The 72,089-nt window shown below is 42.0% G+C and overlaps 3 protein-coding genes across 4 annotated transcripts; 1 reads left to right on the top strand and 2 right to left on the bottom strand.

Annotated features, from left to right (window-relative positions):
• The first annotated feature begins 13,090 nt into the window (after positions 1-13,090).
• On the top strand, positions 13,091-15,532 carry LOC106568800 (transmembrane protein 125). Its single transcript, XM_014139464.2, has 2 exons — positions 13,091-13,446; positions 13,767-15,532. The coding sequence occupies exon 2, from the start codon at positions 13,820-13,822 to the stop codon at positions 14,510-14,512; it is 693 nt and encodes a 230-aa protein (XP_013994939.1). The 5' UTR covers positions 13,091-13,446; positions 13,767-13,819; the 3' UTR covers positions 14,513-15,532.
• Positions 15,533-23,198: 7,666 nt separating this feature from the next.
• Positions 23,199-34,556, bottom strand: LOC106568714 (type III endosome membrane protein TEMP). 2 transcript variants are annotated; one of them, XM_014139289.2, is made up of 3 exons: positions 34,317-34,556; positions 31,910-32,061; positions 23,199-25,828 (listed from the first exon to the last, which is right to left on the bottom strand). In XM_014139289.2, exons 2-3 carry the CDS (start codon positions 32,052-32,054, stop codon positions 25,410-25,412), a joined length of 564 nt encoding a protein of 187 aa, XP_013994764.1. In that variant the 5' UTR covers positions 32,055-32,061; positions 34,317-34,556; the 3' UTR covers positions 23,199-25,409. The 2 variants fall into 2 exon arrangements, with proteins under 2 accessions (XP_013994764.1, XP_013994765.1); XM_014139290.2 differs by having other exon boundaries at positions 31,937-32,061.
• Positions 34,557-44,175: 9,619 nt separating this feature from the next.
• LOC106568713 (translocation protein SEC62) lies at positions 44,176-69,243 on the bottom strand. Its single transcript, XM_014139288.2, has 8 exons — positions 69,171-69,243; positions 64,789-64,897; positions 57,687-57,792; positions 57,252-57,441; positions 57,023-57,118; positions 54,795-54,855; positions 54,499-54,618; positions 44,176-47,649 (listed from the first exon to the last, which is right to left on the bottom strand). The coding sequence occupies exons 1-8, from the start codon at positions 69,204-69,206 to the stop codon at positions 47,120-47,122; spliced, it is 1,248 nt and encodes a 415-aa protein (XP_013994763.2). The 5' UTR covers positions 69,207-69,243; the 3' UTR covers positions 44,176-47,119.
• Between the last annotated feature and the right edge of the window lie 2,846 nt (positions 69,244-72,089).

The raw sequence follows: 72,089 nt of genomic DNA, 5'->3' as shown, positions 1-72,089 counted from the left end.
ATTGAAGCAACATCTCAAGACATCAGTCAGGAAGTTAAAGCTTGGTCGCAAATGGGTCTTCCAAATGGACAATGACCCTAAGCATACTTCCAAAGTTGTGGCAAAATGGCTTAAGGACAACAAAGTCAAGGTATTGGAGTGGCCATCACAAAGCCCTGACCTCAATCCTATAGAACATTTGTGGGCAGTACTGAAAAAGCGTGTGCGAGTAAGGAGGCCTACAAACCTGACACAGTTACACCAGCTCTGTCAGGAGGAATGGGCCAAAATTCACCCAACTTATTGTGGGAAGCTTGTGGAAGTCTACCTGAAACATTTGACACAAGTTAAACAATTTAAAGGCAATGCTACCAAATAGTAATTGAGTGTATGTAAACTTCTGATCCACTGGGAATGTGATGAAAGAAACAAAAGCTGAAAGAAATTATTCTCTCCACTATTATTCTGACATTTCACATTCTTAAAATAAAGTGGTGATCCTAACTGACCTAAGACAGGGAATATTTACTAGGATTAAATGTCAGCAATTGTGAAAAACTGAGTTTAAATGTGTTTGGCTAAGGTGTATGTATACTTCCGACTTCAACTGTATGTACAGTTACTGTGAGGACGACGTCAATGAAGCACTCAATGATGAAGCCACTGACTGATGTGGTGTACTCCTCAATGCCATCGGAGGAATCCCGGAACATATTCCAGTCTGTACTAGCAAAACAGTCTTGTAGCTTAGCATCTGCTTCATCTGACCACTTTTTTAATGATCTAGTCACTGGTGCTTCCTGCTTACATTTTTTATTGTAAGCAGAAATCAGGAGGATATAATTCTGGTAAGATTTGCCAAATGGAGGGCGAGGGAGAGCTTTGTATGCGTCTCTGTGTGTGGAGTATTGGTGGTCGAGAGTTTTTTCCCTCTGGTTGCACATTTAACATGCTGATAGAAATTTGGTGAAACAGATTTAAGTTTCTCTGCATTAAGTCCCCGGCTACTAGGAGTGCCACCTCTGGGTGAGCGTTTTTTTGTTTGCTTATGGCGGAATACAGCTCATTCAATGCTGTCTTAGTGCCAGCCTCATGAAACTCTTTAGGTAGATAGTGTGGTCTACAGCTTATCAAGAGATACTCTACCTCAGGCGAGCAATAGCTCGAGACTTCCTTAGATATTGTGCACCAGCTGTTATTTACAAAAATACATAGTCCGCCGCCCCTTGTCTTACCAGACGCCGCTGTTCTATCCTGCCAGTACAGCGTTTAACCAGCCAGCTGTATTTTGATAGTGTCGTTGTTCAGCAAACTCCATGAAGCATAAGATATTTCCTTTTTGAATGTTCTGTTGGTAGTTTAATCTTCCGCGTAGGTCATCTATTTCATGGTCCAAAGATTGCACGTTTGCTTGCAGAATGGAAGGAAGTGGGGGTTTATTCGATCACCTACGAATTCTCAGAAGGCAGCCCGCCCTTTGGCCCCTTTTTCTCTGCCTCCTCTTCATGCAAATCACAGGGATCTGGGCCTGTTCCCGAGAAAGCAGTATATAATTTGCGTCGGGCTCATCAGATTTGTTAAAGAAAAAAATGATTCTGCCAGTCCGTGGTGAGTAATTGCAGTCCTGATGTCCAGAAGGTATTTTTGGTAGTGGCAACATTATGTACAAAAGAAGTTAAAAAAGAAGTTACAAACAACGCAAATAAACGAACAAAAACACAATCGGTTGGGGACACGTAAAATGTCAGCCTTCTTCTCTGGCACCACTTTGGGAATCAAGGGCAATGGTGACATCATTGAAGACTTTATAAAGTTGCAGTGACACATCCATGACCTGAGCGGAAACCAGATTGCATACTATAGACATCAAGTTGTTCAGCACTTTTGATAAACAGGGCAAAATAGAAATAGGCCTATAACAGTTAGGATCAGCTTGATCACCCCCTTTAAATAAAGGACATACCGTGGCTGCCTTCCAAGCAATGGGAACCTCCCCAGATAGGAGAGACAGTTTAAAAAGGTCAGAGATAGGATTGGCGATGATAGGGGCAGCAACCTTAAAGAAGAAAGGGTCTAAACCATCTGACCCAGAGTTATTTCGAGGGTCAAATTTAAGGAGCTCCTTTAGCATCTCAGACTCAGTGACCGCCTGCAGGGAGAAACTTTGTAGCTGGGCAGGGAAAAAAGAGGGAGGAGCATCGGGGCTAGTCGCATTAGAAGGGGTGGGAAATGAGGAAATGTTGGACGGGCAAGGAGGCATGGCTGAGTCAAATAGGAATCCTGACTTAATTAAAGAGCTCAACCATGTGTTTCTTGTCAGTAACAACTACATCATCAACATTAAGGAACATGGGCAGCTGTGACGAGGAGGGTTTATTCTCCAGGTCTTTAACCGTTTTCCAGAACTTCTTGGGGTTATACCCACAGAGAGAGAACTGCTCCTTAAAGTAACTCAATTTGGCCTTCCGGATAGCCTGAGTGCACTTATTTCTCATTTGCCTGAACGAGAGCCAGTCAGCCTGAGTATGCGTGTGTCGAGCCTTTCGCCAAATGTAATTCTTGAGGTGGAGTAACTGCAAGATCACAGTCGAACCAGGGGCTGAACCTGTTTTTAATTCTCATTTTCTTTATGGGGACGTGTTTGTTAACAGTACCACTGAAAATATCAAAAAAGAAAGTCCAAGCGTATTCAACAGAGGGGATCAAGCTGATTCTATACCATTTTACAGAGGCCAGTTCATGAAGGAAGCCTCGCTCATTAAAGTTTTTTTAGCAAGCGTCTATGACAAATCAGAACAGGTCGTTTCACTGAGCAGCCATTACGAACACAGGCTGTAAAACAGTGATCACTAAGGTCATTACAGAAAACACCAGACTGATACCTATCAGGATTATTTGTGAGGATAACATGAAGGAGAGTAGCCTTTTCTGGGTGTTAGGAGTCATACCTTGTGGGATTGGTAATAATCTCAGAAAGATTTAGGGAGTCCCATTGCTTTAGGACCTGTTCAGGTAGTTTAAGCATGTCCCAGTTTAGGTCAGCTAGCATGACAAATTCAGATTTAGTGTAAGAGAGCTTAGGGCAGGTAGGGTGCAGGCCGATGCTGATGGCGGATGATAGCATCTAGCAACAGTCAACAAAGAGCTATTTGAAAGTTTAATGCTTAAAACCAGCATATCAAATTGTTTTGGGGACAGACTTGGTGGAGACAACCGAGCACTGAAGTTGATCCTTGGTAAAGATTGCCACCTTTGGAAGATCTGTCTTGCCAAAAAAAGTTATAACCAGAAAGGTTAACATAAGTATTCAAAACACTCTTCCTTAACCACGTCTCAGTAATGACCAACACATCTGGATTGGAGCTGTGAACCCACACTTTCAATTGATCCATTTTAGGTAATAACATTCTAATGTTAACATGCAGAAAACCAAGGCTTTTACGAGAGCAGAAATCAGTGAAGCAGATATCAGAGCACAAGTCAGAATTGGGCCTAGCAACAGTAGATGGGCCAGGGTGTACATGCACATTTCCAGATATCATCAGCAGTAATATGATCAAGGCACGGCAGAGGACAGGGAGAGCTCTGCAGTGTTGATTTATGACATTTGAATGTGCATTAGATGGCAACAAGATCATATTGCACAACAGTTTCATCAGGTAACATGAATACAAAGCCGGCAAGAGGTGGTTAGAATAGGATGGGAGGCCAAAAGTCTGTGTAACCAAGTTAGAGTCCCCAGTGTGGGAACAAACATAGTCTGTCCCACGGTTGGGTAAACGAGAAAGTTCATAGTCAACAAAGCAGGCAGTAGTCATGAGGCAAATAGCAAAATGCACAAGAAAAAAAATTAAGTATATAACGACTTAGGGCTAGCCATTGTAAGTTCAGAGTCACTTGCCCCAACAGTGCTTGTGTGCTGGAGGCGAGTGAAAGCTCGGGAGAGAGGAGGGAGTGTGGTGAGGGTACCTGTACCAGACAGGTGGAGACAAGCCAGGGCCGACGGTTAACAGATCACCAGGTGGAATCCAAGCAACAGTGCAGCAGGCAACGGGAGTAGGTGTCACACTCACTTGGGAGAAGCTTTTATTTCTGGAGGCAGATTTATTGTCGAAAAGGCCAGTGGAAGGTCTCTGAACAGCGGGAGGGGGCTTCAAAGGCCTCTGGATTTGGGTGGGGCAGGCTGCCAGAGACTCCTGCCACTTGTTGGGCCCAAAGGCCTTGACACCTCTCACGTCACACCTCAGTGCTAATTGAAGTTGTATCTGGACTGTCCTAGCAAGCCTGGCAGCCTTAATTTAGCATTCAGTCAACATAAAGTAAAATATATCATTGTAATGTACTTTTTAATTTTTTTTATTCTTCTTCTTTGCTTTCAAAATTGCATCAGACCAAACACTACTCACTCAGTTCCAGGTTGGACGGTGTCCTCAGGTCTCTGCTGTTTGTTTGCCAGAGCACCCTCCACATATAGCTTGGAGAAAGAAATCCTTGGTACCAGTAATCCCTCCAGGTAATTTTGTCCAAAATGAGGTTGTAGGTTTGGAGTTTTGATCTGGAGCGAAGGGCATGCTGCTGAGGGTAGCATCCTGAATATGTCCCTGCCGAAAAGTTTTGTAAAAACATGTTGAAAAATGTGAGAGCTCACATGCAGCTGTCTCTCACTCTCTCACTCTCTCCCTTCTCTCTCTCTCTCTCTCTCTCTCTCTCTCTCTCAAACCCTCAAAAAGTGACACAGCTGCAATATTGAGAGCATCTTGTCTGTCTGCTTCATTGTTTGGAACGGCAACAGCACCACCCTCGATTGCATGGCGATACAGAGGGTGGTGTGGACAGCCCAGTACATCACTGGGGCCGAGCTCCCTGCCATCCAGGTCCTCTATATCAGACGGTGTGAAAGGAAGGCCCGGAAAGTCATTAAAGACTCCAACCACTGAAGCATAGACTGTTCTCACTGCTTCCACATGGCAAGTGGTCCCGGAACATCAATTCTGACACCAACAGGCTCCATAACAGCTTCTATCCCCAAGCTATAAGACTGCTAAATAGCTAACAAAATGGATACACGGATTATCTGAGTTGACCCTTGTATTTATTTCTCTCTGTACACTCACAGGACTCACTCACGCACACTGACACTCCAACACACATAACATGCACACGTGTATATTCACTACGCACACGCACACACACTCACATACAATCATAATTTACACTGCTGCTACTCTGTTTATCATATATCCTGAATACTAGTCACCCTTTACATGTCTACCTCTATCACTTTAGTATCTCTGCACATTGTATGGTATTGGAACTGATTCTGTATATAGCTTCTTACCTTTTCTTATGTTATTTTTTTGTGCCACATTGATATTGATGACTGCATTGTTGGGTTTAGAGCTGGCAATAATGGCATTTCACTGTACCTGTGCATATGATTTAAAAACTTGAAACTTGGATGTTTCATCCACAGAGTTCCAATTGTATTGTTTCATCTATGAGAAAATGTGCTGAATGTCAGCCCAGTTTCATCTGGCCTCGTCTTCTCCCTGCGCCTTACCACTGTAAGGAGGGGAAGCCCCTAGCATGAGTGACATGGTGCTTTGTGACATAGTGCTTTATACTAGCCTGATCCCAGATATTGCCATCTATGGTCATGGGAGTTAGCGAGAGAGCACTGATCTGGGACCAGGCTAGTACTTTGTACCAAGAGGGCAAACCGTTCTCAGATTGTTAGGGAGGTGGCAGAGGATGACGTGACCTACACCACTATTGCTACAGTGTATTCGGAAAGTGTTCTGACCCCTTGACTTTTTCCACAATTTGGAACGTTACAGCCTTATTCTAAAAATATATATATATACTGTATGTTTATACACATAATATGTTGCAGACCTGGCTTCAAATACTATTTGAAAGCATGTCAAATATTATATTGGGCTTGACTGAGCTTCCCTGTGTTTCAATGGAACCAATAGAAAAGTACCAAATTACAAATCCCGTCCACCTGGCAGCAAATGCTCAAAGTATTTGAAAAATGTCAAATAGTATTTGAACCCAGGTCTGATCTGTTGTGTTGTAGGTCCTGAAAACCAAGAAGGAGAAGCAGGAGTTGGCTCATCAGGAAGCTATTGTGGAGGTTGTGGAGAAACACTCCAAAGAACAGCAGGATTTTGGTAAGAGAAAGAAAAAAATCTAAGTAACCACACTTGAGTGCCATTTCCTAAGAGAAACTTGAGTCTAAAAAATACTCTCAAAGAACTTAAGGATTTAGCTAGGTGAAATAAATATATATTTTTAAAGCAACTTTCAGAAACGCCGTATGAGTCTTAAGATTGGGCTGTTAGTAATGTTGTATAATCACCTTAAGTGCGAACAAAGAATCCCTTAGGAATATAGTCCATGATTGTTATTATGAGTGCTCTTAGAAACACTAAAGAACAGCAGGATTTAGGTAAGAGAAAAAAACGCCTCATTAGTGCCCACTCCCTTAGAAATGGTTTGACCTTAACTGAATGTAAACTCATAATACTTTACAACAGAACTCATCCAACAGATTTCAAGTCAACTTTTGTATGCAATAACCCTACATCTATTTGGGACACAATACTGTAATGGTTTCATACTGTGCCCCATTTTTTTTTTTACTGCAACATTTGCACACATACAGGGACACCCTCCACGCACTGAGGGGTTGAGGTGGTTGGAGGAGATCAGAGTTGTGGGTTTGATTTCTGTGTGGGCCTCATCAGTATATGTGTACTCTGTACTTGGTTTAAGGTAAAAGTTAGATTAACATATATATATTATATATATATATGTTTCAGCTTGTTCATTCCCCAGAGTCGACCAGTAACCAGAAGCTGATGCTAGAGTACGAGAACTGCCAGGAGCTGCAGCTCAATTGCAGGCCATGGAGGAGAGCAAGGGCCGCACCCTGGAGGAGCTCAACCTCTTCTACAAGGCCAAGCTCCAGGAGAAGATGCTCATGCTGGGACAGGTGAGGGGGGAGGGTAGAGACTTGATCTTTTACCATATAAGGCTATCTTCTGTATACCAACCCACCTTGTCACAACCCAACTGGTTGGCTCAAATGCATTAAGAAGAAAATACATTTCACAAATTAACTTTTAAGTCATTTTGGCAAAACTGTCTTTTCCGCATTCATGTAATGATGGCACCGAAGCAGACACATTGAGCACACATTTGGAAAGTCAAAGCTTGTTGTACTAATTACATATGCCACCAACAAAGGTGACGGATACAATTTGGGATTTTAACTTTCCTGACTGGGACACTCATGCAAACCAGAAACCCTGAACATGTGAGTATATATATTATTAATGAGCTAGCAATGCTGTGTGTGTGCTCATCTGGAAAACGAGTGTGCGTGACTTTTGACAATTCAGTATGGGGTGCACGTCCAACTGACCACCAGCTGGCTAGAGATCGTGTGTGTGGTGTAACATTACTGATTCAAATAACCCATGGAATGTCAGAATACAACTATAGGGATTATATTAATTCTAGGTATAATAGATTTAAGCTAGTATAAACTGCTGATCGCTTCTTATGGGAGCATGTAGCCCAAATCTATTGCTTCATGCTAATGCTAGCTAGGTAGGTTTTGACGTTTTGGTAGGGGCGTGTCAGTTTTAGCTAGGTGGTTGTCTCTGGCTAGAAATTGTGTGTATGGTGTACTGATTCAAAGAAATCATCAGATGAAATTTCAGAGTATATTACTGTCATGACTTCCGCCGAAGTCGGTCCATCTCTTTGTTCGGGCGGCGAAGCTGGGTCCACGATTTGTGGGGCCATTTAAAGTCCTGAGGAGACTGAACGAGGTATGCAACAGTTTACAGCTTCCCCCAGATTATCGTATTAATCCCTCATTCCATGTGTCTCTCCTCAGGCCGGTGGTGGCTGGTCCACTCCAGGAAGCTGAGGTGCGGGAGGTTCCTCCGCCCCCTCTGGACATCGAGTGGGCCCCGGCGTATGCTGTTTGAGCCATCCTGGACTCAAAGCGTCGTGCGAGGGGCCTTCAGTACCTCGTGGAGTAGGAGGGGTACGGTCCGGAGGAGAGATACTCGGTGCCGGTGGAGGACGTCCTGGACCCTTCGTTGCTGCAGGATTTCCACCGTCTCCATCCGGATTGCCCTGCGCCTCGTCCTCCGGGTCGTCCCCTAGGCCGGTGTCGGCAAGGGGGGGATACTGTCACGACTTCCGCCGAAGTCGGTCCCTCTCCTTGTTCGGGCGGCGTTCGACGGGCGGCGTTCGACGGTCGACGTCACCGGCTTTCTAGCCATCGCCGATCCATTTTTCATTTTCCATTTGTTCTGTCTTTGTCTTACACACCTGGCTTCACTCAACTAATTACTTGTTTATTATTTGACCCTCTGTTCCCCATGTTGTGTTTGTGAGTGATTGTTTGTTGTAATTCGGTCCGTCTTTGTGGGCTCGTGATTTACTTTGAATATTTGTCTTTTTGAGTAAAGACTTTGATTACGCATATCTGCTGTCCTGCGCCTGACTCTCTACACCAGCTACACATAGGGCCGTTACAGATTCATTATATGGCTAATCGATTAAAGTTAGTATCAATTGCAGATCTCCTCTTATGAGAGCAGGTAGCATTGTTAGTCTATGCTCGCTAGCTAGTTAACTAGCTTGCTTGCTAGCTAGCTAATTAATTTTAATCTCAGATCTACTTAGCTAGCTAGTTCTTACCAGTGTCTGGATGTCGGTGTTTCAGAGCAAGTTCAACCATCATTTTCTCCTGGGAATGCTGTACCATGGTGTTGTATCCCTAGATTAGCAATGTATGTGTGTGTAGCTGTCAGTCAGTGTCATGCAGGTTCGATTGCATCACTTTCAGAATAAATTGATATGATACCAAGGTAAAACACAGTAACTGCAGCCAAGGGCAGGTTGAAACCAAGCTAAAAGGCAGTAAGTTACTGCCATTTACCTTGGTTTCACAGTAACTTTTTGCAGTTACTGCTAATATGACCCCCATTTTCTCCAAAACACAATACAATAGAGGCAGGATACTTGTCCACATGATTAAGCATGTATTTAATGTAGAAAAAACTCATTTTCGACAATGTGCAGTTACTGCTTTTTCGCTTGGGAGGGCAGTGCAGAAGGATATACACATATATGTTTTACAATGCATTATAGATACTGTAGTTCATGTCTTGTCTCATCGCTGCAACTCCCGTACGGATAGAGTAAGAATTAGTAGAATGGACACTGCCATTCAAGTCAACAACTACCACAGTAGCTATTAGTACAACATCATGTTTTTTATATAAAAGGGTTATAAGAAGAAGATAATCTATGACCTGAAGAAGCAACCAGGAGCTAGAGAAGTTCAAGTTTGTCCTGGAATACAAGATCAAAGAACTGAATAAACAGATTGAGCCCTGGGAGAACATCAAGGAGATAAAGAAGCAGATGAAGGAGGACCGGGATAGGGAGATCCAAATCAAATTTTATTGGTCACATACACATATTTAGCAGATGTTATTGCGGGTGTATCGAAATGCTTGTGTTCCTAGCTCTAGCAGTGCAGTAGTATCTAACAATTGAAAACAATACACAAAAATCTCAAAGTAAAAGAATGGAATAAAGAAATATATAAATATTAGGACAAGCAATGTCGAAGTGGCATTGACTAGAATACAGTATGTAAACATTACTAAAGTGACCAGTGTTCCATTATAAAGTGACCAGTGTTTCCAAATAAAGCCCCCCCCCCGGCCAAACCCTCATTTTAACCCGGACGACACTGGGCCAATTGTGCGCCACCCTATGGAACTCCATGTCATTTTTACATTTTACATTTTAGTAATTTAGCAGATGCTCTTATCCAGAGCGACTTACAGTAGTGAATGCATACATTTCATAAATTATTTTATTATTTTAATTTATTTATTTTTTATTTTAACCCAGGCGTTGCAAACACCATGCTCTACCAGCTGAGCCACAGGGAAGGACATGACCGGTTGTAACATAGCCTGGTATTGAACCCGGGTCTGAAGTGACGCTCAAGCACTCTGTTTATGCTCCCACCGCTATATTGACACATTTTCTGAAAAAATCTGTTTTGGATTGAAACGTTGTCAGTAAAGCGGTTAATTGGGAGCATAAACAGAGTGTGTGGGCCTTCCTGTTCTTTACTAGATCTCACCTGACCTCAGAGATATCGATGACACAGTCTTTCGGACCTACCAGGTCATTGCTGATAAGAAAGTCTTTGCCAACGTCAACAGTTTCATGGGTGTAGTGTTCCCCATCCTCCCTTCGAGGAAGCCTCACCTGCCTGTTATTTTTTTACTCCTTTTTCTCCCCAATTCCGTGGTATCCAATTGGTAGTTACAGTCTTGTCTCATCGCTGCAACTCCCGTACGGACTCGGGAGAGGCAAAGGTCGAGAGCCGTGTGGCCTTCGAAACACAACCCAACCAAGCTGCACTGCTTCTTGACACAAGCTTAACCCGGAAGCCAGCCACACCAATGTGTCGGAGGAAACACTGTATACCTGGCGACTATGTCAGCATGCACTGCACCCGGCCCGCCACAGGAGTCGCTAGTGCTCAATGGGACAAGGACATCCCTGCCGGGCAAACCCTCCCATAAACCAGACGACGCTGGGCCAATTGTGTGCCGCCCCATGGGTTTCCCGGTCGTGGCCATCTGCGATAGAGCCTGGACTCCAGAATCTCAAGTGGCACAGCTAGCACCGCGATGCAGTGCCTGAGACAACTGCGCCACTCGGGAGGCCCTCACCTGCCTTACCTACTTCAGAGGGGTTGGGTTAAATGCAGAAGACACATTTCGGTTGAATGGATTCAGTTGTGCAACTGACTAGGTATCGCCCTTCCTCGTACTACCTCAACAGTTTTGTTTTTCAATGAAACCAAGTACTGTCTAATAATAGTAAACTCGCTTTCAAACTTACAAGTACAATAGAAAGGCAGGTTTTAAATTAAGATGATGCATTGTTCTTAGGCCCAAATTGAACTTAAAAGATGTACAATGTTATCATACCATCCATGGTAAATACTACACATTATACAAAATAATCTGAATAAAGAAATACCTTACAAACACATTCTTGAATATCGTCAATAGGATACCTTCCCTGAAACCTGAATGCCTAGGCTACTTTACATATTCACAGATAGACAAGGCTTACCTTGCTTCAAAGTAGCCTAGCCAACATTTTACTGAGGGGATTGTTTTATATGAACATTGGTATGCAGGGTTCAGTAGGTCTGAAGGGTATACTACAAAGCAGGGTCAATGAGTTAGCCAGTTAACTTTGATAAACAACCTAAAATATCTACAGATTTTCAGGTTCATTAATAAAGCTACATTTCAATATGTTTTTGGGGTTCTTGAGTCAATTAGACCATTCCCATTTCAATATTTAGGCAAGTTAACTGGCTAATTAATTGATTCTGCTTTGTAATATAGCCCTCTGGTGTGGGACATGGAGAAAGCAACAACTGTCTTTCCCTGGGAGATTCTCAACTGGGAAAAAGTACGTCCTCTCCTCGACTCCTCCATAAACCAAAAAGCAGTTGCCATATGTAGGAGTGTCAATTTATTAATATGCGAACGAAAGAGTGTCCTCTCCTTGCTTGCCTCCTCCTGCTGAGGAAGTACAAGTGTATCCTTCCGACGGCTAGCGCGGAAGTATTTTAAAAGCCGCCACACACCCTTTGAGTCAACAGTTGTTTTCTCGAAAGAGAAAAGCATGCATACATTTAAAAACAATACGCTACTTATCTATTAAATGTCTCGCACAAAAATATATTTATTTTTACTACTTTACACATGTATTTTAGGATTCCACCCCTGTGACATGCTAGCAGAGAAGGTGAGTCTCGTTTCATACAACTACATTTGTTTCCAGGTTTCCTCCCCTGTCTTCGATTACCTTTTAACTTTTTCAAAAGGAGTTGAGGACGGAGGAGTGGGCGCGAGTTGGAGATCATAGACTTAGTTACACTTCTCATCTTTGTGTCTGTGACAGCATGGTCAGCACCATTGAGACTATCTCCATTTTAAAGTAGTCAATTTGTTCTTCTACTACTTCTATGAGTTGGTAAATAAACTGAAAGGGTGCATACTGCCACCAAGAGTGTTTTGTTTGAACATGTATAAAGCCAAGGTTGGTGATATACTGCCACCTGCAGTTATGGAATGTTTGCTCACAAGATAATTCAATGGATGATCTCTCCTGATGACCTGGGTGGAATTGTCTATCTAAGTCTATGGTGGAGGTGCAAAAAAACAAGTGGCGGGCCAGTCACACTATCAACCAATCAGAGCACACAAACAATTCAAACGGACTGACGGGAGAGCATACACCGTTCATAGTTACTCTAATAAGGCCACCTCCACCCAAAAGGGTATTCAAATGAAGTGTTCGCATTTTCCTTCAATAGCATAAATCACATAACCTATCTTTATCTTCATGTTTGGCTCTGGCATAAACTATATGTAGTATTATGCCTACACATCAGGAGCTGACGTTGGAGTTTGAACAGTATCAGATGGGAAGGGCCAGTTAGAGCCTTCATTGTGGCTAACACAAGAGGCAATCTTAGATCATGTGAATCAATGACGCCATGCTCGGAGTGACAGAGGGGGCATTATCTGGGGACACTGACATCAGAGCCACCTCCACAAACACACCAGCCATCTCCAGCTCAGTCGTTGTGTCCATCGGCTGCCCCATTGTCTGTCTGTCCGCGTGCCGTCTCACTGCGAAGCACTGGTCGATGTCACCATTGCCACACCATAACAATCCCACCCACCCCCCCTATTTCCACCATATATATTGTGATTTGTAATTGTGCTTTTTGACCACTTAATGACGTGGTAGTTTTCCTTTATGAGAAGAGTAGAGAGGTTGTCCTCTCTCATTGCCCGTGTGTGTGTGTGTGTGTGTGTGTGTGTGTGTGTGTGTGTGTGTGTGTGTGTGTGTGTGTGTGTGTGTGTGTGTGTGTGTGTGTGTGTGTGTGTGTGTGTGTGTGTGTGTGTGTGTGTGTGTGTGTGTGTGTGTGTGTGTGTGTGTGAGAGAGATAGGAGAACAGACCAGGGAGAGATTACACTAAGGAGGGAGGACCTGTTGACATATATCTCTCAAGTCAGCCATGAGGATCTCCTTCAGGACTGGAAACTACCTCAGATAATCTGACACCACTGCAAACAAGCATACAGTCAACGCTGGAGCACATGGACCATGACACAACCAGGATGACTCCACTCTGAGACTCACCAAGACACACAGCTTTGGAATTATGAACCACAACTGTCTCAACCAGCCTCCAGGAAGTTTTGTGGAGTGTGTATGTCTATCACGATGTGTTTTTGTTATGACGATCTAATTGGAGGACTGACAGATGGGATGACTAAAGAGAGGCTGGAGGAACAGGCTTGTTAGTCTGCACTGGTAAGTAATCTACATGTGACAATGTTACTATGACGCCAGCACCATCACGTGCACATTTCAGTTACAACTCCAATAACAATCTCTGGAGAACTACTGTAGTACACACTGCGTCCCTCGAGAACTTTGAGTTTTGCATTGCTAAATGCAATGGACAATGGATGTTGATGAGGCAACTAGCACAAAGGATAACAAGTAGAATGTGATAAGATTTGCATGACATCTTTAACCATTGATATAGTTCACAACATAGCTCAATGCTAGTTACACAAGCATAGAATTTGAATTTGACATTTAACCCAAACTGCTCTTAACCCCCTCAGGTACCTATTGTGAGCTGGCTGGATTAACCTCGAGGGGGGCTCCCCTAGTAGCCATGGCTGAGATGGAGGAGTTCTCCCCCATGTCCCCGCGGCGCACCCCACGCCGGACCCCCCGTGTGCTGCGCCTGGACCCGGCCCTGCTCCAGAGGCGCGTGTTGGAGGACCAGGTGGAACTGTGGTGGTTCCGCGAGCCGCGGCGCTCCCTGCTCTGCTACTGCATCTCAGTGAGCCTCGTCCTGGGCTTGGGGCTGGGCGGAGTAGGCCTCCTCTCCACCACCACCAGCCTGTCCGGGGAGTGGCGCCTAGGAGTGGGCACCATGCTCTGCCTCCTAGCTCTGGCTGTCCTCCTCAAACAGCTCCTAAGCTCCGCCGTCCAGGATATGAATTGCGTTCGTAGCCGGAGGCGGATAGAGTTAATGAAGAGCGGTGGGCGGGCGGACCCGGTGGTCATCCTTTTCACCGGGATGGCTTTGGCACTCTGCGGAGGGGTCCTACTCTACATGTCGCTGGCCAGCGGGCACCATGGGCCCGGGCAGCGCCACAGGGATATGTTCCTGTCCGGGGTGGTGCTACTGTGGGTAGGGGGCACCACCGGGTTGGCGGTGGCTGGGTACTTGCTGGTAGTGCACCTCCAGCAGAGGAGAGAGAGGAGGATGTTGCAGAGGCGGAGGAGGGGAGGGAGAGGGTTGCGGGATAGGGCAGTCAGGGTGTTTACAGTCTCCTCTAGCAGAACTAGCCTCATCTGAGAGAGCAGACCTGGGTCTTGTTCATTAGGCACCAAACGGCGTTGCCCTAATGAACACTACCCTTCATTCAAATAGTATTTGTAGTTCTTTCAAATACTTGAGCTGTGCTTGATTGAGCTTGCCTGGAGCAATGGGACCAGAGCCATATATACTGTATACATCCCAGGTCTGTTGAAGAGGAGAGGAAAACAAGTGAGGAGAGGAGAGCAGGAGGTGAAAAGAGGAGGGGAGAGGGAGGCAAGTTAGGAGAGGAGAGACGAGACGAGACTAGGGGACTTAATAGATGAAGGGACTTGAGGGGAGGGAAACATAGGAAAGGGGTATCACCACTCACTCTCCCGGGTCTGTAACAGAGTCCTGTGTTTGTTGCTGGCACTGTGACTGCGTCATCCTGTTGACTAATGCCCATTGCAGACCGTGCCCACTATGCCCACTATGCCATTCACCACTGCTGTGTTCTGGGAACCAGGCTGTGCAGGGTGACACCAGCCCCACGGACCCCCAGGACCCTCAGTCAGACTGGCCATTGTTTCTGTCAGTGGCAGAATGAGTGCTACACTGCCATCGTCACAAACAAGCCACTCGCATGGGGGAGACCCGACCAAGTCACATTGTTCTAGTTCCTCTGTGTTGTTTTGACTCACTTGTCCTATTTGATGTTATTGTAATGACCCAAATTTGGTAGTCTATTCAGTGCTTAATTTGTAAATCGGAAGATGCAGGAACAAACATTTAGCATGAAATCGGGTGACCTGGGGGGCTCAGAGGTACTGGAAAACATGACAAAATAGATGCACTTTTATAATAAAGCATAACGTGCATATCGTCGCATTCACCTAGTGGCATAGAGTAGAGGCACTTACAGAAGTTGCACACATGGGCAGTGGTGGAAAAAGTACCCAATTGTCATACTTGAGTAAAAGTAAAGATACCTTAATGGAAAATGACTCAATTAAAAGTGAAAGTCACCCAGTAAAATACTACTTGAGTAAAAGTCTAAAAGTATTTGGTTTTCAATATACTTAAGTATCAAAGGTATATTTAATTGCTCAAATATACTTAAAAATCAAAAATACATTTTTTTTTTAAATTCCTTATATTAAGCAAATCAGATGGCACCATTTTCTTGTTTTTTTTAAATTAACGGATAGCTAGGGGCACTCTCCAACACACAGACAAACTAAGCATTTGTGTTTAATGAGTCTGCCAGATAAGAGGCAGTAGGGATGACAAGGGATGTTCTCTTGATAAAGTGTGTAAATTGGACCTGCTAAGCATTCAAAATGTAGCTAGTACTTTTGGGTGTCAAGGAAAAAGTACATTATTTTCTTTCGAAATGTAGTGTGGTAAAAGTTGTCCAAAATGTAAATAGTAAGGTAAAGTACAGATATCCAAAAAAACTACTTAAGTAGAACCCTTAGTAGCCTAGGGTCTGGGGAAAATGTGCCCTTTTATAAACGCATTTCATGCAACTCTACATACTTTTACGACGGCAGACTTTGGAAGAATCTTTTTTAATACCACACAAATGATTGAAATGACAGGCTGGTTTGACACTGACAAACTGAGAATCTGAATTCATTAAAAACAACCTAGTCTTGAATCCATCAATAGCCTAGGCCTAGATGTGTGGAGACACATACAGTGAGCGGAAAAAGTATTTGATCCCCTGCTGATTTTGTATGTTTGCCCACTGACAAAGAAATGATCAGTCTATAATTTTAATGGTAGGTTTATTTGAACAGTGAGAGACAACACAAAAATATCCAGAAAAATTTACGTAAAAAATGTTATAAATTGATTTGCATTTTAATGAGTGAAATAAGTATTTGACCCCCTCTCAATCAGAAAGATTTCTGGCTCCCAGGTGTCTTTTATACAGGTAACGAGCTGATATTAGGAGCACACTCATAAAGGGAGTGCTCCTAATCTCAGCTTGTTACCTGCATAAAAGACACCTGTCCACAGAAGCAATCAATCAATCAGATTCCAAACTCTCCACCATGGCCAAGACCAAAGAGCTCTCCAAGGATGTCAGGGACAAGATTGTAGACCTACACAAGGCTGGAATGGGCTACAAGACCATCGCCAAGCAGCTTGGTGAGAAGGTGACAACAGTTGGTGTGATTATTCGCAAATGGAAGAAACACAAAAGAACTGTCAATCTCCCTCGGCCTGGGGCTCCATACAAGATCTTAACTCGTGGAGTTGCAGTGATCATGAAAACGGGGAGGAATCAGCCCAGAACTACACGGGAGGATCTTGTCAATGATCTCAAGGCAGCTGGGACCATAGTCACCAAGAAAACAATTGGTAACACACTACGCCGTGAAGGACTGAAATCCTGCAGCGCCCGCAAGGTCCCCCTGCTCAAGAAAGCACATATACATGCCCGTCTGAAGTTTGCCAATGAACATCTGAATGATTCAGAGGACTGGGTGAAAGTGTTGTGGTCAGAGGAGACCAAAATGGAGCTCTTTGGCATCAACTCAACTCACCGTTTTTGGAGGAGGAGGAATGCTGCCTATGATCTCAAGAACACCATCCCCACCGTCAAACATGGAGGTGGAAACATTATGCTTTGGGGGTGTTTTTCTGCTAAGGGGACAGGACAACTTCACCGAATCAAAGGGACAATGGACGGGGCCATGTACCGTCAAATCTTGGGTAAGAACTTCCTTCCCTCAGCCAGGGCATTGAAAATGGGTCGTGGATGGGTATTCCAGCATGACAATGACCCAAAACACACGGCCAAGGCAACAAAGGAGTGGCTCAAGAAGAAGCACATTAAGGTCCTGGAGTGGCCTAGCCAGTCTCCAGACCTTTATCCCATAGAAAATCTGTGGAGGGAGCTGAAGGTTCGAGTTGTCAAACGTCAGCCTCGAAATCTTAATGACTTGGAGAAGATCTGCAAAGAGGAGTGGGACAAAATCCCTCCTGAAATGTGTGCAAACCTGGTGGCCAACTACAAGAAACATCTGACCTCTGATTGCCAACAAGGGTTTTGCCACCAAGTACTAAGTCATGTTTTGCAGAGGGTTCCAATACTTATTTCCCTCATTAAAATGCAAATCATTTTATAACATTTTTGACATGTGTTTTTCTGGATTTTTTTGTTGTTATTCTGTCTCTCACTGTTCAAATAAACCTACCACTAAAATTATAGACTGATCATTTCCTTGTCAGTAGGCAAACGTACAAAATCAGCAGGGGATCAAATACTTTTTTCCCTCACTGTATTGTACAATATGAGGAAGAAATTACAGTCCTAAAATAGCTTTCAAGTTTCACTGACTCACCCAATGATGTGCAGCGCACTCATGGCAAAAGCCTATCTCTTTCTTGTTATACTTTATAAAACATTGTAAAACAATGCTGTTCGCTCAATAGGCCTATTTGGAAGTTGATCAAATATTTTGGTAGCCTACAGACAGATTAGTCTTCTCTTTTAAATGGAGTAGTATTCTGAATTATTTCATTTATTTCTGTACAGACAGCAGTAATTCTATAACTTTGGCAAATGCATTTCAATGTATCAGGGGTGCTGACTATAAGGAAAAATTGGCATATTAAATAATTGTACAAAAACAAAGTGCAATGCTGGAGAAATAAGAGTTGCAGGATCATGTCTTTCAGAGCAGAGAGAGGGAGAGAGATCATAGAAAGTGACTCTCATTCTAGTTCTGTGAGAGACAAGCGTGCTTCTCTCTCTCACCACAGCAATGGCCATTCGTTGGTCTCAAATATAGGCTACAGTGTTGCGTGAATCTAAATCAACTTTTTTTAGGGGGCAGGATAATGAATGAGAAGGCAACTCAAATGAACTTTGATCGCTTTTATTCACATGTTTACATTGCAAACAGTGAAAGTTATTTGTCGTGCCACAAGAGGTACCGGATCCTACCAAATAGGTTCCGGAACGAAACAGTCCAAAAATTAGAGGTGCCGGATCCTGTTCAAATTAAGCACGGGTAGTCTTTCTAATTAACAGTTATGTGTAAAAAATAAGACCAAACGCAGGGATGGTTGCAATGTCCATATTTTAGGACAGTCTCAGCAGCACTTGTTCTAAGCTGTGCTAATATGGACACCGCACATTTATTTTGTATGTACTGTATCAGATGAATATCAACATTTTTACAAATATGATGATATGGACTCAACATCTACAGGTCAATCTGTCTGTATAGATTGTAAATTCTACTGTTTTTAACTAAATGCTGAGAAAAAAGTGACAGTGTATATAAACCTGAGAACTGTAAACAATTGATGAGAACAAACTAAGGTTAGTCTTTTCTCCATGAGACTTATTGTCTTAATTCTTCATCAATGATGATATAGTGGCAAAGAAAATGACTGAAAATATGTTTTTTTGTACAAGAGCCACATTTCAATAATTTATTTACCAAGTAGATTATAATAAAGTTATCAATATCAATGGTTACATACAAGTGTTGTTCATTTTTAAGGCTTGACAAAACAACATCACTTGAGCATATTGTTTAATGGATCTCGCATCTTGAACATAATACAATTTTTACATTATATAAAGTGTCAAAAGACTACACAAAGTGCCTTCAGAAAGTATTTATACCCCTTGACATATTTCACATTTTGATTAATTACAGCCTGAATTCAAAATGGATTACATTGATAAATTGTCTCACCGATCTAGACACAATACCCCATAATAACACAGTGAAAACATGCTTTTAGAAAAGTTTGCACATTTATTGAAAATAAAATACAGAAATGTCTCATTTACATAAGTATTCACACCCCCTGAGTCAATACATGTTAGAATGACATTGGAAGTGATTACAGCTGTGAGTCTTACTGGGTAAGTCTTGAAGAGTTTTTCAAACCTGGATTGTACAATATTTGCCCATTATTCTTTTCAAGCTCTGACAAATTGGTTATTGATCATTATAAGACAACCATTTTCAAATCTTGCCATATATTTTCAAGCAAATTTAATCTAACCACATTGTCCGATTTCAAAAAGGCTTTACAGCGAAAGCAAAACATTAGATTATGTCAGGAGAGTACCCTGCCAAAAATAATCACACAGCCATTTTCAAAGCAAGCATATATGTCACAAAAACCAAAACCACAGCTAAATGCAGCACTAACCTTTAATGATCTTCATCAGATGGCACTCCTAGAACATTATGTTATACAATACATGCATGTTTTGTTCAATCAAGTTCCTATTTATATCAAAAACCAGCTTTTTACATTAGCATGTGATGTTCAGAACTAGCATACCCACCGCAAACTTCCGGTGAATTACTCACGATAAACGTTGACAAAAAACATAACAATTATTTTAAGAATTATAGATACAGAACTCCTTTATGCAATCGCGGTGTCAAATTTTAAAATAGCTTTTCGGCGAAAGGACATTTTGCAATATTCTGAGTACATAGCTCGGCCATCATGGCTAGCTAATTTGACAGCCACCAAGTTTGGCCCTCACCAAACTCAGATTTACTATAAGAAAAATTGGATTACCTTTGCTGTTCTTTGTCAGAATGCACTCCCAGGACTTCTACTTCAACAACAAATGTTGTTTTGGTTCCAAATAATCCATAGTAATATTCAAATAGCTCCGTTTTGTTCGTGCGTTCAGGTCACAATCCGAAGGGTGACGCGCGAGTGCATTTCGTGACAAAAAAATTCAAAATATTCCATTACCGTACTTAGAAGCATGTCAAAGGCTGTTTAAAATCAATTTTTATGCTATTTTTCTCATAAAATAGCGATAATATTCCAACCGGGCGACGTTGTATTCATTCAAAGGCTGAAAGAAAAAAATGGAGTAGTCTCGTGGATGCGCATCTCCAGTGTCACTGTTCCCAGCCTGACCACTCACAAATACTCCTGCTGTTCTTCGCCCAGAGACTGCAGACACCCCATTACACTTTCTGGCGCCTTCTGAGAGCCAATGGTAGCCTTAGAAAATGTCACGTTACAGCACAGATGCTGTATTTTTGATAGAGATGCCACAGAAGGAGAACAAATTGTCAGACAGGGCACTTCCTGTATGGAATCTTCTCAGGTTTTGGCCTGCCATATGAGATCTGTTATACTCACAGACACCATTCAAACAGTTTTAGAACCTTTAGAGTGTTTTCTATCCAAATCTACTAATTATATGCATATTCTCGTTAATGGGCAGGAGTAGTAACCAGATTAAATCGGGTACATTTTTTATCCGGCCGTGAAAATACTGCCCCCTATCCCAAACAGGTTTTAAGTCACAACTGGAAGTTGGCCACTCAAGAACATTCACTGTCTTCTTCGTAAGCAACTCCAGTGCAGATTTAGCCTTGTGTTTTAGGTTCCTGCTGAAAGGTGACTCCATCTCCCAGTGACTGGCTGAAAGCAGACTGAACCAGGGATTCTTCAAGGATTTTGCATGTGCTTACAGTTGGAGTCGGAAGTTTACATACACCATAGCCAAATACATTTAATCTCAGTTTTTCACAATTCCTGACATTTAATCCTAGTAAAAATTCCCAGTTTTAGGTCAGTTAGGATCACCACTTTATTTTAAGAATGTGAAATGTCAGAATAATAGTAGAGAGAATGATTTATTTCTGCTTTTCTTTCTTTCATCACATTCCCAGTGGGTCAGAAGTTTACATACACTCAATTATTATTTGGTAGCATTGCCTTTAAATTGTTTAACTTGGGTCAAATGTTTCGGGTAGCCTTCCACAAGCTTCCCACAATAAGTTGGGTGAATTTTGGCCCATTCCTCCTGACAGAGCTGGTGTAACTGAGTCAGGTTTGTAGGCCTCCTTGCTCGCACACACTTTTTCAGTTCTGCCCACAAATGTTCTATGGGATTGAGGTCAGGGCTTTGTGATGGCCCCTCCAATACCTTGACTTTGTTGTCCTTAAGTCATTTTGCCACAACTTTGGAAGTATGCTTGGGGTCATTGTCCATTTAGAAGACCCATTTGCGACCAAGCTTTAACTTCCTTACTGATCTCTTCAGATGTTACTTCAATATATCCATGTAATTTTCCTTTCTCATGATGCCATCTATTTTGTGAAGTGCACCAGTCCCTCCTGCAGCAAAGCACCCCCACAACATGATGCTGCCACCCCCGTGCTTCACGGTTGGGATGGAGTTCTTCGGCTTGCAAGCACCACATTTTTTCCTCCAAACATAACGATGGTCATTATGGCCAAACAGTTCTATTTTTGTTTAATCAAACCAGAGGACATTTCTCCAAAAACTACGATCTTTGTCCCCATGTGCAGTTGCAAACCGTAGTCTGGCTTTTTTATGGCAGTTTTGGTGCAGTGGCTTCTTCCTTGCTGACCGGCCTTTCAGGTTATGTCGATATAGGACTCGTTTTACTGTGGTTATAGATACTTTTATACCTGTTTCCTCTAGCATCTTCACAAGGTCCTTTGCTGTTCTGGGATTGATTTGCACTTTTCACATCAAAGTACTTTCATCACTCGGAGACAGAACTCATCTCCTTCCAGAGCGGTATGACGGCTGTGTGGTCCCATGGTGTTTATATTTGTGTACTATTGTTTGTATAGATGAACGTGATACCTTCAGGCGTTTGGAAATTGCTCCCAAGGATGAACCAGACTTGTGGAGGTCTACAGTTTATTTTTTAGGTCTTGGCTGATTTCTTTTGATTTTCCCATGATGTCAAGCAAAGAGGCACTGCGTTTGAAGGTAAGCCTCGAAATACATCCACAGATACACCTCCAATTGACTCAAATTATGTCAATCAGGCTATCAGAAGCTTCTAAAGCCATGACATAATTTTCTGGAATTTTCCAAGCTGTTTAAAGGCACAGTCAACTTAGTGTATGTAAACTTCTGACCCACTTGAATTGTGATATAGTGAATTATAAGTGAAATAATCGGTCCATAAACAATTGTTGGAAAAATTACTTGTGTCATGCACAAAGTAGATGCCCTAACCGACTTGCCAAAACTATAGTTTGTTAACGAGGAATTTGTGGAGTAGTTGAAAAACGAGATTTAATGACTCCAACCCAAGTGTATGTAAACTTCCGACTTCAACTGTAGCTCCATTCCGTTTCTTTTTTATCCTGAAAAACTCCCCAGTCCGTAACGATTACAAACATACCCATAACATGATGCAGCCACCACTATGCTTGAAAATATGGAGAGTGGTAGTCAGTAATGTGTTGTATTGGATTTACCCCAAACGTAACTCTTTGTGTATACAGGACAAAAAGTGAATTGCTTTACCACATTTTTTCCAGTATTACTTTAGCGCCTTGTTGCAAACAGGAAGCATGTTTTGGAATAGTTTTATTCTGTGCAGGCTTCCTTCTTTTCACTTTGTCAATTAGGTTAGCATTATGTATTAACTACAATGTTGTTGATCCATCCTCAGTTTGCTCCTATCATAGCTATTAAACTCAACAACTGTTTTAAATTCACCATTGGCCTCATGGTGAAATCCCTGAGCGGTTTCCTTCCTCTCCGTCAACTGAGTTAGGAAGAACACCTGTTTCTTTGTAGTGACTGGGTGTATTAATACACCATCCAAATTGTAATTAATAACTTCACCATGATCAAAGGGATATTCAATGTCTGCTTTGTATTATGGTACTTGTTAAGTACATTTTTACTCTTGAATGTATTTAGGCTTGCCATAATAAACGGGTTGAATACTTATTGACTCAGGACATTTCAGCTTTTAATTTTTTAAATAATTTGTAAACATTTTGAAAAACATAGTTTTACTTTGACATTATGGGGTGTGTAGGCCAGTGCCAAATAAATATATATTTGAACCATTTTAAATTGAGGCTGTAACACAACAAAATTTGGAAAAAGTCAAGGGTTGTGAAAACTTTCTGAAGGCACTGTACATTCCTAAAAATCAAGGATATGTTGTTTTTACAAACAGATCATCAGCATTGTGGAGTGTCTTCAGAAAATGAAAATCATTGCATATCAAACAATAAGATTTGCATCATCATTACTCATCTTCAATATGCATCATCCTTATCATCCTAATAATAAACTACATTTAAAAGCACTTCTCATTCGATGAGCCACCTTAATAAAGTGTGGCTCATTTAGTCCCACACCTGAGAAAAGTCCAACTTTAAACTAAACATAACTTTTAAGTCTTAATGAAGCCGTCATAAAACCTTTATAAGGCTGACATTTAAATCATTCATAAGCAAACATCATGCCATATAAGTGTGGATTGTGTTAAATCCAACAATGTATAGTTGGTGTCCGTGTAAGGTGGTGTCCCCAAGGTTCTATTCTGGGTCCTGTGCTTTTCTAAACTGTTATTATGCATAATTAGACCTTTTATATCATCATTTATGTATGTGTTTGCTTACAAATTATTTCAGTGTACAAAACATTAGGAACACCTGTTATTTCCATGACAGACTAACCAGTTGAACCCAGGTGAAAGATTTGATCCCTTAGTGATTTCACTTAAATCCACTTTCAAGTAGTGTAGATGAAGGGGAAGAGACATGTTATCATCAGTGACAAAATCTATGACTCATAGCATACGTATCGGTGAATCGTCGTGACATATGAAATACGAGTGAGAGTGTAATCAATGTGTAATAACTATGTGAAAAATTAATGAACGTGTTAAATTATTATGTGACTTGGAGTCATATTCAGGTCCTGATTGGTCAAGAAGCTTATTTGACGCGTCAAATAGTGTTATTTGACGTGTATCTTTTTGACACGCAAAGACCCAAACAGCGTTCCATAGTCAACATGGGCCAGCACCCCGCAAAAGTGGTTGCAACTCAATATTAGGAATGTGTTCCTAATGTTTGGTACACTCAGTGCACAAAGTGTGCTCTTCACGGATGAATCACGGTTTCAACTGTACTGGGCAGATGGCGTGTAATTGCGTCGTGTGAGCGAGCGGTTTGCTGATGTTAACATTGTGAACAGAGTGCCCCAAGCTGGTGGTGGGGTTATGGTATGGGCAAGCATAAGCTACGGACAATGAACACAATTACATTTTATCAATGACAATTTGAGATAACATGACAAGATCCTGGGGCCCATTGTTGTGCCATTCATCCACCGCCATCACCTCATATTTCACCATGATAATGCATGGCCCCATGTTGCAAGGATCTGTACACAATTCCTGGAAGCTGAAAATGTCCCAGTTCCTGCAAACTCGCCAGACATGTCACCCATTAAGCATGTTTGGGATGCTCTGGATCGACGTGTACGACAGCGTGTTCCAGTTCCCGCCAATATCCAGCAACTTTGTACAGCCATTGAAGCGGAGTGGGACAACATTCCAAAGGCCAAAATCAATAGCCTGAGCAACTCTCTCCGAAGGAGATGTCGCGCTGTATGAGGTATCTGTGACCAACAGATGCATATCTGCATTCCCAGTCATGTGAAATCCATAGATTAGGGCCTAATGAATTTATTTCAATTATATGAACTGTAACTCAGTAAAAGCTTTGACATTTTTGCATGTTGCGTTTATGTTTTTGCTCAGTGTAGTATTTATGAAGACTTGATGAATGTTCTATAAAGCCTTAATAGGTTGTTGTTTGTTTAAAATGGGACCATGATCATTTCTCAGTATCTTTCATCTATCAACATATTCTCACCAGACCTGGATTCAAATAGTATTTTTTTTCTTTCAAATACATTGAGTGTTTGATTGAGACTGCCTGAAGGGCCTGTTTCACCTGGAGGGCGGATTTGTCCACTTTAGGGTGCCACACAAGCTCAATTAAGCACAGCTGGAGCATCTGAAAGAAAACACATTTTATTTGAATCAAAGGTCTGGTCTGGACAGCATCTGCTCTGTGAAGTGAATCCACCACTGTCACCCAATCAACAGTAAATAATCATTTTCAACCAGTCCTGAAATCACCCAATGGTGAACTGAAGATCATCATCACTATCCTCCACCACCTCTCCTTCCATCCCTTCGTCCTCGTGACTCTCTGCCCTAGCCCTCTCGCTGGCCTGGATGTAATTATCCTCTATGAAGCCATCGTCGTCATCAGTATCCAACCCTCGATGGGTCCCATTACCTCCACCTCCTCGGCCCACCATGCCGTGCCCAGGGAAGGTCACCTCGTCTGGGCTCTGCTGGCTGGCTGTGTCCCCCTCGGGGAGCAAGGAGTGGTGGTAGCTGGCTAGGTAGCGGTGGAAAAAGCGGCACTTGATGGCCACCACGATGAACAGGGAGACGGTCAGGGCGGAGGCCAGCGCTGCAGCCAGGTAGGGCCAGGTCTGGGAGTTAACGTCCTCACCAGGGGGAACAGCTTTGCTAGAGTTGACAGCTGTGGGATGCAGGGGACAGGAGAATGGGGTAAATTCTGAGAATTTACCAAATACCCACCACACTAGCATACTACATAGATTGAAGCAATGTATTGACCAAGCACCCTAGGTGGTATGCTAGTGTGAAAATTGGAACATAAGCATATTTATAGTAATTGAATGATTATTAAAGAGTTACTGAACATGGTTATTTGTTCACTTTGTCCAAACTAATACTGTATTTAGCCTATACCAAACCAAAGACAACGCGTCAAGGGTTAACATATGCAAGTAAACTGAAACAGTGTTATAATTTAGCACTGGATTAGTGGGCCTTTTATGTAGTCTGTGAAGGTGTTAAATGTAACCTGGGCTGGCGTTATGGGCGGGACTTAGGGGGCCTGGCCTGCCCTATCAAATCAAATTGTATTGGTCACATACACGTGATTAGCAGATGTTATTGCGAGTGTAGCAAAATGCTTGTGCTTCTAGCTCCGACAGTGCAGTAATATCTAACAAGTAATATCTAACAAATTACACAACATATTCCCAATACACACAAATCTAAGTAGGAATTAATTAAGACTATATACATATATGGACGAGTGATGTCAGAGCGGAACGGACTAAGATACAGTAGAATAGTATAGAAAACAGTATATACATATGATATGAGTAATGCAAGATATGTAAGCATTATTAAGTGACTAAGATACCGTAGAATAGTATAGAATACAATATATGCATATGAGATGAGTAATGCCAGATATGTAAACATTATTAAAGTGACTAGTGTTCCGTACCTACCTCGCACGTCGAAATAAAATATTGAAATATTGATCATTTATCTGTCCAGACAGCATCAGATACATGGACTACATGTAGTAAGACAGAGGGGCGCTGTTTCGCTCACTAGGATTCATTCTCTGGTGAGAGTTTCAGCAGAGAAGAAGAGGAGAAGCGAGAGGACTCACTCTCACAAGAATACGTCCAGAATAAGCACAATGGCTTGCTATGGACATAATATGCAGACCTAAGCTTGTCACTTGCCTTCCCGCCTTTGGGACAACAACTCCCATTGTTAGGGTTGAGACATGAGCATCTCGTCATTATATACAGATCTCCGGTTTCAGCCTCTCGCGAATTGGAAAGGAAAGTTGGCGTGTGCACAGTGCACTGTTAGGATGCTGGCTTCCCCTAAAGTAAATGGATGTTTTGCCAAAATTATGTAATTACTCCTGTCTAAATAAAAACATTCAAAATACTTCACCAGAGAGCATAACTTAAGCAGAGGACCATTAGCTTATTTTAATATAGCTGTGGATTGTTTCAAATCACTTATGTTGTAAGTCTTTTTGTAGGATGTTTTTGTATAGGTTATCAAAATAAGTTTTCCAAATTCCTTCATCTTGTATGGCTAATTCTTATGGCTTTGTCATGCTTAAATTGTTCCACATGTCCCAGAACTGACTTTGGTCAATTGCGTTTTCAATTTCATCAAGTGCCTTATTGGTATAATTCAATTTCTTGCATTTCAGTGTATGTTTATATAGAGTTTCAAAGTATTCATAGCATAGCTCTGGGTTGTTTTGCTGTTTATGTTTTTCATTTGACATTTGTCTTAGGTGTTTTGTAATTGTTTTACCTTCTTTATCAAACCATTTTTCAGAAACGTTTTGTTTTTTGTTTCTAATGTTGCATTTCTTTGGTTTTCTCAAATTAGCTTTTGATGCTGCTTTTTTGGAATATGGAATTGATGTTTTGAGTAGCCGAATTGACACCTTCTTTACTGTTTTGGTATTGTGAGTTATTGAAGAACTGTATAGAGTTAATCATTTCATTTGAATTCAATGTTTCAATGAATCTCTGCACTGTTTGGAGCCCATCTGTACGATTGGTTTATGTTGTAGAGTTTATTGGGCTGTTTCTTTTTATGAATATTGCCAGTTAATTTCTTCAGAAACACATTGATCTGACTGTTACCTGACAATGGTGTCTGTGGTCTGACAGTGAATGCACTAATGGGGGAGGGGTCGATGTCAGTGATGGCATAAATGACCACACTTGTCCCAAGAGCTGAGTAGTAAGTAAACTGACCTAAAGAACTGACCTATCCCTCTAGTGGTGTGGGGGCTGTGCTTTGGCAAAGTGGGTGGGGTTATATCCTGCCTGTTTGGCCCTGTCCGGGGGTATCATCGGATGGGGCCACAGTGTCTCCTGACCCCTCCTGTCTCAGCCTCCAGTATTTATGCTGCAGTAGTTTATGTGTCGGGGGGCCAGGGTCAGTCTGTTATATCTGGAGTATTTTTCCAGTGTCCTGTGTGAATTTAAGTATGCTCTCTCTAATTATCTTTCTTTCTTTCTCTCTTTCTCTCTTTCTTTCTTTCTCTCTCTCGGGGAACCTGAGCCCTAGGACCATGCCTCAGGACTACCTGGCATGATGACTCCTTGCTGTCCCCAGTCCACCTGGCTGTGCTGCTGCTCCAGTTTCAACTGTTCTGCCTATGGAACCCTGACCTGTTCACCGGACGTGCTACCTGTCCCAGACCTGCTGTTTTCAACTCTCTAGAGACAGCAGGAGCGGTAGAGATACTCTCAATGATCGGCTATGAAAAGCCAACTGACATTTACTTCTGTGGTGCTGACCTGTTGCACCCTCGACAACTACTGTGATTATTATTATTTGACCCTGCTGGTCATCTATGAACATTTGAACATCTGGCCATGTTCTGTTATAATCTCCACCCGGCACAGCCTGAAGAGGACTGGCCACCCCTCATAGCTTGGTTCCTCTCTAGGTTTCTTCCTAGGTTTTGGCCTTTTTAGGGAGTTTTTCCTAGCCACCGTGCTTCTACACCTGCATTGCTTGCTGTTTGGGGTTTTAGGCTGGGTTTCTGTACAGCACTGAGATATCAGCTGATGTAAGAAGGGCTATATAAATAAATTTGATTTGATTTAAAGAGTCCCCACTGATTCTACCATTAAGCATGTTCAGGCCTAAGGCTCGACAGAGATGCACTAACTCCTTCCCATTTTTGGTCAGGACTGTTTCTATTATTTATAATAGGGCTACTGTACAAGGAGGGGTGTCCAAGGAGGGGTGGTTACCTCCCGCATCAGTGTAGTCAGGCTCAGAACCTGTTCTTGCATTGAAATCTCCACAAAGAAGCACTTTACCCTCTGCCTGAAATTTCATGATTTATGTATGGAGATTGTCAAAAAACTGATCATCATAATATGGTGAATCTGAAGCAGGATCATAACATTTTTACATTTTTTTTTTTTAAGCTGCACATATGTATACATCACTGTCACAATAGATTGCACCTTTGTTAAGTTTTAGCCAAATGTGATTAGTACCTTTTTTAAATTTCATTCAGTGCTAAGTCCTGCTTATGGCAAATGATGATTCCACCTGAGTCCCGGCCCCGTTTAACATTTTCTGGTCTAGTAGTGCTGTGTTGTGATGGGCTGGGTCTAGTAGTGCTGTGTTGTGATGTTTCTGGTCTAGTAGTGCTGTGTTGTGATGGGCTGGGTCTAGTAGTGCTGTGTTGTGATGTTTCTGGTCTAGTAGTGCTGTGTTGTGATGGTTCTGGTCTAGTAGTGCTGTGTTGTGATGTTTCTGGTCTAGTAGAGCTGTGTTGTGATGGTTCTGGTCTAGTAGTGCTGTGTTGTGATGGGATGGGTCTAGTAGTGCTGTGTTGTGATGTTTCTGGTCTAGTAGAGCTGTGTTGTGATGGTTCTGGTCTAGTAGAGCTGTGTTGTGATGGGCTAGACCCGACCCAGGCTGGTAGGTTGACCTGGGCTGGAGCAGACTGAGAGTGTGTAGGTCTATGCCTATTTGGGAATCTAGCCATTTGAGCAGTGCATATGGCAATATGTCTAGCTAATTAAGTTGCGGTTGTCAGTGAAAAGCATCTAAAATATGTGTGAAGATAATGTGTCTTGAGTATAACTTCAAATGCTGCAACAAGTGGGAGGGGTGTGCGACGAAGATATGGCGTCTCGCTCCCGAATGCACGCATGCAGCTCTCCAGAACACGCTCAGGTGTCTCCCGCCAATTTTTGCCCATTCATTGTTTCCTTGTGTGAATTATTTGCCCTTTGGTGGTTTATTGTTGATCAATTCTCCATCACATATGTCACCAGTGGCATAGTAAATGTACTATTAATCCCTCTGCATTTGGTTTGCATTTATTATTTACAGTAATTTACCATTCTCATTCTCGGAGGGGAAACATTGTTTGCAGAGTTCACAACATGCTACACTTGTGAGTAAAACGTTTTGGTAGATTTCATAACCATTACACGTTTTGTCAATATTGTCATTGTCTTTTTTTAAGAGTGCTCCGTGAGCAATGCGCATGTGTCTGGTTTCACTGTCCTGATAACATTGAGGAGGCACGCGCCTGCCTGCGTGTATGCATAAAAGTAGGCCTACCTGGTGACGATTTGGCAATGTCTGATTTCTGATTGTCTTAACTCACCACATCCACCACTAATAAACGGAGCTTCTCAGTCATTTTTATTCACCTCACATTTTGTAAATTAAGTATTTGTTTTAACATACACTGCAAATGATAGTTCCTCAGTATTTGATAAATATGTCCAACACTCACGGCCTTGATAAACACCAAGCCTCGGCGTGAAAGAGCAAAATATCATGATCTGATGATCCCATATATCCAGTGGAAGCGTCACTGGCGCGGGAAACTGTGAGGGCCCAGAATAGGCTAGTGGATACAATGTTGCAAGTTCGCTAGAGACAGGGCCGAGGAATAGCTAAAGTCAAACAGATAGAAAGGGAGGCAGACAGACAGACGGAGTAGAATGTGATTGAAATAACGATCATTTTCATCAGGATATTTTATACTGTTTTTATCGGCTTTAGGCCTATGTACTGTATTTTACTCAGTTGATGATGGAAGTTATAGGCCTACTGCAAATATTTATATAATAACCATCATATCGAAGTAAACTTGGAGTTACGCCGTGACATGTTGTGTGGTCTGGCACAGTGATGCCATCTGTTGGTAAATGTTAATTACTGCAACTCCAGTGTTTTTACCTGTGTGGTTGAGATACCCGGATCTATTGTAATGTACTGAACAAGACTGGTTACTCGCATCAATGCCTCTGTCTCGTCATTTAACATTCAAACATGGTCCTTCCACTACGACACATCAGAAAAGCATGCCGTTCATTAGGCTACAGATTAAATAAATTATGATGAACTTCACAGGGTGATGAAAGTGCAAGGTGATGAGCTTGATGCTACTTTCCAATAAGTATCGAGGGTTTTATTCTGGTGAAATTATCATCGATGCGTGCCTGCTGTGCGACAAATAAAAATAATCTTGCTCTTCTGTCCATAATAATCTCATCGTGTTGGCTATATATGTGAGTGCCAATACCAGAGTGGACACGCATTTTTATGTGCGAAAACCATCAGTAGAGTTGAAAATGCGAAGGAAACCCATTTAACTTGTATTTTTTATTCGGTACATGGGAATTTACGGCAAAAGGTATTTTTATCCTCACGTTATCACGCACAGCCTTTTATCTGCAACAAGTACATTTGATGGCAACATCTCCGGTGGGAAAATTCACAGATTGTTTTTATGCAGATTTTACAATATTCTCATGAAAATCTAACGCCAATTGGATGGAAACCTAGCTAATGTGTCCATATGGCTGAGGCTGGTGATCTCCCCTTAGTTGAATTTTAACTTTTAGATTTGTATCATTTTACTTCAAATTGTTATTATTTACCATGTGTCAATGCTTTTGAGAAACGAAAACTTTATTATTATTGAAATGAAACTGTTCCACGAAAATGCGCATACAAAAATAATCATAATTTTCACGCAGATCGGTAGAAATGGTGGGATAAATTGTGAGCTTCGCCCAAGCGCTTGAACACCTACGGGGTCTTGTGAAAAAACGTGCCCGCCTACGGACATCAAAGGCCAATCCAACTGATTCGTTCTGGCATCGCCCCTGAATTTAACACTCTTAGAATTAAAGATACAGGTGAATTTGCTGTGAAAATGACACGAATTAAATGCATGTATTTTGTCTGTTGACAGTGAATTATTTACTGTTTGTTGAGGCAAGGTTCTCATCACCTTCCATCGGGAAGTTGCTTTGACTTTCTCCCAGGACTGATCGAGGAGGATGTGCACCTGCAATAAGTGCCCTCCAGAAACAAAAGGCCACTATCGCACTGCAGCCCAGATGTTCCATGATGGTCCTACAGAAACAAGAAGATTTGAGTGACATGATGAGCAAGTGTCCTTTAGAGAATCATTGTACCATCTAAACAGCTGTGAAATATATTTTCTATAACCAAAAATATTGTATTTTCTGCCGTTTGAAGCTGGGAGAAGGGTGGAATTGTGGCCCGCAATTCAGGGCGTTCCTGCATGTGGGCATTCCCGCTCATGCAGGAACCCCTCTCTATATTTCTATTGGTACATTTTTAAGTTAGGACAGGTAGGGGGCGTTCCAGTACAGTAGGCGGCATTAATGCACAATAACGTTGGATGCCAGCCGCGATAAACCCAACAGAAGAAGGGGTGGGAGCAACAACGGTAACTAGCTATCCGTACACAAGTGGTAGACAGTGGCCATTGCCCTCGACTGTCGTGCACTGTTTTCCTACAGTTCTGTTGATGACGGCGAGGGCAGGTGTTCGGCAGGCGGGAGTGAAGGACACTGTGTGCTAGCTTAGCCAGCTAGTCCTAAGGAGGACACCGGTACACAGTTAGCTAGTACACGATGTCACCCTAGCCTCCAGTCTGCTGTGCTAGCGGGAAGCGGGGACGACTGGTAGTCAGTGTCCTTCACCCCCGCCTGTCGGGCACAGTTTTCTCCAGTACACAGCAGGCGGTGGTGAAACTAGCTTGTAACTTGCAAGCTAGCATACAGTGTCGCTAACTAGGAACCTATCTAGCACATGGTGTCGCCCTAGTCTCCCGTCTGCTGTGTACCGGAGAAAACTGCGCCCGACAGGCGGGGAGCGAAGGACACTGTCTACCCGCCTGTCGGGCACGGTTTTCTCCAGTACACAGCTGGCAGGAGCGACACCGTGTGCTAGCTTGTTAGCAAGCACACAGTGTCACCCTAGCCTCCTGTCTGCTGTGCTAGTGGGAGGCGGGGATGACCGGTTGACAGTGTCCTTCACCCCCGACTGTCGGCATGGTTTTCTCCAGTACACAGCTGGCAGGAGCGACACCGTGTGCTAGCTTGTTAGCAAGCACACAGTGTCACCCTAGCCTCCTGTCTGCTGTGCTAGCGGGAGGCGGGGATGACCGGTAGACAGTGTCCTTCACCCCCGACTGTCGGGCACGGTTTTCTCCAGTACACAGCTGGCAGGAGCGACACCGTGTGCTAGCTTGTTAGCAAGCACACAGTGTCACCCTAGCCTCCTGTCTGCTGTGCTAGCGGGAGGCTGGGGATGACCGGTAGACAGTGTCCTTCACCCCCGACTGTCGGGCATGGTTTTCTCCGGTACACAGCAGGCAGGGGCGACACTGTGTGCTAGCTAGCTAACTAGTGTTCTTCGCCCCCAGATAATACTTTTATTTCCCTTTTGACCCAAATTCAAAAGTGTCACACAAGCATGAAGATGTCGTGCTTATGCAGGAACCAATGGTGTGCTCGGTGGGGGGCGGGGGGATGGCCACATGCAGTAACACCTCGAATTTCAGGCTGCAGTTGCACACTATTAGAATCTGGTATTTTACCGAAAGTAAAATTTGCTAAATCAAAACTTAAGAACGGGAAGCATAGAAATAGCGCACATAGAAAATATCTACCGCTTCTTAGACTTGCTTTGAATATGGCAAATCTATAACACACATTTCTAAGTGAATTTGGTCAGGTGGGACAAAAATGGTTATATTACAGCTTTAACACAGAGATACTAAACTCATCTGCCCTGTTCCACTCTAGCTCTTGGATTGGACACATTGATAGACCGAAGGGTCGTCTCTTGGACTCAATAGCGTAAACAGTTTATGCATAAGAATGAGGGTTATCAAAATTAAGGAAAAGTATGGAATTCACACAATACTGTCCAATCCATAGTTAACACTCATTCTAATGCACCAACTATACCTCTTGATAAAAACAAGATGAGAGTAATAATATGATATTCAACATAGTGACAAAACAACTACTGGGGTGACGCATTTTCAATAACAACCCACAATCAACCAAGGTTGACAGTAACAATTACATTATATCAAGGTTGTCACCACAAGTATTGTGTTGATTATCTTAATATTGCTCATAAACATTTTCCAAAACAAATTCTGAAAATGAAAGAGGGAATCTCCAGATTAAATGTTGAGTCTCGTGATACAGACAGGGAACATCAAGTCCTTTCTAGGTCAACAACATACCGTGGTCATATGACCACCGCATGCTTATAACTGACATTACTCAAAAGTATAGCTAACTCCCTCTCCATACGAATATTAACACATCATTTATATTACATACCTGACAAACAATGTTTGTTGATTTTCAAGTGGATTACAGAAGCTTCAAGGTGTTTTGTCCCCTTGTTTAGCCTTCAAATAGCCTACTGCATGGAGACTTGTGCTAAAGGTTAAAGGAGGTGTCACTGACTGCCCCATACATAGCCTTAAGAAAGAGAAAGTTAATAAGTAACTTTATAACTGGGTTTGGTTTGTCATTCATTCCTATCTCTGTCCCTTAATTCAGTCAGCTATTTAAGGCTCAACAATGTGCTGGTAATTGGCTTAGTAATGTATTAAATGGATTCAGTGGGGCTCCCGAGTGACGCAGCGGTCTTGAGGCGTCACTACAGACCCGGGTTCGATCCCAGGCTGTGTCAAAGCCGGCAGTGACCGAGAGACCCATGAGGCGGCACACAATTGGCCCAGTGTCATTACGGTTAGGGGAGGGTTTGGCCGGCCGGCATTTCCTTGTCCCATCACGCTCTAGCGACTCCTTGTCTGACTGCGGTCGCCAGCTAGACAGTGTTCCTCCAACGTATTGGTGCAACTGGCTTCCGGGTAAAGCGAGAAGTGTCAAGAAGCGTGTTTTTCGGAGGACGCATGGACCTTCGTCTCTCCCAAATCCGTAGGGGAGTTGCGGCGATGGGACAAGACTGTAACTACCAATTGGATATCACGGAATTGGGGAGAAAAGGGAGGAAAAGTACAACAACAAAAAATATATAATAATGGATTCAGTGGGGAGAGTAGTAGTATTTTCCTTGGAAATGACTTGCTGGCTGAAGCACCCATCTCTGTAAGCCTTGAATTCATTTGAGATGGTTCAAATGGAGTGTCAATAATAGGTACGGTGCATTCAGACCCCTTGACTTTTTCCAAATTTTGTTACGTTACAGCTTTATTCTAAAATGGATTAACTAAAAACATTTCACTCATCAATCTACACACCATACCCCATAATGATGGGGAAAAAAACGTTTTTTATATTTTTTTGCAAATGTATTAAAAATACAAATCTGAAATACCTTATTTACATAAGTATTCAGAACCTTTGCTATGAGACTTGAAATTGAGCTCAGGTGCATCCTGTTTCCATTGATCATCCTTGAGCTGTTTCTACAACTTGATTGGAGTCCACTTGTGGTCAATTCAATTGATTGGAAATGCTTTGGAAAGGCACACACCTGTCTATATAAGGTCCCACAATTGACAGTGCATGTCAGAGCAAAAACCAAGCCATGAGGTGGAAGAAATTGTCCGAAGAGCTCCGAGACAGGATTGTGTCGAGGCAAAGATCTGGGAAAGGGTACCCAAACATTTCTGCAGCATTGAAGGTCACCAATAACTAATAACACAGTGGCCTCCATTATTCTTAAATGGAAGAAGTTTGGAACCACCAAGACTCTCCATAGAGCTGGCCGTCCGGCCAAACTGAACAATTGGGGGAGAAGGGCCTTGGTCAGGGAGGTGAACAAGAACCCGATGGTCACTCTGACAGAGCACTAGAGTTCCTCTGTGGAGATGGGAGAATGTTCCAGAAGGACAACCATCTTTGCAGCACTCCACTAATCAGGCCTTTATGGTAGAGTGGCCAGACGGAAGCCACTCCTCAGTAAAAGGCACATGATAGCCTGCTTGGAGTTTGACAAAAGGCACCTAAAGGGTTCTCAGACCATGAGAAACAATATTCTCTGGTCTGATGAAACCAATATTGAACTCTTTGGCCTGAATGCCAAGCGTCACGTCTAGAGGAAACCTGGCACCATCCCTACGGTGAAGCATGGTGGTGGCAGCATCATCCTGTGCAGATGTTTTTTCAGTGACATGGACTGGGAGACTTGTCAGGATCGAGGCAAAGATTAACAGAGCAAAGTACAGCGAGATCCTTGATGAAAACCTACTCCAGAAAGCTCAGGACCTCAGACTGGGGTGAACATTCATCTTCCAACTGTCACGTAGGTAAAATGGGATCGGGAGACAGGCGCAGGAATGCGTAATAGTTTTTTTTATTGACTCAAATTACAGCGTGCTTGGACGAAGACCAATCAAACACGTATACAAAACACAGGGTTAAAACCCAAACAAAAGAGTGAGGAGTATCTCGAATAAATACACGGGGCGCACAATGATACCACATGAGATGAGACCCGTAATCATCTGCACAATACAAGCGGCACGAAAGCTAAAACAACACAGTACAGGTACTCACACAACCAACGGACATTGTAACAATAATCAACAAGACCATGGTGAACAAAGGGCACACTAATACAATTACTAATCAAGGAAAAGAGGACCAGCTGCGCGTAATGACACAGTTCCGGAGGGATCCGTGACACCAACAGGACAGCGACCCTAAGCACACAGCCAAGGCAACACAGGAGTGGCTTCGGGACAAGTCTCTGAATGTCCTTGAGTGGCCCAGCCAGAGCCCGGACTTGAAACCGATTGAACATCTCTGGAGAGACCTGAAAATAGCTCTGCAGTGAACCTCCCCATCTAACCTGACAGAGCTTGAGGCATCCTTCCCAACAAGACTCAAGGTTGTAATTGTTGCCAAAGGTGCTTCAACAAAGTACTGAGTAAAGTGTCTGAATACTTATGTAAATGTGACATTTCAGCTTTTTCATTATGGGGTATTGTGTGTAGATTGATGAGGGGAAAAAACGATTTAATCATTTTTAGAATAAGGCTGTAAAGTAACAAAATGTGTAAAAAGTCAATGGGTCTGAATACTTTCCGAATGCACTGTACACAGGGAATTATGCAGTGTATTTTGTGTGTGCTTTCTTTGCCAATTGTTTGCCAATTTGGAGGAATTACTTGAGTTTGAAGTCCTTATGGTTTGAAATTGAGGAACATTCCATTGCTTTACTGCACAAATTGAGCAGTTTAGTCTTATGACCAGATGGCACTACACTGGTGTGCCATTTATACACTCCAGTACTTTCAATGTCAAATAACACCTGCAAACAGTGAGAGAAATGCCAGACACCTGAGGCATCAATTTTATTTACACCAAGTGGACACATGCCCCCCAAATTATATCCATTTGTAGAATATGCATAAGATATGGGCCTCCCAAGTGGCACAGCAGTCTAAGGGACTGCATCGCCGTGCTAGAGGCGTCACCACAGACCTTGGTTTGAGCAACCGGCTGTGATCGGGGGGCTTTACTTGGCTCATTGCGTTCTAGCGACTCCTTGTGGCGGGCCGTGCGCCTGCAGGCTGACCTCAGTCGTCAGATCAACGGTGTTTCCTCTGACACATTGGTGCAGCTTGCTTCCGGGTTAAGTGGGTGGGTGTTAAGAAGCGTGGTTTGGCGGGTCATGTTTCGGAGGACGCATGACTCGACCCTCACCTCCTGAGCTCGTTAGGGAGTTGTAGCAATGAGAGAAGATCAAAATTGAGGAGGAAAAGGGGGTAAAATACCATGATGGTAAGCTAAATAAATACCTGCTTGTCAAGGCTAGGAATGTCAGTGTTAATGGGTGAAAATGACTCAAAACATGAGTAGGTTTGTTGTATATGCCCAGAGTTAGCTTAAATGACGACGTACCTATTACATGTTACAGACACCCCGTCATTTTTCTATCATTCCATACCCTCTAAATCAGTACACTCTAGAAGGGACATAGAGTTGACTTGTTCTATCAGTCCAGAGATCCCAGCAAAAATCGTATTTTTATTTATCTGACTTTCATTTATCTGCATGTCCAGCCCTTATATTTAGCCTCACAATGAAGTATTTTACCAGAACACAAAACAATTTGACATAAACAGTTGCATTCATGAGTGTTGTGGAAAAATTACAATAAAAAAACAAGTTCTGCCAAAAGCAAAAACCTAATAAAAAATGAATGTATATGAATGCTGTAAGTACAGAAATTGTTTGTGCACTGGGGAATGTGGTGGCTAATTTCTGCATTACCAAATGAGGAGAGTTAAACACACCAGTCCGAGTTAACTACATCTTTAATAAATAAGATACTTTTGCAAAAGTTCTTGACCTTCAATAATGCACTCTCTCGAATGAACCATTGAATAAACTGATTACACAATGGCTACAGAGATATTTTATAGCAAAGATACACCCCCTTCAACGTACATTGACAAACCACAGATCTTAATAACAGTTCACAAAGGTTAAGTTTTGTATGATAGATATCCATAAAACACAGCAGTCAGTAACTGCTATGTCAACAGGGTCATTGTATAGCCCAGTATCTGGTCCCCTTAGAACCGTCCCTCCCTGGTACTTCATAGAACAAAATCACCATTTCATCCAATGGCATATATCAATTGTCAACTCTAGATACTCCCATCTCAAGCAAACCCCCTCTTGACCCCACTCCTGGACAGGCTCACTGGGGGGAGTGAGCCTCTAGGCCATATACTATCACAGGATAAGTGCGAGATCTAAGAGAGGACATACAATGGTCCAGACATTGCCATAAACCTCCCCACAATAAGGAAAAAGGAGGGAGTGACTTGCTCACAGACATTATGGAGACAAGTCATTGGTTCCCCATTAATCACACCATCCCTTCACATGGTTTAAGAATAGGTAAAGACACATTCACATATAAAAGACAAGTCTGACCTCTCCCCTCTCTGGGCCCCAAGTGTCTGAGCCCCAGCTAAGGGAAACGTGCAACTGAAACATACCAGAGTCCAAAGGACACTTTCTAACGACAAGTATCTCACATAAGCATATTATACTAATAAAACATCTTAATTATCTATGTTACCCAACTAATTCTGATTCATCCACCACAGGAATGAATATCTAACTAGTCAGTGACAACTGTGTGGCGTTTGGAGTTCGTCACAGCAGCTATGTCTTTGTCATAGACGCTTGCTAAAAAACTTTAATGAGCGAGCCTTCCTTCATGAACTGGCCTCTGTAAAATGGTATAGAATCAGCTTGATCCTCTTGGACCTTCTTTTTTGATATTTTCAGTGGTACTGTTAACAAACACGCCCCCATAAAGAAAAGGAGAATTAAAAACCGGTTCAGCCCCTGGTTCGACCGTGATCTTGCAGTTACTCCACCTCAAGAATTGCATTTGGCAAAAGGCTCGGCACACGCATACTCAGGCTGACTGGCTCTCGTTCAGGCAAATGAGAAATAAGTACACTCAGGCTGTCCGGAAGGCCAAAGTTAGTTACTTTAAGGAGCTGTTCTCTCTCTGTGGGTATAACCCCAAGAAGTTCTGGAAAACGGTTAAAGACCTGGACAATAAACCCTCCTCCTCACAGCTGCCCATGTCCCTTAAAGTTGAGGATGTGGTTGTTACTGACAAGAAGCACATGGCTGAGCTCATTAATCACCCTATCATTAAGTCAGGATTCCTATTTGACTCCGCCATGCCTCCTTGCCCGTCCAACATTTCCTCATCTCCCACCCCTTTTAATGCGACTATTCCAGATGCTTCTCCATCTTTTTCCCCTGCCCGGCTACAAAGTTTCTCCCTGCAGGCAGTCACTGAGTCTGATGTGCTAGAGGAGCTCTTGGAACCTGACCTCATAAAACCATGTGGGTCAGATGGTTTAGACCCTTTCTTCTTTAAGGTTGCTGCCCCTATCATCGCCAAGCCTATCTCCGACCTGTTTAACCTGTCTCTCCTTTCTGGGGAGGTTCCCATTGCTTGGAAGGCAGCTGCGGTTCATCCTTTATTTAAAGGGGGAGATCAAGCTGATCCTAACTGTTATAGGCCTATTTCTATTTTGCCCTGTTTATCAAAAATGTTGGAAAAACTTGTCAATAATCAACTGACTGGCTTTCTTGATGTCTATAGTATTCTCTCTGGTATGCAATCCGGTTTCCGCTCAGGTTATGGATGTTTCACTGTAACCTTAAAGGTCCTCAATGATGTCACCATTGCCCTTGCTTCTAAGCAATGTTGTGCTGCTATTTTTATTGACTTGGCCAAAGCTTTTGATACGGTAGACCATTCCATTCTTGTGGGCCGGCTAAGGAATATTGGTGTCTCTGAGGGGTCTTTGGCCTGGTTTGCTAACTACCTTTCTCAAAGAGTGCAGTGTATAAAGTCAGAAAATCTGCTGTCTCAGCCACTGCCTGTCACCAAGTGAGTGGCTCAATCTTAGGCCCACGCTCTTCTCAATTTACATCAACAACATAGCTCAGGCAGTAGGAAGCTCTCTCATCCATTTATATACAGATGATACAGTCTTATACTCAGCTGGCCCCTTTATAGTGACTGGGTGTACACCATCAAAAGCCTAATCAATAACTTTACCATGCATTGGAAAAGCCTCCTGGCCTTTGCAGTTGAATTTGTGCTTGAAATACACTACTCGACTGAGGGACCTTACAGATAGTTTCAAGGTTACAAATGTAAAGTTTTATTAGTCCTATTTACAGGATACACATGGGATACATCGTCCAACGAAACGCTTACTTGTATGTTCCTTCTCGACAATGATAATTGTATCTCTGGGGTAAAAAGAATGATCACGTTAACCCCTATTATTGCACACAGATTGAGTCCATGCAACGTATTATATGATCTGTTAAGCACAAGTTGACTCCTGAACTTATTTAGGCTTGCTATAACAAAGAGGGGAATACTTATATAAACAAGACATTTTTAATAAATGTGTCCCAAAAAAATTTGTAATGTAACAAAATGTGAAAAAAACCCAAGGTGGTGAATACTTATGATATGCACTGTATGCCCAGTAATGAGCAATGTTATTGATATGTCCACGCTTCTTCCCAAATTAGCCATTGGTAAACATACATCCTTTATCACTACCATAACAGAAACTCCAGGGGGATGATGCAGACCAGAACACTACCGCCCACAATGGCTATGGCCAATACATAGCATCAGCAATCCAGGGTTTATATACATCACTTGTTGTAACATACAGTACCTGACTGTATCCAGATGCTTTGATTTGAGTCATTTGATCCCAGGTAAAGACCATGATGTTTTTCTCTGCTCAGGATTTGTTTACAAAGGTGATGTTTTGACTCACTATGACTGAAGGCTTGATGTGCAGACATAACACACATCTCATCTTTGTCTTTTGATCCAAAACATTTGCACCAATATGTCTACAGTACATTGATCCAAAAGGTTTGCACCAATATGTCTACAGTACATTGATCCAAAAGGTTTGCACCAATATGTCTACAGTACATTGATCCAAAAGGTTTGCACCAATATGTCTACAGTACATTGATCCAAAAGGTTTGCACCAATATGTCTACAGTACATTGATCCAAAAAGTTTGCACCAATATGTCTACAGTACATTGATCCAAAAGGTTTGCACCAATATGTCTATAGTACATTGATCCAAAAGGTTTGCACCAATATGTCTATAGTACATTGATCCAAAATGTTTGCACCAATATGTCTACAGTACATTGATCCAAAAGGTTTGCACCAATATGTCTATAGTACATTGATCCAAAAGGTTTGCACCAATATGTCTACAGTACATTGATCCAAAAGGTTTGCACCAATATGTCTACAGTACATTGATCCAAAAGGTTTGCACCAATATGTCTACAGTACATTGCACCTGTGAAAATATGTCTTTCAAAAGTAACTTGAGAGAACGTCAAATAATTGTCAGTTTTTCCCGTGGTATTTCTCTTATTCAAATTGTCAAAAAGAAATTGGCCACCAATGATAGAAAATATTCTGCGTGTTGAGTGAAATGATGGAATGAAGATGTCCTTGACCTATATGTCTTTACAATCAGTAATGGGGGTGGGGGAGTTATGCTTGTTGTGTAGCTGTGGTTAGCTTTGGAACATATTTCCTCCTAAAGGTCAGTAAAGATTACCATCATCAGCAGCAGAAGCAGCAGCAGCAGCAGCAGCAGCAGTAGTATAAGAGCAGCTATATAGCGCATAGCCTTAGGGCTGCACTCACTCGGTAGCTTTTCTTTGTTTCGAGACAAAACTGCTGTACAAGCACATACACAATCATGGCTGAAGCAAAGGAAAAACCTCCAATATCTCTCTTCTTTGATTTTTCACTTGGAATGACCCTCCCCCTCAGTCCCCCCAAAGAAACAAGTGTCATTTGGCCAAACTGTTGACAAGTAATTGAGGCTACGGATTGTACCTGTAATATTACTCCTTAACTTCTTCCTCCCCTCAAGGCATACAATATTGACAAGCTGACTTCTGTGTGCATGTCACGGACATGGCTCCATAACGCACCTGGCAGCACTGGAGAGAGAAATTATTGGGCAAAGCAGCAAGTTTTTTGATGGGGCCAATATTTCTCTTAGTATGCTGGTATTCATAATTCTACAATACAATGGGCAAGTGCGTACGTACACACTAGCACTGTAAATGGTTCGTTAAATTCATTATATTAATTATATAAATTTACATTTGGATGTTGTCATTTTTATTTATGTTATGAATAAATGGCATAACAATATAGAAAGGTAAATGTTTATTTTATTGTGAATTTGGCATACTATTGAAAGTACGTACACACCACAAACACACACACATACAGTACACACTAAAGGCTATGGCAACAGTGCTAGAAGGCCAATATGTGACTGTGCGTTGGCTCTATCTAGTGGCCAAGTAGGGAAGCACCTAATTGCTACGACACCTGGATCAGCTTGTTATACCGTACCAGTCAAAACGTTTGGACACACCTACTCATTCAAGGGTTTTCTTTATTTTTACTATTTTCTACATTGTAGAATAATAGTGATATCAAAACTATGAAATAACACATATGGAATCATTTAGTAACCAAAAAAGTATTAAACAAATCAAAATATATTTTCTATTTGAGATTCTTCAAATAGCCACCCACTGCCTTTATGACAGCTTTTAAAGTTAGAAATTCAAATGTCCAATATCAACCAACTTTACCTCGGTCCCGAACCGAACCATATACCTACCGGCGCAATAAAAAGTTGGGTAAAAAATATTTTCCTCTGGATATTTTGTCTCAAATTTCAAGCAGCAGAAGGACAAACTTCACAGACAACCAGTTGAGTAAGTTTACATGTAATTGTATTCAACATTATGGGTTGTCAGGAATAAATGTCTCAGGCTGTACATAAACACCAATTCATTGTGTATTACAGCCTGATTAATCAGACTATAGCCAGCCTAGCATGCTGACCAAAAAGGCAGATTGAAGGCCCAGTGCAGCCAAACATGATTTCCTTGTTTTATATATTTCCACACTGAAGTTGGAATAATACTGTGGATTTAAAAAAATATATATATTGCCCTTTTAGTGTAAGAGCTGTTTAAGACAGACTGAAATTTAAGCCTGTTTTGGTGGGGTGGGGTTTTGGTCTGCCTGGGTACATCACCAGGCGGTAAAACTAGTTAATACACCAATAAGAAAGAGTTCCAAACCTCTGCCAATAACAGCTAGTTTTCGGTTTTCCCCTCCCCACTCAGACCACTGTCAGACTGTCCTAGCAAAATTATTGCTTGAGAAATTGGTGTTTGCTAAGAAGCTATTGTTTTTTTTACCATTTTAATTTAAAACAATTGCAGTAAGGTGCTTAATGGTTACCAGAAATGATTTGATGAGACAACTGGCTGCATTGGACCTTTAATTAAAAACTAACAGTATTTCAATCTTCTAACTATATAATTAACCCAGCAGCAAATGACACCTTTCATCCCTGGATTGAGGTATGTTTTCAAGCCATATCCCTGGTTTGTCACAGTGATGCAAATTTTACGGGATAGCTGCTTTTCAACTTGAGAGAGAAGGTACTTCACTTCAAATCGAGTTTTGGCGATCTCTGTCGAAGCCTGGGGTTACCTGCAGATGAAAAACCTTTTTTGAAATGCATAATTTCATGCACTAACAATTAATACAAATAAGCCAGGAAACTCAATTGCGTTCTATATTTATTGCAATGATAAGATACAGATATACAATTAAATTATATTCCAATATTGCAAGAGACAGTCTCTCTGATATTGATGCAAATATGGACAACTACATGACTAAAGACATTTTGACCAGATAGAGCATGTATTTTGATGGGAAAAAGCAGCATAGTTTAATACTACAATATACAACAGACTGTGCACGAAGAACACTCAAAAGAACAATTTGAGATTTTCATGAAAAAGCCAAAATTCATAATACAGCTACTGGCACCTCGCTTTCCAGAAGACATCAGGAAACAGAAAAGCAATTAAAACAAACATACTTAGAAAAAGACAAAAAGCTACACGCTGTTGAGAAGAGTTCAGGGAAACACGTCAGATGAAGAAACCAGCTGGAGGCCTAAAAATCTGAGGTTAACATGCTCTTAGAACAGGAAAGCAAGACTGAGTACTTGTAGCCTTTTTCACACTAGTGAGCCTGAACAGAGATGTACTGCCGCCTGTCTGGTTACACATCCAGCATAGTTCCAGGAACAAGCCGGCACTACAAAATAGTGTGATATGAGTGTCTCGAAGATACTCCTCAGTCGACTACATTGGGTCGATCTGTGTAGGGTGCGTGATATCAAAGCCATCGAGTGACTTTTTTCCCCCCCTTGCTCTCAAGTTCTGCTCTACCATTTCACTGTGGGGGAGAACTTTCCACCCAGCACATTTTGTGTGGAACAGCAATATAAATGTTATGCAAGCCACTGCCAATGAGTTTCTCAACCACTAGTTAATCATTCACTATTCTAACGTGACTTACAGTAAGTAGCCACATGGACAAACTAGCTACATTACTCTTCACACATTCAAAGAAATGACAGTGTAAAATCGATCAATATAAAATAAAACAAAAATTAGGTAGCCCATCTGATCCACACATAACATAATCCACATTTCTAGTGTTTGAAAGTCCCCAATAAAGAGTACAGTACACTCTTGACAATATGTCTATTGGAGGTCAAAATTATAGCAAAAAAAAGTTGAATAAAAATACAAATAAATTATGATGAAAAGAAGTCTTGATACCAAATACCTAAACAAAAATGTTTGTTCAGGTTGAACAAAGTAGGTTCAACATTTTTCAGACTAAGTTTGTGTGTGTGTGTGTGTATATATACACACATATACATATACATACACACATATATATACATACACACATATATATACACACACATATATATACACACACATATATATACACCCATACATACACACACACTTGATATATCAATAGATATCATTATATAAATGATACATTTATCTATTTTATCCTCACTATGAGTAAAAAAATTTGACCTTACGAATGGACAGTCTTGGACCACAGCCCACATTATGCAACAATTGAGAATTGGACCACAACCCCATCTGGTTTCAAATGGAGTCTCCATGCATTCACAGGGGTCTTCATCGTCGTGTTAGCTTGACTAGAATACCAATGAAGGCAACACAACAAACGCAATCATGAAAGGATGGGCATCCGAGTTCAACTGACAACAAGCCTACCATACTCATTATACGATAGTTTGTAATAGTATTAAGTACACTGTCTGCTTTGCATGGCTTAGATAGAACTGAAGGGAGAACGGGATCGAAGTCCACAAACCAATGTCCTGGCTCCTATACTGCTCTGCGTTCAAAAGGTTTGGAATTTGACACTAGTTACAAAAATGAATAATTGTACCAAAATCTCTTGCTGACACTTTTGACATGTCGTATGAAAACAGCATGCATTGTAACATCAATTTACGTGTTTGGCACTATTTCATTTTGACGCCTCACTCTAAATGGCGCATACAAACCTCAAACCGTTTTTCCATTCTATCTTTGCTGTCTGCATATGTGTGGCCTCAAATAAAGTTATTCTAGTAAGGAATATTTTAGATGATCAGTATTACACTTAAAATGTAATGGACATGACTCTTGCGAAACTCTGATTTTATGTGTGTACAGAACTGCACGATGATCATGATCAACCCTGCAAACAGCATTTCTCATTGAAAATAGAAAGTATTGCAAAAGAAAACAAGGCTGGGGGAGAAACTACAGATTCTGGTCCATCCAGATTAGTTATATTGGCGCAGCCAACGGTTGGTTAATTGTAACGTGACGGCTGCATACGAGAGATCAGATTCTGGCTTTAGTCCAAAAACAAGAGCTGAACCGTGTACAGAGGGCCAGATGCCGCTGCCAGTACAGGACACTTGGCCCAGTTGTGTTACAATGGCCCAAAGGAAAGGGTTGGTTTGAGTACGGAAAACGTGCCTACTGGACACGACACTGGGCTCAACTTTACTTCGATTGTACCAATCACACATCTTTCATAAGACCACAGTCAGGATTTGAGGGACAGGTAGAGAAGACGGCAGTAATTTACCCTGTCAAAACAAGGATTCCATAGTTCTACAATTCCCTCATCTGTGGAGATTGACTAAAAACTTTGCCTCACGTACAAAAATAAGACATACAAGGGACCATTGTAGCTATAGCGAACATAACATGTAGAGCAGATGAGTCTTTCTGAACTAGGATGATATGGGATAACAAAGTCATAACGTAAGTAGCAAAAAAAATTGGGAAAACATCGGGAGAACTATCGTGACAACTTCATCAGACAAGCACGTCTGTTGAGTTAGTTTGCATTTCTCAGTTTGCATTTCTCAGTTGAAATAATTTCAGAACCACAATAAGGCGGTTTTTTTTTTTTATCTTCTCTTATCCATTGTCATAGCCGTTTGCTTCGTTTCACCGGTGTCAATACCAAGACAGACGTGGTACAGTATAGTTAGTGGAAGATCGGAGCAGACAAGATGGGGAGGTGTCTCCTCAGCGAGGTTGAGAGAGGACCTGGAGGAGATCCTTCAGAGGAGGAGAAGGAGGTGGTGGTAGTGATAATGTTTATGTTTGAACAGACAAGGGCTTTGCCTCACCGTCTCCCTTCTCCTCCACTCCTCTTTCCCCCTCTCCTTCCCCTTCCGTGTGCTGCTCCAGCTCTTCGCGGGTGATCATCTCAAAGTCGTTTCCGTTGCTGTGCTGCGAGCCCTCGTCCTCCCGGCGGTCGCTGTCCGTGTCCGAGTGGCGCTCGGCGGTGCTCGTCAACGTCCCCGCTGCCTCAGTCATCTCGCTTTCTTCCGTCCCTTTCGGCGCTGTGCCCTCACCCTCCTCTCGTTCCACCTCTTCTGCTTCCTCTTCGTCACCCTTCTCCTCGCTGTCTGACTTCTGGGCCTTGGCTGCGTCTGCATCGGTGGTCTTGCCCTCCGTCTTGTCCGGGCTCTTCTTGCTGTAGCCCCGTGGGCCCTTGTACTCGTGCGTGTAGAGCGGGCGGAAGGAGTCGATGAAGCCTACGTCGGCAGTCAGGTTGGGCAGGAACCAGAAGTGGTGGCGACCGCCCGTCACCACCCAGATGATCAGGAACAGGATGCAGCGAGCTGATAGGAGACAAACAAAAACAATGTCAAATGGTATTGTAATGTTTACGTAAAAGCCTGGAAGTAACATCATTGGTTCTGAGGGGAGGTAATGAAGCCCTGTGACATCAACTTTGGAGCATTTTTACCAGTTTTGACTAGGTAAACTTACCAGGGCTGGGTTTCCCAAAAGCATCTTAGGGCTAACTTCATCGCAAGAACCTTCATAGGCGCATCGATACATCTCTGAGCTGTTCCCCAAAATCATTGTTACTGAAGTTGCACTTAAAACGCTCGTTATTTACCGACTGCCTCAGACCCCTCGTATAAAAGCTAAGCGAGACGTTAGATAATTTGCCTTTATTCACAGAAGCTCTCCGCTAAACAGAATCAAGATGTTTGTCTTTTTGTGACCGCCGATAACTTCAGAACGATATATGTGTGTGTGTATATAATGTGTAACATGCGCAATGACGTGCCAAATCTACAATTTAGTGCATTATTATAGGGTAAGCATGAGAATAAGCCACCTCAATATTTGCAGCAATATGGGTGATAATATACACTACGTTACCCAAAGTATGTGGACACCTACTCGAACATCTCATTCCAAAATCATGGGCATTAATATGGAGTTGGTCCCCTCTTTGCTGCTTTAACAGCCTCCACTCTTCTGGGAAGGCTTTACACTAGACGTTGGAACATTTCTGCGGGGACTTGCTTCCATTCAGCCACGAGTATTAGTGAGGTCAGGCACTGATGTTGGGCGATTATGCCTGTTTTGCAGTCAGCCATCCAATTCATCCCAAATGTGTTCCATAGGGTTGAGGTCAGGGCTCTGAGCAGGCCAGTCAAGTTCGTCCACATAGATCTCAACAAACCATTTCTGCATGAACCTCACTTTGTGCATGGGGGCATTGTCATGCTGAAACAGGAAAGGCCTTACCCAAACTGTAGCCACAAAGTTGGAATCGTCTAGAATGTCATTGTATGCTTTAACGTTAAGATTTCCCTTCACTGGAACTAAGGGGCCTAGCCCGAACCATTATTCCTCCTCCACCAAACTTTACAGTTGGCACTATGCATTGAGGCAGGTAGCGTTCTCCTGGCATCCGCCAAATACAGATTCGTCCATCGGACTGACAGATGGTGAAGCGTGATTCATCACTCCAGGGAACGCGTTTCCACTGCTCCAGAGTCCAAAGGCGGCGAGCTTTACACCCCTACAGCCAACGCTTGGCATTGTGCATGGTGATCTCAGGCTTGGGTGCGGCTATACGGCCATAAAAATCAATTTCATGAAGCTCCTGACTAACAGTTTTTGTGCCGACGTTGCTTCCAGAGGCATTTTGGAACTTGGTAGTGAGTGTTGCAACCGAGGACAAACTATTTGTTTTACGTGCAACAGCACTCAGCATTGCCTTTCTGTGAGCTTGTGTGGCCTACAACGTCACAGCTGAGCCGTTGTTGCTCCTAGACATTTCCACTTAACAATAACAGCACTTACAGTTGACCGGGGCAGCTCTAGCAGGGCAGAAATGTGACAAACTGACTTGTAGGAAATGTGGCATCCTATGACAGTGCCACGTTGAAAGTCACTGGGCCCTTCAGTAAGGCCATTTTACCGCCAATGTTTGTCTATGGATATTGCATGGCTGTGTGCTCGATTTTACACCTGTCAAGGGGTGTCCACATACTTTTGTGTGTACACTACTATTCAAAAGTTTCAGGTAACTTAGAAACGTCCTTGTTTTTGAAAGAAACCACTTTTTTGTCCATTAAAATAACAAAATAACATAAAATTGATCAGAAATACAGTGTAGACATTGTTAATGTCGTAAATGACTATTGTACCTGGAAACAGCTGATATTTTATGGAATATCTACATAGCCGTAGAGGCCCATTATCACAACCATCACTCCTGTGTTCCAATGGCACGTTGTGTTAGCTAATCCAAGTTAATCATTTTAAAAGGCTAATTGATCATTGGAAAACCCTTTTGCAATTATGTTCGCATAGCTGAAAACTGTTGTCCCGATTAAAGAAGCAATAAAACTGTCCTTCTTTAGACTAGTTGAGTATCTGGAGCATCAGCATCTGTGGGTTCAATTACAGGCTCAAAATGGCCAGAAACAAATAACTTTCTTTTGAAACTTGTCAGTCTATTCTTGTTCTAAGAAATGAAGGCTATTCCATGCGAGAAATGGGGCGGCAGGTAGCCTAGTGGTTAGAGCGTTGGACTAGTAACAGAGAGGTTGCAAGATCAACTCCCCGAGCTAACAAGGTAAAAATCTGTCGTTCTGCCCCTGAACAAGGCAGTTAACCCACTGTTTCTAGGCCGACATTGAAAATAAGAATTTGTTCTTAACTGAATTGCCTAGTTAGATAAAGATAAAATAAAAAGAAAAAAGAAACTGAAGATCTCGTACAACGCTGTGGTCCATTGGAACACAGGAGTGATGGTTACTGGAAATGGGCCTCTGTATGCCTATGTAGATATTCCATTAAAATAAATATGCAGTTTCCAGCTACAATAGTCATTAACAATGTATACACTGTATTTCTGATCAAGTTGATGTTATTTAACGGACCAAAAAAACGTGCTTTTCTTTCAAAACAAGGACATTTCTATGTGATCTGTATATATATATATATATATCACACAAAAGTTTGTAAATACAGTGCCTTCAGAAAGTATTCACAACCTTTGACGTGTTTCACGTCGATACAGCCTGAATTTAAAATGGATTAAATAGAGATTGTCATTGGCCTACACACTACCCCATAATGTCAAAGTGGAATTATGTTTTTCCTAAATGAATTACAAATGAAAATGAGTACAAGTATTCATCCCCTTTGTTATGGCAAGCCTAACAACTTCAAGAATAAACATTTGCTGAACAAATCACATAATAAGTTGCATGGACTCACTCAGTAACAGGCTTTAACATAACTTTTGAATGACCTCATCTCTGTACCCCACACATCCAGTACAATTATCCGTAAGGTCCCTCAGTTGAGCAGTGAATTTCAAACACAGATTCAACCACAAAGACCAGGGAGGTTTTCCAATGCCTTGCAAAGAAGGGGACCTATTGATAGATGGGTACAAATGAAAAAAGCAAACAATGAATATCCCTTTGAGTATGGTGAAGTTATTAATTACACTTTGTATCAATACACCCAGTCACTACAAAGATACTGGCGTCCTTCCTAACTCATTTGCCGGAGAGGAAGAAAACCACTCAGGGATTTCACCATGAGGACAATGGTGACTAACTTCTCTAGGGTAGGGGGCAGTATTTTGACGTCCGGATGAAAGGCGTGCCCGTAGTAAACTGCCTGCTACACAGGCTCAGAAGGTAGGGTATGCATATTATTAGTAGATTTGGATAGAAAACACTCTGTTAAACAGTTTCTAAAACTGTTTGAATGATGTCTGTGAGTATAACAGAACTCATATGGCAAGCAAAAAAACGGAGAAAAATCCAACCAGGAAGTGTGGAAATCTGAGGTTTGTAGTTTTTCAAGTGATTGCCTATACAGTGACTTAGGGTTCATTTTGCACATCCTAAGGCTTCCACTAGATGTCAACAGTCTTTAGAACTTTGTTTCATGCTTCTACTGTGAAGTGGGGAGAGAACAAGAGGTCCTGGAGTCAGATGACTGAAAGAATGACATGAGTTCAGTGACGTGCGCTCACATGAGAGTAAGCTGTGTTCCTTTTCTTTTTTGAAGACATTGGAATTGTCCGGTTGGAATATTACTGAAGATTTATGATAAAAACATCCTAAAGATTGATGCTATACATCGTTTGACATGTTTCTACGAATGTAAATATAACTTTTTTTGACTTTTCGTCGTGACATTTTGCCTGCGCTTCCTGCATTTGGAGTAGTGGACTAAACGCGCGAACAAAAAGGAGGTATTTGGACAAATTATGGACTTTATCGAACAAAACGAACATTTATTCTGGAACTGGAATTCCTGGGAGTGCATTCTGATGAAGATCATCAAAGGTAAGTGAATATTTATAATGTAATTTTTGTCATTTCTGTTGACTCCAAAATGGCGAGTATCTGATTTGGCTTGTTAGCACTGTACTCAGATTATTGCAAAATTTGCTTTCGCCGTAAAGCTTTTTTGAAATGTGACACAGCGGTTGCATTAAGGAGAAGTGTATCTATAATTCTTTAAATAACTGTTGAATATTTTATCAACGTTTATGATGAGTATTTCTGTAAATTGATGTGCTCATTCACCGGAAGTTTTGGGAGGCAAAACATTTCTGAACATTACACGCCAATGTAAAATGGGGTTTTTGGATATAAATATGAACTTTATTGAGCAAAACATGCATGTATTGTGTAACATGAAGTCCTATGAGTGCCATCTGATGAAGATCAAAGGTTAGTGATTCATTTTAGCTGTATTTCTGGTCTCTCCTTGCTTGGAAAATGGCTGTGTGGTTTTTCTTGTTTAGGTGCTGTCCTAACATAATCTAATGTTATGCTTTCGCCGTAAAGCCTTTTTGAAATCGAACAATGTATTTGGATTAACGAGAAGTGCATCTTTAAAATGGGATATAATAGTTGTATGTTTGAGAAATTTGAATTATGAGATTTTTGGTGTTTTGAATTTGCCGTCCTGCTATTTCACTGGCTGTTGAATAGTGTGTCCCACATACCCCAGAGAGGTTAAAACAGTTAGAGTTTAAATGGCTGAGATAGAAGAAAACTGAGGATGGATCAACAACATTGTAGTTCACTCCACAATACTAACCTAATTGACAGAGTGAAAGGAAGCCTGTACAAAATAAAACTATTCCAAAAACATGCATCCTGACTGCAACAAAGCACTAAAGTAATACTGCAAAAAAAATGTGGCAAAGCAATTCACTTTGTTCTGAATCCAAATAGTTGTGTTTGGGGCAAATCCAATACAACACATTACTGAGTACCACTCTCCATATTTTCAAGCATAGCGGTGGCTGCATCATGTTATGGGTATGCTTGTAATCGTTACGGACTGGGGAGTTTCAGGATAAAAAAGAAACGGAATAGAGCTAAGCACAGGCAAAATCCTAGAGGAAAACCTGGTTCAGTCGGCTTTCCACCAGACATTGGGAGATTAATTCACATTTCAGCAGGACAATAACCTAAAACACAAGGCCAAATCTACACTGGAGTTGCTTACCAAGAAGACAATGAATGTTCCTGAGTGTCCGAGTTACAGTTCTGACTTAAATCTACGGCAAAACCTGAAAATGGTTGTCTTGCAATGATAAACAACCAATTTGACAGAGCTTGAAGAATGTTGAAAAGAATAATGGGCAAATATTTTACAATCCAAGTCTGCAAAGCTCTTCGAGACTTACAGCTGTAATCGCTGCCAAAGATGATTGTAGCATGTATTGACTCAGGGGTGTGAACACTTATGTAAATGAGGCATTTCATTTTCAATACATTTGCAAAAATGTCATTATGGGGTACTTTGTGTAATGGGTGAGAAATCAAGTTGAATCAATTTTGAATTTATGTTGTAACAACAAAATGTCAAGGGGTATGAATACTTTCTGAAGGCACTGTAGATAAGATATTGTGTTAATGCATATGATTGTGTTGAGACTCCCAATCACCTCTGTTTTTAACCAAAATATTGGGCGAAACAGTATATAAAAAATATTGGGCGAAACAATATACTAGGTGTGATTTACAACCTGATAGCAATATTTAGACTACTTAACGATTTACGGGTGAACTTTATTAATCATGCATTGACTGCATCCATTTAATTCTGCCAACAGTGCCTTACTGTATGTAATGGAATGTTTTTGTCAAATATAACCTATTTTTAAAACTTCTTAGTTGATTTTCAAGCATAAACTGTGAATGATATTTTAGACGGATATTATGATCATCTATGTGTTTCATTTCTGTAAAGTACTTAAAACGGTATCAGTTCCACTAAGTTCCATTGGGCCCAGATCAACTATTAAAAAAGGCTAAAGAACAAAAACTTTATTGGAATTTCATTTAAGGGTTGGATAGGTGTATTAGCAATATGATTTATTCTACCTAGCATATTAGGAAAACATGTGTCTAGAGCAGGGATGGGCAACTTTGATGGCGGTGGGGGCTCATTGGCTCGCATACCTACAAGCAGTGTGTCAATTCATACCCACACATGCAGTCAGAGCCTTTTGGGGGCCGTAAGCCTTTTGGGGGCCGTAAGCGGAATGTTGTCCAATCAAGGCTGGAATGAAAACCCGCAGACACTCGGCCCTTATATTTGAGTAGCATAAGATTTAATTTATTAAAATCAGTCAACACAAACAGATATTGAAACAAAAAAAATCTACCTGCAATAGAGCTTGCTGGGAAATATGATGGGTGTGGTTTTGGTTCAAAGTGAATTGCATGAGTTTCTGGCGAGTTTATTAGGGTAAAACTAGGCCCTCAAAATAAGGCCTTAGGAAATGCGTTTGATATGTTAAAATGTAAATGTATGATAACATTCACTTAGGATGTCACTTGGTGAAGTCCATAGGACACAATAAATGGATAAATGCAACAACCATGTCTCTGTCACTAACAAATAGAGTCATGGGTGGTATCTCCACAATTTACTCGAAAAGCAAGGCACTCCGGGAAATATTTGAATAAGGCTTTACACTAAGCAGTGTGTTAATTTAACACCGTTCCAGTGTTTACTAAATTATTATTATTTTTTACACTGGAGAATTCTGTGAATACTAATCCCCCCAAAACAATTGCTGCTGAAATGTGCTAATTGAGTGACTGACGACAGAGAAACTGCTGATGAACCCCCCCCCCCAAAAAAAGGTGTGTTTTCTTTCTGTCACTTACCAACAGCTAACAGCAGTATACTGGCCACGAAACAGCCTGCTGCCACGCTCAGGTAGTACACACCCACACGCATCTCGGCCGGCCACAGTGGGAAAAGAGTGGCCGCAATCACTGCAATTACTATAAACAGACAGAGACAGACACGCCTTAGTACAGTAGAAAATAACCATTGTTATTCTCTTTACCAATTCAGTTGCAGATTTCAGTCATTTGTGTGAATGACAGTTTAATCAGGTAGTTTAAACATTTCATCAAAATGGAATATTCTAGGTAATTAACACTACAATGCCACTCACCCAGAATCAGTCCCATGGCAAAGGTTTTAAAATGGACTGGATCATAGATCCAAACAAACACCTGGGAAGTGGAGTAAACGTCAATTTTACATTACACTTTAAATCTTTTTTTTATTTGGCAAAAAATCAATTCACAACGAAACACCGTTTTCACATATTACATGGTATAGTCAGTGCAAGTCACATTGAACCATCTGCCATCATATGAAAACAAGCTAGCCTAGCAAACTGATGTCAAAGAATTTGGGTCTTGTCATGACACGTCATGAAGAATTTGTCTCATAAAGTGCACCCTCAAACAGTTATTTTGTGAAATAACCTTTTTTCTTGGAATTCTCTCAAATGCCACACGGAAACACAAACACCAAAGTGCTGAATTCATGTACAGTTGAAGTCAGAAGTTTACATACACGTTTTTCAACCACTCCAGAAATTTCTTGTTAACAAACTATAGTTTTGGCAAGTCGGTTAGGACATCTACTTTGTGCATTACAAGTAATTTTTCCAACAATTGTTAACAGACAGATTATTTCACTTATAATTCACTGTATCAATTCCAGTGGGTCAGAAGTTTGCATACACTAAGTTGACTGTGCCTTTAAACAGCTTGGAAAATTCCAGAAAATGTCATGGCTTTAGAAGCTTCTGACAGGCTAATTGACATCATTTGAATCAATTGGAGGTGTACCTGTGGATGTATTTCAAGGCCTACCTTCAAACTCAGTGGCTCTTTGCTCGACATCATGGGAAAATCAAAAGAAATCAGCCAAGACCCCAGAAAAAAAAAAACTGTAGACCTCCACAAGTCTGGTTCATCCTTGGGAGCAATTTCCAAATGCCTGAAGGTACCACGTTCATTTGTACAAACAATAGTACGCAAGTATAAACACCATGGGACGACGCAACCGTCATACTGCTCAGGAAGGAGAGGCGTTCTGTCTCGTGGAGATGAACGTACTTTGGTGCGAAAAGTGCAAATCAATCCCAGAACAGCAGCAAATGATCTTGTGAAGATGCTGGAGGAAACAGGTACAAAAGTATCTATATCCACAGTAAAACGAGTCCTATATCGACAAAACCTGAAAGGCCGCTCAGCAAGAAGAGGCCACTGCTCCAAAACCCCCATAAAAAAGCCAGACTACAGTTTGCAACTGCACATGGGGACAAAGATCGTACTTTTTGGAGAAATGTCCTCTGGTCTGATGAAACAAAAATATAACTTTTTGGCCATAATGACTGTCGTTATGTTTGGAGGAAAAAGGGGGAGGCTTGCAAGCCGAAGAACACCATCCCAACCGTGAAGCACGGGGTGGCAACATGTTGTGGGGGTGCTTTGCTGCAGGAGGGACTGGTGCACTTCACAAAATAGATGGCATCATGAGGCAAGACAAATGATGTGGATATACTGAAGCAACATCAAGACATCAGTTAGGAATTAAAGCTTGGTTGCAAATGAGCCTTCCAAATGGACAATGACCCCAAGCATACTTTCAAAGTTGTGGCAAAATGACTTAAGGACAACAAAGTCAAGGTATTGGAGTGGCCATCACAAAGTCCTTACCTCAATCCCATAGAATTTTTGTGGGCAGAACCAAAAAAGCATGTGCGAGCAAGGAGGTCTACAAACCTGACTCAGTTACACAAGCTCTGTCAGGAGGAATGGGCCAAAATGTACCCAACTTATTGTGGGAAGCTTGTGGAAGGCTACCTGAAACGTTTGACCCAAGTTAAACAATTTAAAGGCAATGCTACCAAATAATAATTGAGTGTATGTAAACTTCTGACCCACTGGGAATGTGATGAAAGAAATACAAACTGAAATAAATCACTCTACTATTATTCTGACATTTCACATTCTTAAAATAAAGTAGTGATCCTAACTGACCTAAGACAGGGAATTGTTACTCGGATTAAATGTCAGGAATTGTGAAAAACTGAGTTTAAATGTACTTGGCTTAGGTGTATGTAAACCTCCGACTTCAACTGTACATACAAAAACGCTCAAACTGTACACTTCCTCTGATTCAGAGGGGTTGGGTTAAATGCAGAAGACACATTTCAGTTGAATACATTGTTCGACAACTTCAAAGCTGATATTACAAATACCTCTGGTTAAAGAGGTCCTCATCTACATGTCAACTGAAACATGGTCACTTTTCCAGAAATTCTTGCTTTCATATTTCCCTATCCTAACCTGTTATCTGAGGTTACCCTGTGTTCCAACTCACCTCATTCCCATCCAGGAAGAGCTGGTCCTCATGAGGCTCAAGTTTGAACTTCTTCTTCGCATCTTTTTTCTTCTTTGGCATTCCGGGGCTATCATCCTGAACAAAAAGATACAGCAAGATCAGACCCATGGCCTTCATAGAAATATGACTGATCCATGTCTATGATGAGACTGCTTCAGTGGTCTACTATAACATGCTTATGGCCTACGTATTCACCGAATTTACTTACACTCTTCTCCTTCTTTGCATCTGAAGCCTCGGCATCCTTGGAATCCTTCTTCTCTTTCTTCCCCTTCTTCTCCTCCTCCTTGCCGCTGTCGCCCTTAGCCTTCTCTTTCTCCTTATCTTTCTTCATGTCCTTCTCTGGCTTCTTCTTCATGACTTTCAGAGCGCGGTGGAAGAACTGCTTCTTCAACAGCCTGAACAAGGAGAGCAGAAACAGTGTGGTAGATAGTTAGTCTAGTGTAGTGTAAAGTTGTAGTTAGCTAGGGCAGTGTTAGTGAAGTCAGTGTAGGGTGGTAGTTAACGGTAAATAGTCAAGTGTATAGTCAATGTGGTAGTAAGTGTGGTGTAGCGTGGTAGTGATATTAGTTAGTCTAGTATACAGTGGTAGTGATGGTAGTTAGTCTAGTGTGGTATGTAGTTGAAGGTAGGTGGGTCCCACCTATTGCAGTAGTCCACCACGGAGTCTCTGGTGGTGAACACAGCCTCCTCTCCCTTCTTGGCCTTGGCCCACTTGGAGTCCAGCAGACAGTCTACCGCCTTGGAGGCTGACATGGGGAAACCGGCAACATGTTCAAACATACAGACAAGACACGGAGATACTGAGTGTTGAAACTCAATGGCTATCATGCCATGTCAATGTGTAGGGCCAGTTATCAGAAGGCTCAATCCAGATCAAAAGTATCCTTTGTTGTCTCAATTCTGTTTATAAAGAGACAGGGATGAAATATTCCAAACAATTGTTGCGGGATCATAGACAATATCGTGGTTGTAGCATGTGATGTGGTATATAGAGCTTTGGTCTAGTTTTGTCATCAAGTCTCATCCAAAAGCAAGGGGGGGCATAGGCTCACTTAAAACAATTATTTTGTTCTGGGTGAACATTCTGAAGTCCTGGCCCCTGGGGATATGATGTGTACAAAAGCTACTCTCCAACAGACACAGAAGCTCACACAGACGTTTAACCCACAACTGTACAAACAACATTTACTGACACTGTTGAGAGCAGCAGCTATGCTATGGGGCTAACAATGAAAAGGTACTAAAAACATGATAGGATATGAGTCTTTGGCCGAAACAAGTAACCCTCTTTGAATCTTGTATTAATCCACATGTTCATTTGAGACAAACCAGATGGCACAGTTCTAAGCCATCTTGTATCTATACCATTTCAAGCCAACCCCATGGCTTGAATGTACAAAATATTAGGAACACCTTACTAATATTGAGATGCACCCCCTTTTGCTCTCAGACCAGCCTCAATTCATTGGCGCATAGACTACAAGGTGTCGAAAGCGTTCCACGGGGATGCTGGCCCATGTTGATGCCAATGTTTCCCACAGTTGTGTGAAGTTGGCTGAATGTCCTTTGGGTGGTGGACCATTTGTGATAAACAGGAGAAACTGTTAACCGTGAAAAGCCCAGCAGGGGTGCAGTTCTTGACTCTCAAACCGGTGCGCTTGGCACCTCCTACCATACCCTGTTCAAAGGCACTTAAATCTTTTGTCTTGTCCATTCACCCTCTGAATGGCACACACACAATCCATGTCTCAAGGCATAAAAATCATTTAACCTGCCCCCCCCCTCATCTACACTGACTGAAGTGGATTTATCAATAAGGGATCATAGCTGTCGCCTGGATTCATCTGTTCAATCTGTCATGGAAAGAGCAGGTGTTCCTAATGTTTTTACACTCAGTGTAGAGGGTTACCCACTGATCGTAGCATGTTTGTGTTGGAGACTGTCTGATCTGAAATCCTACAGCTGAGGCCATGAACTGATTCATGTAAATGTCAAGTATGATTTTGAAAATAGATCTGATTGTAATTCTGGCTTTTCAAACTAACACAGACATTTAGATAATTACTGATACTTGGTTAAAGTCTGTGCCGGACGCTGAATTGAAACTCTCAGCTAACTTCAAATAATATTCTTAATGTGTACCAGTCTGGTTTTAGAACTGGACATAGCACCGTGTCAGTCTTAAATGACATTCAATTGCTTAGATCATAAGAATCACTATGTCGCCATATTTATAGACCTATCCAATGCCTTCAATACTGTCAACTATCCTCTACTCATTCAAAGGTTGTCTGAAATGGGCCTCAACCAGGTGTCTTGCAAGTGGTTTGGGAGCCATGTGTCAGACAGGACACAATGTGAGCTTTCTGATGGTGTCAAGTCAAGTTACCTCGATATTATTAAAGGTGTCCCGCAGGAGTCGATTTTGGGACCTGCCCTCTTTACTGTTCATATACATAATATTGGTCTAACTGCACAACGTCTAACAGTCATCTATATGCAGATTACATTTATGTACGCTATTGCCCCTACGGCTGACTAGGAAATTTGGTCGCCTTGCAGAAAGCCCTTGTTGATTTAAAAATTGGTACTTAATGTGGGGAAAAAATAAATGTTATTTTCTAATTCTTGTAGAAATTTTTCAGATGGCTTACCCATTTATGCATTGGATGGTTCTTTATAAAGCAGGTTCCGCCTACACATATCTGGGCTTTTGAATTGACAATAATTTGACAAAAAAAATAAAAATTAGCTAGTTATGAGATTTAAAAGTAGGCTTCTTTTATAGAAATAGATCATGCCTCTCCTTAATTAGGAAGAAACAAACTGACCAAAAGTATGTGGACACTAGGGTTGCACATTTTGGGGAATATTCAGGTGGAAACTTTCCGTGGGAATTAACGGGAATATATGCAAATTAATATAATTTAAATGTATTATTTTTTTGCATTGGATACATTTACCATATCATATGGAGACAGAAAAACATTTTACCGTATCATGATTAGACATAATTGCAAATGATTAAATCCTTCCAATAGAAAAAAATAACATTTAGTTACAAATTTAACTTTAATTAAATGAGTTGACTCTTCACATGGGATGATTTCTCTGAACAAGAAAAGGGAATATTGAATGATCACCAATGATCCCATCGCATCTCCCCAAAAACGTTTTCAATATACATCTGGAAAATGATAGTCTGGAAACTAAAGCTTTGGTTGTCTTCCTCTCAGGCTTCCATGTCTTCTCCCTAGACCTCAATGTCCACCTCTTGAACATCAGACTCTGAGGCCTCATCTTCACTGTCACTTTCCAACCTTGTTGAGGATGGCACGTTGTCAGGCTCAAAAAGCCTCACATTTGCCCTGATGGCCACCAATTCTTCAACCCTTGTATTGGTCAGCCTGTTGCGTGCTTTGGTGTGTGTGTGTGTGTTCCCAAACAAGGACCAGTTGAGCTCTGAGGCAGCTGATGTTGGTGGGATTTGGAGGATGATGGAGGCAACAGGGGAAAGAGCCTCAGATCCACAAAGTCCCTTCCACCAGGTGGCTGATGAGATATGTTGGCATGACTGCCATATTGCATCTTCATCCCAAAGCCCTTGCTTGGAAGTGTCCTTCTCCAGACTGCCAAGTACCTTGCCCTCATCCAGGCCAAGGTAGCGAGACACAGTAGTGATGACACCATAGGCCTTGTTGATCTCTGCACCAGACAGGATGCTCTTGCCAGCATACTTGGAGTCCAACATGTACGCTGTGGCGTGTATGGGCTTCAGGCAAAAGTCTTCACGGTTTTTGATGTATTTCAGAACCGCAGTTTCCTCTGCTTGGAGCAACAGTGAAGTGGGCAGGGCAGTACAAATTTATTCTCTTACATCTGCAAGCAGAGTCTGAACATCAGACAGGATGGCATCGTCTCCCTCAATCCATGCAATGGCTAGTGCTATAGGTTTCAGGAGTTTCAGGCTGCTTACCACTCTCTCCCAAAATACATCATCCAGGAGGATCTTCTTGATGGGGCTGTCTGTCCATATCGGCAGACTGTGATATGGCCATTTCTTGGAGAGACTCCCCCTCCAGGAGACTGTCAAACATGATGACAACACCACCCCAATGGGTGTTGCTGAGCAGCTTCAATGTGGTGCTCTTATTCTTCTCACTTTGCTTGGTGAGGTAGATTGCTGCTATAACTTGATGACCCTTCACATACCTAACCATTTCCTTGGCTCTCTTGTAGAGTGTACCCATTGTTTTCAGTGCCATGATGTCCTTGAGGAGCAGATCCAATGCATGAGCAGCACAGCTAATGAGTGTGATGTGAGGGTAGGATTCCTCCACTTTAGACCAAGCAGCCTTCATGTTCCCAGCATTGTCTGTCACCAGCGCAAATACATTCTGTGGTCCAAGGTCATTGATGACTGCCTTCAACCCTTGTGTCTGTGCTCTTGTAGAATACTGGTTGAGGGGTGGAGATGTAGTTAGTTATTCCTTGCCCACAAACATTCGACCACCCATCAGAGATGATTGCAATACAGTCTGCTTTCTCTATGATTTGCTTGACCTTCACTTGAACTCTGTTGAACTCTGCACCCAGCAAATTAGTAGATAAAGCATGTCCGATTGGAGGGGTGTATGCTGGGCAAAGAACATTCAGAAATCTCTTCCAATACACATTGCCTGTGAGCAGAGGTGAACCAGTTGCATACACAGCTCGAGCAAGACATGAATCAGCATTTCTCTGACTACGTTCCTCCACTGATTCCAGGAGGACCATGAGCTGTTGCTATCGATAAGGTGTCTGATTCATCATTTTCACCTCGAATAGAAATTGAGGGATTTTGTCAGAGGTTGCTTGCTGTGAGCGCTGAGGGAACTTCATGCACTTGGCCAGATGATTCTGCATTTTTGTTGCATTTAAAAAAAAATACAATTCCATGTACAGATCAATAGTTAAGCAGTTAGATTAAACAACTCCTTTGTAAGATAAATGTTTTAAAATGTAACATGTATGGAAACAGGTGAATTAACACTCCTCAGTTAGCAGGCTCAAGCAAGCTAAATCCCACATGGTAGAAAAAACTAACTAACAGAAATTGTAAAAGTTATAAATTATTTAAACACACTTATATCCTGCCCGTTTGGCCCTGTCCGTGCGTATCGTCGGACGGGGCCACAGTGTCTCCCGACCCCTCCTGTCTCAGCCTCCAGTATTTATGCTGCAATAGTTTGTGTCAGGGGGCTAGGGTCAGTCTGTTATATTTGGATTATTTCTCCTGTCTTATCCGGTGTCCTGTGTGAATTTAAGTATGTTCTCTCTAATTCTCTCTCTCTTTCTCTCTCAGAGGACCTGAGCCCTAGGACCATGCCTCAGGACTACCTAGCCGTGCTGCTGCTCCAGTTTCAACTGTTCTGCCTGTGGCTATGGAACCCTGAGCTGTTCACCGGACATGCTACCTGTCCCAGACCTGCTGTTTTCAACTCTCTAGAGACAGCAGGAGCGGTAGAGATACTCTGAATGATCGGCTATGAAAAGCCAACTGACATTTACTCCTGAGGTGCTGACCTGTTGCACCCTCTACAGCCACTGATTTTTATTATTTGACCCTGCTGGTCATCTATGAACATCTTGGCCATGTTCTGTAATAATCTCCACCCGGCACAGCCAGACGAGGACTGGCCACCCCTTAGCCTGGTTCCTCTCTAGGTTTCTTCCTAGGTTCCAGCCTTTCTAGGGAGTTTTTCCTAGCCACCGTGCTTCTACACCTGCATTGCTTGCTGTTTGGGGTTTTAGGCTGGGTTTCTGTACAGCACTTTGACATCAGCTGATGTGAGAAGGGCGTTATAAATACATTTGATTGATTGGACTTTTCTGTATGCTACTATTCACTAGTTAACAAAAAATCATGTATGTCATAAAATATGTTTTTTAGATTTTTTTGGTAATTTATTAGAAATAAAAACTGAAATATTACATTTACATAAGTATTCAGACCCTTTACTAAGTACTTTGTTAAAGCACCTTTGGCAGCGATTACAGCCTCGAGTCTTCTTGGGTATGGTGCTACAAGCTTGGCACACCTGTATTTGGGGAGTTTCTCCCATTCTTCTCTGTAGATCATCTCAAACTCTGTCAGGTTGGATGGGGACCGTCACTGCACAGCTATTTTCAGGTCCCGAGCCTGAGGTACTGAGCGCTCTGGAGCAGGTTTTCATCAAGGATCTCTGTACTTTGCTTCGATCCTGACTAGTCTCCCAGTCTCTGCCGCTGAAAAACACCCCCACCGCATGATGCTGCCACCGCCATGCTTCAACTTAGGGATAGTATTGGCCAGGTGATGAGCAGTGCCTGGTTTCCTCCAGACATGAAGCTTGGCATTCAGGCCAAAGAGCTCAATCTTGGTTTCATCAGAGCAGAGAATCTTGTTTCTCATGGTCAGAATCCTTTAGGTGCCTTTTGGCAAACTCCAAGCGGGTGGTCATGTGCCTTTTACTGAGGAGTGGCTTCCGTCTGGCTACTCTACCATAAAGGCCTGATTAGTGGAGTGCTCTCTGACCAAGGCACTTCTCCCCCAATCGCTCAGTTTGGCTGGGCTGACAGCTTTAGGAAGAGTTGGAAAAAGTTTGGAACCACCATTTAAGAAGGAAGGAGGCCACTGTGTTCTTGGGGACCTTCAATGCTGCAGACATTTTTTGGTACCCTGGCATCGACACAATCCTGTCTCTGAGCTCTACGGACAATTGCTTCGACCTGGTTTTTGTTCTGACATGCACTGTCAACTGTGGGACCTTATATAGACAGGTGTGTGCCTTTCCAAATCATGTCCAATCAATTGAAAACATCAAGGATGATCAATGTTAACTGGATGCGCCTGAGCTCAATTTAGAGTCTCATAGCAAAGGGTCTGAATACTTACGTAAATAAGGTATCAGTTTATTTTTAATACATTTGCAACAATTTCTAAAAACCTGTTTTCGCTTTTTCATTATAGGGTATTGTGTGTAGATTGATGAGGATGTTTTTTTTATTACTTTAATCTATTTTAGAATACGGCTGTAATGTTACAAAATGGGGTCTGAATACTTTCTGAAGGGGTCTGAATACTTTCTGAATGCACTGTACTTCTAGTAATTTTTTCTACTGATTCTGGGGAGACCTTCAGACGAGTCTTGAGACCTGTGGGCTCCCTAGAGCAAAACAACCGACATGTACGTGTTTGTAAGAGTCTACTGTGTAGCCCAAACTGTTCTGACAAGAGACAGAAATTGGCAAAAACATTAAGAAAAGACATTAAGAAAACCCGCTAAGACATCCAACATTTTCAACCTCTCTCTGTAATACCTAAAATGTTTAAAGCAGACCACATAGTCCCTGTGCACAAGATCGCCATGGTAACCTTAAGGCAAATATTAGTCTATGGTATTCTATACATGCTGGTTTTCGTGGGCTATACCTGAGACATGAAACAGATAGGTGGGAGGGCATTACAGGCTGCCGCCAATTTATTAAAGCGCAATTTGCCTAAATGGGTAATGGAAACACTTCAACCACTACTTTTTTATGCAACACTAGGTTTTCGCGACACTGGGTGCTTAATTGTGACGGCATTACGTCCAGCTGTTTTTAAATCGACAAGATTGTTACATGGAAACGCAACCTAGCAGGCAATAGTCGCATCTACTTTCTACGCAAACTTCCTAAATGTCGACCAAAAAAAAGCTTATGGAAACATATTTACTGACCGATGAAGTAGTCCACCCGATGGCCCATCATGTTAGTGGACTTGGTGGGGCAGTTGAAACGTAGGAACTTGGCCACTGCCTTCTCCTCCTTGGTGGGCTCGCTCACCTCCTACACACACACACACACACACACACACACACACACACACACACACACACCGTGAGGAAGGCACAAAATAAAGTAGGCCTAAATGTTGTCCTTTCTCTACGTCTACAGAGCATAGTAAATAACTTATATATCAGACCAGTGAAGCAGATCAGCCAGTTAACCCAGGGCAGGGGTGGGGTTTAGGTCAAGTTGTAGAAAATTCCCCACTCACTTCCTCACACGCAACCCAGTACCAGTTGCATACATTCCCAGGTTCCTGCAGGGGTGGGAGTTCCTTCCCCAGCACACCTTAACTGGACTCACCTGCACCCTAATCAGTTGATTCCTTTGTATTATCCTCATGTGTGGAACAAAAGAGGAAGAGGTGAAGCGAGAGGTTTTTACTCATCCCAAAATCTGTCCACGAAAATATGCCCACGAATTGAGGATTTTTTTTATGGAGGTCAATGAGTGTCGAATTTGGTCAACATAAAATTGCTAATTTGCTTATTTAATCTAATAGAAGCTTCGTAATGGTTAGGTTGTTACGAATGTAGTGATAAGTAAAACGCACGTGGCATTTCGGGAACTTTGAAAGAAAAAAAAGACTTCATATCGGAGGTGTGTGTTGTAATAGAGATGGATATAACCCGTTTTAGCGTGGACATTGCCATTAAGGGCTTCCACCATTTTAAAGTGTGAGTATTCCTAGGAGCTGGGAGCGATCAGCCAATGAAGAAGAAAATGTACTACTTTAAAATGGATAGCCTCAATGGCGCTGCTAATGCTGTCACAGACGCTATAATGGCACTCATCCAAACATGCATTCTCTATCTCTATGGCCTGTTCACACGAGTATCTGCCCTTTCATTGGCTAGAATGGTCCCACCTGATCTCGACCCCTCCCACCTGCGTTCCATCTTTGAGGACATGTATTTACATTATTAGAGTGGTCCCGTGTCTATCTAGTCAACATTATAGACAATCTTAGGTTGGAGTTATATGCAAGCTGGCGAGGGTCCAAAAAGTGAGTAGTATCGTGATATCACAGGTGATATCCTGCGATTGAATTATGCAACAGAATGTGACAACCGTAGTTAATGAGGCAGTCTAGACAGCGCAGGTAGGCCTACACAGAGGAAGTTTGTGGTTACAGCCCTGTTCCACCACTTTGTTAACGTTTGCATATATCCAAATACACCCAGAGGATAACAAACATAGGATTGACAGAAACAGGAACCCCATCACTGTCTGCACAACTCAGCTCGCCACCGCGGCAAAATAACATTTTAAAACTGATGGAGATGCGAACGGACGGAGAGAAGCAGCTGAGTAGGATAATGGCTGGTTTGGGAACGAGTGATATTGGATGAAGAACTCATTCTGATGACATCACGCTCTGGACTTGGTCTGATATTCTATTTTTAGGACTCGTAAGAATGCATTCTGTGCTCAGTCATTCATTTCGATATGAGAAACTTACACAATGATCGATTTGGGAGTGGTATGTTAGATTGCCAACTTAGATGCTAGCTAACTAACATACATTGTGTGTGTAATAATTTGCGCTATTGAAACACAGTACCAGTCAAAAGTTGACACACCTACTCATTCCAGGGTTTTGCCTTCATTTGACTATTTTCTACATTGTAGAATAATAGTGAAGACATCAAAACACTGAAAGAACACATGGAATCATGTAGTAACCAAAAAAGTGTTAAACAAATCAAAATATATTTTAGATGAAATACTTCAAAGTAGCCACCCTTTGCCTTGATGACAGCTTTGCACAATCGTGGCCTTTTTCTCAACCAGCTTCATGAGGTAGTCACCTGGAATGCATTTCAATTAACAGGTGTGCCTTGTTAAAAAGTTAATTTATGGAATTTCTTTCCTTCTGAATGCATTTGAGCCAATCAGTTGTGTTGTGACAAGGTAGGGATGGTATACAGAAGATAGCCCTATTTGCTAAAAGATCAGGTCCATATTATGGAAAGAACAGCTCAAATAAGCAAAAAGAAATAACAGTCCATCATTACTTTAAGACATCAAGTGCTATGATGAAACTGTCTCTCATGAGGACCGCCACAGGAAAGGAAGACACAGAGTTACCTCTGCTGCTGAGAATAAGTTAGAGTTAACTGCACCTCAGAATGCAGTCCAAATAAATGCCTCAGAGTTAAGGTAACAGACACATCTCAACATCAACTGTTCAGATGAGACTGTGTGAATCAGGCCTCCATGGTCGATTTCCTGCAAAGAAACCACTACTAAAGGAAACCAATAAGAGCAGCCTTGCTTGGGCCATGAAACATGCACAATGGACATTAGAATGGTGGAATCTGTCCTTTGGTCTAATGAGTCTGAATTTGAGATTTTTGGTTCCAACCGCTGCCGTTGTGAGACGCAGAGTAGGTGAACAGATCTCCGCATCTGTGGTTCCCGCCGTGAAGCATGGGAGGTGGGGGTGTGATGGTGCTTTACTGGTGACACTGTCTGTGATTTATTTAGAATTCAAGGCAACTTAACCAGTATGGCTACCACAGCTTTCTGCAGCGATACGCCATCCCATCTGGTTTGCGCTTAGTTGGACTATCATTTGTTTTTCAACAGGACAATGACCCAACACACTTCCAGGCTGTGTGAAGCCTATTTGACCAAGAAGGAGAGTGATGGAGTGCTGCATCAGATGACCTGGCCTCCACAATCACCCGACCTCAACCCAATTGAGATGGTTTGGGATGAGTTGGACCGCAGAGTGAAGATAAAGCAGCCAACAAGTGCTTATTGGTCAAATAGCCCTTACACAGCCTGGAGGTGTGTTGGGTCATTGTCCTGTTGAAAAACAAATGATAGTCCCACTAAGCGCAAACCAGATGGGATGGTGTATCGCTGCAGAATGCTGTGGCAGCAATTATGGTTAAGTGTGCCTTTAATTGTAAATAAATCACTGACAGTGTCACCAGCAAAGCACCCCCACGCTTCACGGTGGGAACCACACATGCAGAGATCATCCGTTCACCTACTCTGCGTCTCACAAAGACACAGCAGTTAGAACCAAAAATCTAAAACGTGTACTCATCAGACCAAAGGACAGATTTCCACCAGTCTAATGTCCATTGCTCGTGTTTCGTTTCCTTCACTGCCAAAGTAACATCGCAAGCAGTTATTCCTGAATATTATTACCATACCATGAGTGAGAGAGCACGCAAACGGGAGGTAAAAGAATAGATAGAATTCTAGCTGTTGCATAATAACGACATGAGCTGTTCTTTCAGGTGAAAACTGCCATAAATGAGATATAGGCCTGCAATTTTATGGAATTTTACGACTACCAGCCTGTTTCATTATCTGACAATGACCACCAGAAGGCATAATTGCTTGTAATCTTAGCACTACAGTGAGGTATTTTATCGTCATCATCAGGTTTGTCGCGTTGAATCGTGTTATGAGTTTGTCTCAAACTAAATTGAGGGACTCACACCCCACAGTACACTTGTCAAGTCTTGCTGGTAAATCCTGATGCTATCTACGTTTAGTTAAGTTACGTCATCGATTGGAAAATTAGAAATGGACTATTTTCGTGCAGCCATCAAACATCAATGAATGAGGATGTACTGGCACATCATTGACATTTGGCTTGCTAAACAGTATTTATTCATACCACCAAACACTCAAACACGCCTGCACATTTGGTTACAACCGCAACTTTGCCTGCTTTAAGTTAGCTAGCTATTGTCATTGGTGATGGTAACTAGTAAGACACCGAGTTTCGCTAAAAGCTGTTAATAAGTAGGTTACGTGTTTTGCGCTAGCGTTCAATACGAGGTGTATTCATTAGTTAGTTTCCGTTGAAAAACGGAAGCATACAGAGTTAACGTAACGGGGGGGGGCGTACCTGAATTTGCCCAATAAACTCGTTTTCGTTTGGAATAAACGGTTTCCGTTCCGTTCAAAACGTTTTGCAACGGAAACCTAATACTACACCTCTGGTTTCTGTGATACCCCGACACAGTGAAATATTCGGGTTACAGATAACGGTCTACATAGAACATTACTTCATGCAAAATAACATATTTCAGTGGCTAGTAAGCTAACGTTAGCTAGCTACCTGCTAGTTGCAGCTTTTCGCCAATCAAATGCATCGATTCACCAGCAAGATTCCCTTCATATAAAACTAGCCTGTTGCTGAAACGTATACATATTGCCATGTCCAAAATGAGAACGGTTTTCAACTCTGTAATATATCAAACCAAATATTATGTTCTTCCAGTTAGCGTTAAAATGCTTTTACCTGGATCCGTTTCTTATGCCTCCTGCGCTCCGCCATGATCCTCCAACACTGCTCGTCTGACGTGTGTTCACGTACGGGTAGTATCGCGATAGCAAAAATTATCTTCGTTAGGCTTTTACGGCTTATTACATCCAAAAGTTGTATTGCTGCCACCTACTGTGCGGGATGAAAATAAAAGATCACAAAAGACAAAAAAATAAGTGGGTAAAAATACTCATACTGACTACCAGAAAGTCACTCAATATTCTCCTTGCCTATACTGTTAAAATGAATAATCCATGTCTGATCCCTACACAGGCTCAGGAGCCTGGGGGGGGGGGGGGCACATATTCTGTTGCATATAACCCTTGCAACTCTTCCGCTGTGAATTCCTGATGCCCCAGATACTTTCCTGCCGCAGCCACAATGATGGCCAATTTCTTTGACTTCCTTGCTACTTGATCCGTGTAGTTTCACATTTGAAAATGAACGGCACAAAATCCTCTTTCTTTCCATACAGCCTGTCTGGTTCTCTTACATGCGTAGGGAGGTATTCATTATCAAAAACAATAGCACCGACAAACTTTCTTCCATTCCTCCATTCACTATGCGGGTCAGGCAATGGGCCCTAACCACACCTGGGATTCTCATTGCAAGGATTTCCTCCTTTATTTCCACCAACACCCCAGAGATGACTCCTTTAACAGGTGCCCTACTCAAGAGTTCGAAGCATGACACTTCAGATGGTCCTTGGCCGACATACACTTATCATCCCCTTCAGTTTTCTTATTTTTCTTTTTCATTCCTTTCTTTGATACTACCGTTCTCCATTCCTCTTCTCTAACTCCACTCGACTCGCTTCTCATTCCACTCTCGACATCCACTACCGCCATGATCCTCCTTGATCGAGCAAAATGGATCAAAGCACTACATTCCCAAATGTCCAAGATTACGTTTTTTCAACAACAATACCCTTCTTCAAAAAATGTAATTGAATTAACCACCTTGTAGTAATAATGTTTAATCCAATATATGGCTACTGTTACGTGTTTTAAAATAGCCAGACCGCTTTATCTCAAATGGATAAAGAGTGTTCATTCTAATCTAGATAAACTGGAGGCTTACTGAATAATTTTAGATAATGTGTAGGTATCTAGAAATTATGTATATCATTGATGTTCAGTGTCCATTGCTACATTAAAATTGAGTAACAACTGTCCCCGTAGTGACCAGCAATGTTCCTGATTTTTTTTTGTGCAAAATTTGTGATTTGATAGGCTTTGTTGTGCAATTAAAATCAGTCATTCATATTCAATCATAAAAAGGGGCAATATTCATTGGAAAATTATTTTACTAATGTTTAATCTTTCCCAAACAGGTTCTACATTTCATTGGCTGCATTTAGACAGGCAGCCCAATTCGGATATTTTTTTCACTAGTTGGTGTCACGCCAGCTCCCACCCCCCTCCCTGGCGCTTGAGGGCACCAGGCTACCCTTCTTTACACGCACCTGTCACCATCATTACGCTCAGCAGCGCTCATTGGACTCACCTGGACTCCTTCACGTTGTTGATTACCCCCTGTATATCTGTTTGTTCCTCGGTGGTGTTCCCTGTGTCCGCATTAATTGTTGTTGTGTTCCTGTCTAGACGCTGTTCCTGTTCCGTTTCGTGTCCGTCAGCTATTAAAACTTCACTCCCTGTACCTGCTTCTCATCTCTTGCGTTGATCCTTACAGTTGGTCTTTTGACAAATCAGATCAGTTCGAAAAAAAGTCTAATGTGAAAAGATCTGATGTGATTGGTCAAAAGACCAATTAGTGGAAAAAAATATCAGAATTTGGCTGCTGTGACAACGCCACCGTCTGAAGTAGAGTCACTGCCTGCATCGGCAAAATGGCAGCGACTTGCACAGCGCTGTAGTTGGTAGTGATGTTATGTTTAATACCAGAGCTCCGGGCATGCGGTGAAATCGCTAAGAAGTTTACTTCGAAGCAGTGTGCCGAAGCAGTGTGCTTGTATCACTTTATCAGAAGAACGTGATCAATGACGTCCGAAGCTTCGTTTCTTCAAACAACCACCTGATTGGTTTTGTATTGGTTTCAGTTGAAGATAAAAAGGCTACTCTGTGCACACGCTACAGCGTGTGGGGCGTCATCTATAATAATTTGGCTGCTCTAAATGTTTTGACCAGCAGGTGCCACTAGTGTATACTGTGTTGATCAAAGCCTTGAGTAATGAACCTATTTTCGACACAATTGGCTGGAAAGCTCAATGCTTCAGGAAGCTTAGTTTCCTCATCACTACTAGTTGGTCTGCACTGCAACGCTGCTCAATGAACAAAGGAATGTTTGATGGGAAAGAGGGGCCGAGCACTGAAAGTTATTCTAATTTTCACAATCTACATCGGAGGTGTGAATTGCATGCTGTTACCACTTTCCAAGTGGTCAGGTTGAAGCCACATTAGCCTAGCCATTAGCCCAAACAAAGAAAACAAAAGCAAATCAAATCAAAGTTAATTTGTCACGTGTGCCGAATACAACAGGTGTAGACCTCAAAGTGAAATGCTTACTTACAGGCTCTAACCAATAGTGCAAAAAGGGTATTAGGTGAACAATATGTAAGTAAAGAAATAAAACAACAGTAAAAAGACAGTGAAAAATAACAGTAGCGAGGCTATATACAGTAGCGATGCTACATACAGGCACCGGTTAGTTGGGTTGATTGAGGTAGTATGTACATGTAGATATAGTTAAAGTGACTATGCATATATGATGAACAGAGAGTTGAAAGTTTCAACTTTCAAAGTTGACACGTGCATCCAGGTATACTTTTGTGGCTGAGTCAACTTATTTTAATAACATCATTTCACATGATTTAATACATGTTATTAAAGCCCCCATGCAGTCTTTGTTCGCTGTATGTCTAATAAATCACTGTGT

This window comes from Salmo salar, chromosome ssa14 (assembly GCF_905237065.1).
Source record: "Salmo salar chromosome ssa14, Ssal_v3.1, whole genome shotgun sequence".
Taxonomy (NCBI): Eukaryota; Metazoa; Chordata; class Actinopteri; order Salmoniformes; family Salmonidae; genus Salmo; species Salmo salar.
The sequence above is the reverse complement of the archived record's forward strand: the minus strand, read 5'-3'. Positions and strand labels throughout refer to the sequence as shown.

Excerpts from the sequence above, each read along its gene's own strand:
- LOC106568713 (XM_014139288.2), bottom strand. The coding sequence starts at position 69,206 with ATGGCGGAGCGCAGGAGGCATAAGAAACGGATCCAG. Across the intron at positions 64,898-69,170 it reads GGCATAAGAAACGGATCCAG|GAGGTGAGCGAGCCCACCAA; the intron begins GTAAAAGCATTT and ends GTGTGTGTGTAG. Across the intron at positions 54,619-54,794 it reads TGCCATGGGACTGATTCTGG|TAATTGCAGTGATTGCGGCC; the intron begins GTGAGTGGCATT and ends GTCTGTTTATAG.
- LOC106568800 (XM_014139464.2), top strand. The coding sequence starts at position 13,820 with ATGGCTGAGATGGAGGAGTTCTCCCCCATGTCCCCGCGGCGCACCCCA.
- LOC106568714 (XM_014139289.2), bottom strand. The coding sequence starts at position 32,054 with ATGGAACATCTGGGCTGCAGTGCGATAGTGGCCTTTTGTTTCTGGAGG. Across the intron at positions 25,829-31,909 it reads GAACCTTGCCTCAACAAACA|CTGTCAACTCTAGCAAAGCT; the intron begins GTAAATAATTCA and ends TGCATCCCACAG.